This window comes from Helianthus annuus, chromosome 4, assembly GCF_002127325.2.
Source record: "Helianthus annuus cultivar XRQ/B chromosome 4, HanXRQr2.0-SUNRISE, whole genome shotgun sequence".
Lineage (NCBI taxonomy): Eukaryota > Viridiplantae > Streptophyta > Magnoliopsida > Asterales > Asteraceae > Helianthus > Helianthus annuus.
The window spans coordinates 107738227-107810315 of NC_035436.2; the positions used below are offsets into that span (position 1 = coordinate 107738227).

The window sequence follows — 72089 nt, forward strand, 5'->3', positions numbered from 1 at the left end:
GAACGGAACTACACGACGCACGATTTAGAGCTGGGAGCTGTTGTTTTTGCACTTAAGATATGGCGACACTACCTGTACGGTACCAAGTGCACAATTTACACCGATCACAGGAGTCTCGAGCATATTCTTAAGCAGAAGGATTTGAACATGCGTCAACGGCGATGGGTCGAGTTACTGAACGATTACGAATGCGCCATCAAGTATCATCCAGGCAAAGCCAATGTTGTGGCTGACGCTCTCAGTCGGAAAGACACTTTACCTAGGCGCGTACGAGCTTTGCAGCTTACTATTCAGTCCAGTCTTCCTGCACAGATACGAACTGCTCAGATCGAAGCATTGAAACCCGAAAATGTCAAAGCTGAAGCCTTACGCGGCTCACGACAACGAATGGAACAGAAGGCAGACGGCGCCTACTATGTAACGGGGCGTATTTGGGTCCCACTTTATGGCGGACTACGCAAACTTGTAATGGACGAAGCTCACAAGTCTCGCTATTCGGTACATCCGGGATCGGATAAAATGTACCATGACATTAGAACTACTTATTGGTGGCCTAGCATGAAGGCCCACATCGCTACCTATGTCAGCAAGTGCTTAACCTGTGCGAGAGTCAAGATGGAATACCAGAAACCAGCGGGTCTACTTCAGCAACCTACGATACCGCAATGGAAATGGGAAGAAATTTCCATGGATTTCGTTACAGGCCTACCTAGATCTCAGCGTGGGAATGATACCATATGGGTAATCGTGGATCGACTCACCAAGTCTGCACACTTCCTAGCTATAAAGGAAACGGATAAGTTCTCCACTCTCGCAAACATCTACCTTAAAGAAGTTGTTTCGAGGCACGGGGTGCCCACCTCCATCATTTCGGATCGGGATGCACGATTCACGTCAGAACTATGGCAAGCGATGCACAAATCTTTCGGCTCATGGTTAGACATGAGCACAGCATATCATCCACAGACGGATGGGCAGTCTGAGCGAACGATCCAAACTCTTGAAGACATGCTTAGGGCATGCGTTATTGATTTCGGCAACGGCTGGGAAAAGCATCTCCCTTTGGTGGAGTTCTCGTACAATAACAGTTATCACACCAGCATACAAGCCGCTCCATTCGAGGCATTGTACGGACGTAAATGCCGGTCACCTCTCTGTTGGGCAGAGGTGGGGGATAGTCAGATTACGGGTCCAGAGATTGTAGTGGACGCCACAGAAAAGATAGCACAAGTACGACAACGCATGGCGGCAGCACGCGACCGTCAGAAAGCCTACGCGGATAAGCGTAGAAAGCCTTTGGAATTTCAGGTCGGGGACCGGGTTTTACTTAAAGTCTCACCCTGGAAGGGTGTCGTACGTTTTGGCAAACGGGGCAAACTAAATCCGCGATATGTCGGACCGTTCGAGATCATTGAGAAAATAGGCAAGGTGGCCTACAAGCTAAACCTACCAGCTGAACTCGGTGCAGTTCACAATGTATTCCACGTGTCGAATCTGAAGAAGTGCCTATTAGATGAGACCCTCATCGTCCCTTTTAAGGAACTCACTATCGACGAGCGGTTGCAGTTCGTCGAGGAATCAGTTGAAATCACGGACCGGGATATGAAGGTCCTCAAAAACAAGAGAATCCCTCTTGTCCGAGTTCGTTGGAACTCCAAACGTGGCCCAGAGTACACCTGGGAACGCGAAGACAGGATGACAGAAAAGTACCCCCAGTTATTCAGAACCAATGCAACCACTACTGAGGCTGAAGCTACTACTTCGGAATTTCGGGACGAAATTCCAGATCAACGGGGGGAGGATGTGACACCCCAGGAAAACCAGTGAACGAACGATACAACTTACCTAGCTTCCTCAGTGAGTGCATACCAAATTTCGGGACGAAATTTCTTTTTAGTTGGGGATAATGTGACAACTCGTATTTCACCGCCTTTTATAGTACGTGTAACTGCTTGAACTCTTGTGAATACGTGAATTATATTGAGTGAATAAATGCTATGTGTTACGTGTTTATGTGATTGCGAGATATGTTTACTTAAACCAAATAGTATTCGGTTACACAAAAACCCACTCGGTCCATTCAGTGGACTCGAGACCATGAGGTAGCCCAAGTGGGGGTTTCGGCCCACTTCCATTCCATACGTATACATTCACGCATACACACCTTTAGGGTCTTTTACTTCTCACATTTGGCAAAACACAATACACACACAAAAACCCTAGAACTCTCTCTCTCGAAGCCGACGGCACCCAAGGCTCACGGTTTGGATTTGTTCTTGCATCATCTACAATCGGACGTGGTTGACCACTTACTAGCTTACCTGTACTTTCTGTGTATCTGCCGAGCAACCCAAGGTGAGTTCACACAGCCAAGGCATGGGGTTCCCAGGGTGGGAATGGGATTGGATGATTATTTCGTGCGTACTTAGTTAATGGAACCTAAAGATATGGTCCTCAGGGTGAGGATGGTAAATGATAAGATACGGCTAGACTAGTATACCTACTTGAACTGATCTTCGCACACACGCCAGGGGTTGGCTGCGATATTATGACTAAACTTCGCACACATGCCTCAGGAAGGCTGCGAACTATACATCCTAAACTTCACACACATGCCAGGGTGGCCAGCGATACAAATATACATAGTCTAGAATGCTTGAGAACTTTCCCTAATCTTCGCATACATGCCTAGAGGGCTGCGATACGAACTAATACGATACATGATTAAAAGAACGAACGCAATGCTTACTATACCATTACTATTACTGAACTTACTTTCTGTGAACTCGCTCAACTAGTTGTTGATTATCTGCTGCATGCCTTGTAGGACCTTAGGTACGATATGGAGCTTGCACAGGGAGGAGCAGGTCGTTGTGGGATACGGATCGTGAACGATATTTGAACTTATAACTTATTTTGGGGTTTTCATTATTATGCTTCCGCTACTTAAATAATGTTTGGTTATGAACATCAGTCATGTCACGATGAAACACATTTTCTACTTTTACACTTAAATGCTATGTTTGATATGATTGATGGCTTGATCCTGGTCACGTCACACCTCCAAGCGGTGGTACTCCGCGTGTGGGATCTTGGGGGTGTGACAGCTTATGCGGATTCCTCCTCGCACGGACATCCGCGCGTTTGACCTTCTCCGCCTCGATGGCTCCGGAGGCGGTTGCTGTTCCACTGGTGGTGGTGGTGGTGGTGGTGGTGGCGGAGTGACTGCCACAAATCGGGAATCCTCGGAAGGATCCTGCTGCTGTTGCTGCTGCTGCTGGTGGTGGTATGGGGACGAGTGTTCAGATGGGGTAAAATACCAGTCCCACTGGTTGAACCTCGCCTGGTAGCTGTCAGGACCACGGTAAGGTGATCCATGAAAAGATGACCCATCGGAGATTTCGATGGGGTGGTTCGGGGTCCCGGTTGCAGGCTCCACGGGATCCGTATCTTCATCCATGTCGTTATCACCCGAAAAATGATCCGGGTCCTAGTGGGTTAAAACCCACGGGTTCTTGAATGAAATTAGCCGGGTTGAACCGGCTCTGAAAAGCAGGGGTAGGGTCATCAAACGAATGGTGCGAGTTTGACCGCTGCAAAGGTATGAAGGAAGGCGTAGGGTTGTCGGGCTAGTTTTCGGATTGCGGTCCAAAAGAATGCAAATAGGACGGTGAGGAACTTAGGGAGACTGGTCGTCTCCCGGGTTCAACGTAAACCCTCCATGGCTCCTGAGGGCTAGTGCTCATTGTGATAGATGGTGTACGCCGGGCCTTCTCCCCACCGAGCCCACCGGTGATACATGGAAAATAGGGGTGTGACAAAACAAGAGTTTGATCTTGTATAATATGGATTATAATACCATACATTCTAAATAGGAGATGTTTTAAAGTGTTTTGACTTGTTACGGCTCGCTAAAGTGGTTTATACCTTTAACGGGATATAAACGTAAAAAGGGTATTTTTGGCATTTTAAATAATATATAATAGACTCGTCATTTTACTAACCAAACGATATGACCATAAGGCGTAACCTTAGAGGGTTATTCCCTATAATACTATGGTCATAATAAAGGTCTTGGTCGGATCCTAAAGTTGACCAAATGGGTCGGATTCAAAAGTCAAAGCGGTGGTCAAGATCGCTCGACTTACGTCCCTAATAAAGCACTAAACTTGAAGTGACAAGTTAGACATGTTAAAACATGTCTAACTAAGTTATAAAAATGATTTGGTATCAAAACTTGGAGTTTTGATACCCGAAAATAGTTTCTCGTAAAATGCACATTATGTGCATCTTTGACTGAAACTTTGACTCGTCACTTCGACTAGTAAACGTGGTAATCAGAAGGTGAAATCTCTAGGGATCATAACCTTCATGATTACGATCACGTTGCAAAGTTCAATTGAACTTTGACTTGACCAAAAATGGTCAGAACAGAAAGTCAACTGTTTGACTTTTAGCTCAAAATAGGCTAAAATAATGAACAAGACTAGAAAAGAACACTTACTTGTGTTCTAGGAAGGCAAGAATGCTCAGTAGGAGGCCTCCAAAGAGAAGTAAACTCCAATTTAGAGCAGGTGGTTGAAGAAGAAGGAATGAGCAAAGAAGAATGAGAGCTTGATCACCTATTTATAGTGATCAAGAGATCACCAAATCATGACAAGTGCCCATCCATGTGTTAAGGCATTGCTTAGTGTCCTCCCAGGTGTCTAAAGCAGGAGAGAGGTGTCAAAAATAGCGACTTGGAGGCCAAGGAAGTGAGCTTGAAGATGCCAGGTGCAAACTGACTGTCTAGCACCTTATTACGGACCTTATGGTCCTTAGGCTTACCGTCCGTAAGCCCCTTAGCTGGGCAGCAGTTTCAAAAATGGCAGTTTTGGCCCTTGGATTTGTATTGTCGTGTTTCGTCGCTTTTAACCCCTTTTAACCTAATTTTTAGGTTACATAAAGGTGCTAAGGCATATGTAACTTGGATTTTATCTGGAAATGTCGTGGATGTCAGTTCGTTCGGTTGTAAGGTTATGCATTTCGCTAAATTACGTAAAACGCTTTAACGAACATGAAAATGACCAAAATTGCGCAACGATTGGTTTTTTTGAAATCTCTTCAATAAAATACAAGATTTTATTGATTACAAGAATTTTTGGATGTCTACTCAAGGTTTGTATTAAAAGTACGAGAATCGGCAGACTTTCGCAGTTGTTGCAATATAGTCCCTGAACTTGTATAAACGTGTTTTTGTCATTCCTAAGCCCTCAAAACTTAACTCTAAGTGATGTAGAGGGTATTTAGGGTATGTGTAGCTTATGTCCTTGTCCCGGTGTGTACATTATGTTAAATAGATTTCGTTTAAGTATCGGTTATCGAAATGCTTTCAAAGAAAAAGTTTTTGAAAGCCCGAAATTTTGCACAAGGGTTACAAGTACTAGTCGCAGTACAGCCCGACATGGCAAAAAAGAGACATGAAAGTATGTTTGCAAGGAGTATTACATAAAAACATTAGTTGGAAAAAACTTACAAATAATACTTTCCAGAAAATTTTTATATAAACACTAAATTGTCTTGTGCGTAGACAAATTCAGCAATTCTGCAGAAGTGTACAACACTCCCAGAAAAAAACAACAAATGTCTGAAATCCAAAAACAAATATTATTTATCATAAACATTATCTAGGGTATTAAAAACAAAATAAAAATCCATATATAAACCTTATTGTTTAAAGCTACACAACTCATTTGGTAATTACCCAATAACAAAGCCGGTACAAAAGGTATGACCAAAATAGCAAATTTACTAGTCTAGCGAAATAGTTAATAAATTTTGGACATCAAAAGTAATGTTAGGTTTGTTAATTTTATAGAAAAATTAACAAAAACATATAACAAGTTTATAAAGATTATAAATATAATCCTAACTAAATACTAACTTACCATTAAAAACCAACCAAACTAGACACCTCCCCCATCCACTCATCCCTTAATTGATGTGTTGTAAGGTTAAGAGGTATGCTTAGTGGTTTTTGTGATGTCTAACCTTTTATGCATTACAATTGTGGATCACTTTGAGATCCAAGGTTACATGCATAACATCCTACATTCACCACTAACTCATTTTCATCAAAAACTCAACACCTTCAACTCTTTCTTTTTCTTCTTGAAATCGGCCAAGCACCACCACACCCACCTTCACTTTTCAAAAATCTAAACACTTGAATTTCATACATGAATGGAGATTCAAAGATGATTCAAGGTATTTGTAAGACTTAGAAGCATACTTGAAGCATTTTCTCAAGACTTGAAGCTTTGGAACTTCATCTTTTTCTTCATCTTTTCATCACCTTCATCTTGTTCATCTCAAGCTAGTAGTAAGCTTCAAATCTTGTACTTACATTTGTTATTTTATGTAAACATAAATGTACAAGTAATCATCTTGAAGCTTAACTAAAAATCACATAAAACACTAACAAAAACTTAACAAACTAGTATGATTATATGTTATTTTTGAAGATTCTTGATAATATTTGAAGTTATGATCATGTAGTAGACTTGATCTTGCATCTTCATGTTTAAAAGTATGATCTAAACTCATGGATGTTTAGATCTAGCAAGATCCATTAATCTGAATATTATGAACTTCTAATCTTGTTTAAAATGTTTTATTTTTGTAAAACATGTAATGCATAGATTTATATAAAAATCATGTTATAAAAATAAAGTCTTGAAAACATAAACAAGTTTACGTAAAGCTTTTGTTCAACTAAAAAGTTTACATGAACATGTTAAGAAAAAAAGACGAAACACTTTAAAACATGATTTTTGAAATTATACAAGATTACATACAAGTTCATAATGCAAGTTCATAATGCCTCATATTAAGATTTAAAGTTTATATTGTTATTTTGGAAGACTGGAAAAATTGTTGATTTGAAAAAGATTATTTTGGATGAAAAGTTTAAGATTTAAGAATGACTATATTTTCTTAAACTAAAAGTTGTTAAAAATATATATTTTAAGATAAAATATATATATTTAGATCATCACAAGATTTGTATGTATATAACTTTGTGTACTTATTTGTATGTATATAGAAAGTTAAGGAAATACATACTAATTTAAATACTTACAAAATACAAGCAAAAATATACTTGAAATTTGACAAGTATAACATATATATGTCCAAACTTGGACAAAACAAAAATATTGGACAATTCGGACAATTCAAGCAAATCGAACAAAATATACAAAATGGACGAAACGAACGGCTTGGACGAAACAAACGACGCAAACGAAACAAACGACGCAAACGAAATGGAAGACACAAACGAAACGAAACGATCGAAACGAACATACGAACCGACACACGATTTATATATATATTAGAACTTATAAAAATAAGTTATATAAAATATTTAGTAGTTTTTATAAACTTAATTGTTATAAAAGTACAAGTAAACTTTAAAATATGGACCAAGCCCATTCACATAAATATTGGGCTAAACCCACTTTTATAAAACTCGATTGGGCTAGGCCCACTTTTATAAACCAACCGGGCTAGTCGACTTTTATAAATTCAAATGGGCTAGACCCATACATACAAAACGTATGGATTAGGATTTTACACTTAAACTTTTGAGCTAGGCCCATTCAAATTATATAAGTAAGTCTAGCCTAAATGTTTTACGAACAAATAGGAACAAGTTTCACCATTCCTATAGCTGAGTGAACATTCCTGCTAATGAGTGAACATCCCTATAGCTGAGTGAACATTCCCACTGATAGGTGAACATTCCCACTGATGGGTGAACATTCCTACTGATGGGTGAACATTCCTTAAATATCCGTTTGTTTGAATGGGATTAGAATAAAGAATCAAACAAATACAAGTATAAATAAAAATTCAAGATGAAAGACTTGTACAAAAAGCACAACATAAACCTAAGTGTCTAATGAGATTAGAACACTTATAGGTTAAGACACGAATGCAGAACCGGACACCAACTAGAGATTTTCACAAGACGTAAATCTGTGAGTTCATGTTTTCCCCTTTTATTTAAACATTTTACAGTTTTAAAACTATCAAGGAGGGACACATGTTGAATTGGTATGATTAAGCTAGAAAATGAAAGTATTACAAATCAGGTGCAAATAGGATTGTATAAATGAGCCATTAATGTAAATCCAAGTACCGAGGAACTAAAGGGATATATCTATTGGGTTTTGGCGAGCCCCACTCTTATCGGTATAACAGAGTTCGTTAGAGTGATTTTGTGTCTAAAATGAATGTCTCAGACATAATTTATCATCTAGGTTTGGTTGCCTCCTATATCGACACACATATTAGTTTCCTTGCAAAACATTGAGATAAAACAACCATCTTCAATAAAAAAACATACAAATTCTCATACTTGTTAATTTGGATAAAACAACCATTTTCAATAATAAAAAAAAACATACAGATTCCCATACGGATTAATTTGGATAAAACTGATATAAGATATAATCCGAGTCTTCTTACAAGTTTTGATTATTTCATGAACAAAATTGTAAATGTGACTAAAAGAATCCATTAGTAAAAAAGACTCAATATATGTTTTTTAAACATAAAAAACTTATTTTAATATCACAATATTCATGTCACATGTTGGCATTATTATGTAACTTCCTACGTAAAGAGAGTAAGTAAGCTTTCATGCGTTTAAGGGTTTTTTTATTAGTTTTGATAAATGAAGAATGCAAAAGAATTTAATTACTCTTGAACTCTGTTAAAATTAAACTAGGTTAAATGTTAGTAACCTAATCTGTTACAAATTAAAAGGTTAATACCTAGGTTGTTACTTTAAACTAGGGTATGTTTGGTACGACGTAATGGAATGGACGAGGGAATGGAATGTAAGAGGTAATGGAATGAACGAGGTAATGGAATGTATCATTACCATTCCATGTCTTGTTTGGTTACCATGTGAGAATGAAATGAATCATTACTTTGTGTTGTTTGGTGGAAAGAATAGACGGAGGAATAAAATTGGTGATGAGTGACGGCAGTCGGTGGTGGTGGATGGTGATAGGTGGCGTTCGGAGCGGTGGTCGGAGGAGGTGGTGGCAACGGCGGTGGGGTGGTGGTTGGGGCGGAGGTAGGTGACGGCGACGACAATGGTGGTGGGTGACGTCGACGGTGGTGGTCGGTGGTGGAGGTGGGTGGCGGGTGACGGTGGAGGTAGGGGTGGGTGGCGGTTGTGGCGAGGGGTGGTGGCGGGTGACAACGGGGGCGGAGGTATCGACGGTGGGAGACAACAAGGGCAGCGGTGGGTGGTGGCGGTGGTGGTGACGGCTGGGGTGGTGGTGGTGGTGGCGAAAGTGGGTGACGGTGGCGGTGGGTGGCAGCGACAATAGTCACAAAGACGGTTGTGTCGGTAGTGGTGTCGCCCGTGGTTGGCGGTGGAGGTGGTGTCGTGTGACGGCGGAGGTGAATAACGGTGGTGGGTTATTAAAAATGATAATAATAACAATAATGGTAAAAAATAATAATAATAATAATAATATATTTGTTCCATTCCTTAAGGAATGGAAAAAAAACACCATATCACAAAGGAATGAAAATTGTTATATTTGGAAGGTTTACATTCCTTGTGGAATGCCCCATTCCATTACCACATGATAACCAAACATGTTTTTTTTTCATTCCATCGGAATGATCCATTCCATTCCGCCTTCTATTCATTCATACCAAACGCTACCTTAGTACCATAGGTTGATACTTTCTATAAACCATAGGGACTAACGGTGTAATTAACTATTTCATCAATATATATTATTCAATCAATTGCTTAAAAAACATTATAGAAAGCGGTTGTTGTGACTTCTGAAATTTATGAGAAATTTTATAATGCAATGCAATTGTACGTTCTTGTGACTTAGAAAGTTGATGCGGATTAACGTTTTCATATTTATAAACTTTGGTAAACATCACACATTTTGATAATACACGACACAAAATTAATTCGAAAATTTGAGAAGCGTCTCAAAAATATATTTTTATAATTCTTGAACCTTTATTAATAACTATTTGGTTTTTTAGTAAACTCGTCGTATAAGATATAAGACATGAGGCTATAACCTAGTATATATATATAGATATAGATATAGATTATAGATTTTATACGAAGGTTTTCCAACAATAATGTAAAAATATCAATCAATAATAAGGCGACATCTCACTTGTAATGTTTATCAACTTCATTTGTAGAAACATCAAGTGATAGCAACTAGGATATGCATTATGGCCATGTGGGGTTTCGTTGAGACCAATTCCAAACATCTTTCAATCTCCTATTTGTTTTTTCCTTCTTACCTTTTTTCTTCCTAAATGTCTGTGTTATTTATATATTATATTATATTATATTATATTTATTATACATTATACATATTAATAGTAACCGGTCATGAACAGTACAATGAAAATTTTGAGAATTCATTATACAAATAATTTTATTTATTATTTAATTCATTAGTATTTATTTTTTATTTTTAGTGGTATTATATTTATTATTCAACTTCGTCTTTTAATCATAACTTGCGTTCCCATGAGCATTAGATTGATTTTATACATGTGAGTTGTAACTCACGATGAAAAGTGAAATGTAATTTTTTATTTACTACATTATAATATTATTATGATATTGTATTATTATAAATACTTTTTATTATATTTTATTTTGCGCTTATAATTTTTAACATAATACTTTTTATAAAATTTTGAATATTTCATTAAGATGTGCTTATTTTTATCTACATCTAGATATAAATTTTGCTCAATACCGAAGAAATACTTTTTCGATATCGTAAGTTGTAGCAAGTGTCAGTGTCGTACTGTAATTGTGACGAACCGAACCAATTCCAACCGAACAACATTGGCAAAGGTATCGAATATCAAAACTTGTACCGATATTTGTTTTTATTGTTTTTACTGATGTTAAAAGCGTGTAAATATCTTTTAAAGTTATACCGGTATTGTGACGAACCGAACCGATTCCAATCGAACAACATCGGCACCGGCATCGAGTATCGAAGCATGTACCAATAGTTGTTTTTATGGTTTTTATCGATGTACAATGCGTGTTAATATCTTTTAGGGTATATAAAGACTTTATTTATTTATTTATTTTTTTTTGTTTTCTCTTTAGTCGCTATACCGAGTGTTGGGACGGTATGGTAGCGATACGATCTTAATTTATCAAAAACAAAAACAATAAAAATAAATACCGGTAATAATACAAATGGTGTTCAGTCGGTTTCGGTTCCATTTGGTACGATAGCGGCACAACAGTCGTTTTCAATAACGTTTGTATGTCAATGTTGCAAAGGTAAACATAGAATGCAAACCAACCGAATGATATCAACTGAACAACATTGGTACCGGTATCGATTTTCGTTTTATTAATTTTGGTCAATATAACGTTTTCTCTTTCGATTACTATAGCGAGTCCGGATAGCGTAACGAACTGAATAGATACTAACTGAATTCCCGCCGCAAAGCGCGGAGGAATTCACTAGTTTATATATTAAAAATAGAAGCCAATGAATAGTAATTTAATACTTCTATTATTTTAATATTATAATAATAGTTATTTTCTTAGTTTTTTAGCTTTAATCATTTTTTAATATCACAGGTTGGGATAAGCTTCGTGTCAATCGGTATCGAGCCAGTACTGGTATCGAAAATACCGGTACGGTCCTGTTCGGTATCGGTACATGAAGGTAAAAACCGACGCTAATACAGAAAACACCAAAAGTTGGTGCCGAATTGATATTGGAAATATTTTGGTTCAGGAAATTCGGTGCTGCTACTCGGCACCGTTTGCTCATCCCTGATCACTGGTACCGTACAAACAACAATGGTATTGTACAACTTTTTTTATTTTCTTCAACTTTTAATTTTTTCTATTTTTAGTTTCATTTGATTTAAATTTAACAAAGTACATATAAAACCCAAACCTTTTATTTCTAAATTGGTTAATTTTAGGGACATCGTATTGGGACACGTCGTTTTGCACTTTCACATTTTTTTAGGAATGTATTGGGGCGGACGGGGTGTAAGCGGGGAGAGTGGGTGGTGAGTGTAGTCCTGCGCGGGCACACCGTTGTCGTCCCATGTTTGATTGCGGTGATTAAGTGAGAACGGTGAGTACTCACCGCGTGGAATGTGTGTTGTTTTTTCACCGTTATAATTTTAAATGACTATATAGCCGTTGAGTTTATAACAAAAAAAATTACAATTTTCTTGATATTTAACCACACCATTTCTTTCACAATTCTAAACTACTATCAACCAAATCATTTATCTCACAATCCAAAAATTTCACCCTATTTTTCAAAATAGCGGATGACATAGCATTGCTTATTCCATTCAACATTAGTGACGTTGATTTATCCTCAAGCGATAGTAGCTTAATTTTTTTCAAAAATCTCATCGAGCAAGCCGAACTAGAAGACACAGACACATCTAGTTAAAAAAAGATATGTCCGTCATGATCGAGAGAAAGGCCACGAAACCCTTATGGCAGATTATTTTGTCAATGAGTCGAAATACAATTTGAGTCAAACGGGTTTTACCGGTAATTTCACCGTCGTGTCTACGGGTGGGTGGGTTACCGGGTTTTCCCCGGATTTGTTGGTGGACTCGGGTTACTCTCGGAGTACTTCGTTTGGTCCAATTAGTGCCCCGAGAATGCTCGAGATTGATTCTGTTGGCCGTTAAAAAAAAGCACTTTTGATAAAAAAAAAACACTTTTAGAGTTAAACAAGCAATTCCAAACACCCTCTCAGTAGACATGTGTGTGCATCCAATTCCATTGAATAGAAATATAATTCGGGATTGCTAGGATTTATTTAGTCGTTGTTTAATAGTTTTAGGCACTCTATAGCTTGGGGTCTTTCTATTAATTTGCGTCTAAAGGATTCTTGGTTTTCAGTATATCAACTTAAAACTAGCTTCACAATTAAAATGTCATAAGTGTGTTACGTTATCATGTCTATAGTTGTGCGATTTGGTTTCGACAGGTCGAGTTGTTTCTATCTAGTACTTCATCCACTATCTGATTGCATGTCATAGATCGGTTTTTAGGCTTTTTGTGTGGGGCACATTTATCTTGTCTAATTACTATAGGATTTATCCTCTTTAACAAGAGGGTAGTTGGTCTAAAATAAAAAAAAAAAAAAAAACTTAGTAATTGTCAACCGTAGAAGTCTTGCATGTTAGAGATTCTTGCCTAGGTGGTTTATTCATCATTACTTATCACACTCGTGCTTGCTATTTGCTCTAGTCTTCGTCTTAGTTCTCGTTAGTTAATTTAGGTTATTAGTTAGTTAATTAAAATAAACAATTAAAAATCCAAATTAATTTTAGCTAGTAATTCGGTTTAGATTGAGTTTATAGTTTGCCATGTCTAGCCCATAGGTTCGATACTCGGTCTTGCTTTCTATATCATTGGCTATAAAACTTAATTTAGAAACAGAATATATTTTGTACACATTTAGCTAATTATTGGCCACTATCTTGACATAATTAGTCTCTAACCTAACTAGTTGTATCTCTTGACTCTATATCACATGTCGAATCTTCGAATGAAGAATTCGTTTCAATTAAGGTCAATGAATTGACTTATGATATTCCTTCACACAAGTTACTTATAGGGAGCATCGTCAAAAAATCTACAGGGTTATGTAAAAACAACTCTTGTGCTACTTGACCTCGGTACCCATAGGTTGTGTTTGCCCCTGCCTCGGAACAATAAAAGTCAATCAGTGTCCAATTTCATAATCTCGCAACAAAGTTAATGTGAAATGAAGTAAATCACAACACTATTGCATGCTCAAATGATCTATTTATATGTTATCTCAACCTCAAATCATGGTGTTACAGGCCGCTTGGTGATTATCCATATAACAAAGAAATACATTGTACCATAGCGATTTTATGGACTTCTTAGGTTTGAGAAATTACACATTTGGTCCTTAAAGTGGGTGCCCAAGTAGTTAATTGAATTTTTATGAAAATGATTGTTATACCTCTTGAAAAAACAAAAATAAAAACTCACAACCCCCTCTCTCTTTGTCCACCACGACAACACCTATATGCCTTGATGTTCTTCCTATTTGACCTATTATAGTCCCCTACACCAAATTCAACAACAACGACAATCTCATCCCTTCCCCAGTTGTGAACCACCACAATGAAGACCAAATATATAATTTCTCAAACATAGGTATCTATATCATAAAACAAATATTCGTTATGGATTATCCCTATAAGTCTTTCATTATATAATAAAATAACTTAAATCTTGTTATAAATATATATTATTATGGTTATTAACTCCATATATAGATTATCTTGTTCATCAAGTTTCCCTCTCCTATATTATTATGGTTATGATGGATATTGTATCTCATTCTATAATACACCTCAATTAATAAATCAATCTTTTTCTCTCTATTATTCTTTTGCTAATAGCTAGTTTCACAACACGTTATCAGCACGAAAGTGCTCTCACCGAAACCCTAATCTTCTTTGTCAAGAACCCCAACTCCAACTTATGGCTATTGCAAATCTCCGCGGCATCATCACTTGTCACCTTTCAACGATGGGGTCATTGTGGGAAGATGAGGTTACGTCACCCGAAAACAAACACAGTTGCTTCCTTCCATTTATTTTATTTAAATGACATTTAGTAATCAAAGGTCAGCTAATTTTCTTTTCCCCTTCTGAGATTTTTTTTATGAAAATTCGGTATTAGAAAAATGGTTTGAATGATAAGTTATATAAGAATGGTAGTTTACCTTAAAGATATTTTAACTGTTTATTATAAAGTTAACAATAATAAAATTAAATTTTAACCGATTCACACGTGTCTTACTATGAACGTTGATTACAGAATTAAATTTGAGTTATATGTTCTAATGCTATGATATTGTGTATTTATTTCATAATTTTCATATTTCTTAATTGATTTGTTTTTCCCTTCACGGACTGATGAATATTGAAATTATTTGGATCCGTGAATTATTGTAATCATGTACACATAATACATTACTAAATTTGTATACCATAGCATGATGTGTTTATTTGATGATTTTGATATTATATAATATTTGATTCCCTGAAGATACATAGTTAGAATGGTTGGTTTAAACAAGGTGTATAGTAAATACAGTTGAGTAGAATTGAGAAAATGATTTGTTTGGAGTTGGAGAACAATTGATTTTAAGTTTTTCGCGTCTATACGTGCATACACATTATATTTGTCTATTAGACAAGCCTAACTAAAGTTATAGACACATTATATTTGTCTTTTAGACATGCCTAACTAAAGTTCATGTTTGATTGGTGTCAAATTCTTATTTTAGAAAAATAAGTGAATTTCAAGTAAAGTTGCATTTTAATATGTATTCATGTTCTTAGTTTTTGTTTGACTTGGTTAGTTGATTACAATACTCACATCCTCTTAATACTAAAGGTCTAAGTATTTGGTTTATAACTCAAAAATCACGTATACTTTGATTTTGATAAAATATTAGAAACTTGGTATGATTACATTTATATCAAGAAGACTTGTGTAAAAAGTTTAGTTAAGATTTGAGTATGAATTTCCATATCAATGTATATATGGGTGTAATTTATGATTCAAGATGTATGATTCTGTGTTGCCTTTCATAACATATCAGTTTTGTTCTTTATGAAACAACAAATGTTATTATAAAGAATAAGTTATTTGAAAGTAATAAATGATCATATGTTAAGACCTTGAAATATATATTTAAGTTTTAAGGTAAGTGACAAATATGTATGTAAGATATACTTATGATTGATTATACATAAATTATATTTATACATATATATAGAAACGGGATCAGGAGAAAACGCTCAAAAGGGTGAGAACGGTGAGAACGCTTCCTGGCCTAACACGTGTCACGCCGCTTAGAGAAAGGCGGAGGGGCTTTTTTGTCCTTTCATATTTCTTTTTTTAACGCGTGTTACTTCAAATTTCCATTTTTTTGGCGTTTAATAAGTACGCGGCGTTTTTATTGTTTTTTAGATCAGAATCATAGTAAATATTTTGCCGTTTTAAGTATTGTTTTGGCGCTTTTATTGTTTTTTAGATCAGGATGCAGGCTTATAATGAAAAAAAAATCAGTAATTTTCTTGATTTTATTATATCAAGTGTTTTGCCATTTAAGATACAGGCCTATAATGTGACAGACAATTATGGCGTTTTGAAAAGATAAATAAATTTCAATTTTCCATGTAGTGGCATTAATATAACTATAATGTTTTGGCAATAATGATACCGTCTCTTTATTTTATTGTTTCTTTCAATTTTCATCCGTCAATTAGTGTTGATTTTTCCAATAATACTTTGTTTGCGTTTTTGGCGTTTTATATAGCAACCTCGTATTTCGCTAGCATTCGTTCTCACAGTTTTCAAACTATCAGGCGTTTTGGTGTTTGTAGTTTTTGGCGTCTTATACTCAATTTTTTTTAAAATAGTAGAGAATTAAATGATAAACAACATAGAATTACATAACAAACAAAAGAAAATGAAAAAAAATTAAAAATTATAATCTAATTTCTCATTCAAATCTTCACTGTCATCAGCTTCTTCTACTTTAACCTTTTTGACGTTTTGAACCTATTTTTGAATGCCTTATGTAGATCCTTATTTTCCTACATAACGACCGTCTTTAGAAGATGCTTATTTTTTGTGGCATCCTTTATGGTGGGTGGATATATACTTGTTTGATGACATGTTGAAGACCGACGCCTGCTCTAATGTATTGATCCTTTGATGCCATCAATATATCCATCAAGAACAAAGTGACATGATGTCATATCAGTGTCATCAGTCTCTTTATCTTGAATTTTTGTCCATCTCATTCAGCAAAAGATTACAAAGATACCTAACTCAGAGAAGAATCCATTCAGTGAAACTTCATTCAGATCAATACTCAATATAGCAGAATCGAGGTTCTGCATCTGTGGCTTTTTTAAGTATTATTTTTTGGCGTTTTTAAAGTGAATGGTTTCTATGAAATATGGCATTTGTTTCTGGTTTTGTGATAAGTTGTTATTGCAGAGAAGTCTCTCTTTATAGGATTTTTTGGCGCGTAGTTTAGGTGGGATTTTATTTATAATAAATGATATTAATAAAGTAGCCGTCTTTTCAGTTACTGTGTATTATTTACTGTTTTTGTTCAGCTTTTTATGAGTTTTTAGGGTCATAGACTTTCCATCTCCCAAGTTTGGCGTTTATGAATGGGTTTAAGTAGTTTTTGGCGGTTTTTTTTTCATTTTTAGCTTTTATTAATTAATACTTCTGCAAATTACTTTCATTATAGTTTGCGAGTTTTTGGCGTTTTTACTCCATTTATGGCGTTTCATATGCATTATGACTGTTTGGCGTTTTATTAAGATAATTTATTTTTTTATTCTAAGTTGAAAAATACATAGCAAACAACAGAAAAAGAAAATTAAAAAAATAAAAATAAAAACAATTCATCTTCCAAATCTTCACTGTCATCAGTCTCTTTCTTCTTTGAATCATGTTCGCTGGTGGTTTGGCTTAGCAATGCTTGTGTTTTTGTGGCCGTTTGGAAAGACAAAATGACATGAGTTTTTTTTTTTTTTAAATATGTATCTTTAAACAACTCATTAGTGTCATTCGTCTTTTCATGCCATTAAAATATTCATCAAGAACAAAACACAGAAAATGACATAAGTCTGACCCAGCATCTTTTTGTTTATGATTTGTCCATCTCATGCAACAAAATGTTATTTGAGTCACAACACCTCAGGGAAGAATGCATTATCCGAAACTTTTGGCGTAGAACAATATTTGAATATACAAGAAACGATATTTGGCATTTTTGGCGTTTTACTGAGGAAATAGTGTATCTGAAAGAACCGTTGATTTTTTTTTTTGGAATCTTTGATGTTTGAGTGTTTTGGCGTTTTCTAATATGAATGGTATATAGTAGAAAATATGGCGTTTTTGAGTAGTTGTGTTTGATGTTTTGGGGATTTTGGCGTTTGTAAGTTGAATGGTATATAGTAGAAAATATGACGTTTTAGGTTCTGGGGGTGTGTTTTTATGTCTGGGATGTTTTTGTTTATATAGCGATGTGTTTTGGTCCGTAATAGCATTTTATTCATCAGTATTGGTATAGAGGTGTAAAGACGCTTTTACCCTTAATGAGGCGCATCCACGTAATAAAATTGATGTTATTTACGAAAACGCCACCGCGCCAATCTAGTCCATAGATTGTTTTAATCGGACGATTCATAAGCGTTCTCACCGTTCTCACACTTTCTACCGTTTTCTCCAAATCCCGACCCTATATATATATATATATATATATATATATATATATATATATAGTGGAAAGTTCAAATGAGAAGAAATTTTTTGTAAGAATAAAAAAGAACAAATTTCAACCAATAAGAATGCTTTATTTTACTTCATTTAATATAAGTATTTAATGTTACTATAAGGGTACAATGGTGAATCTACATTGGTTCATTAATTTGTAGTCTTTCTCTTTAATAGCTAATACATTAAATTTTTGTAACTTATCTTCAAAATATATATATATTTTTTTAAAATTAAATAAAATAATTTAAAGTGTAAGATAAATTACGAGTTGTGTAGGATAAATTCCGAGTTGTGTAGGATAAATTTCAACGTGTAGGATGAATTTCGAAATATGTAGGATAACTTTTGATGTGTGTAGGAAAAAAAAGTTAGTGTGAAGGATAATAGTCTTTATGACTAATTAATTAATAAAAAATGATAATAAATGAGATAAGTGAAAAAACTATTTAATTTTGACAAAATTACCCTTTGTTCTTTTTGTTCTCAATTAAATTTTCTTCTCAAATGAACCTTCCCCTATATATATATATATATATATATATATATATATATATATATATTCTTATTATTGATAAAAAGGAATATCGTACATCATAGAGTTCTATTATAATTTATTTTGCATGTACCTCATAGAATTATAACTTGTTTTATATGATAACATGGTATAAAGTGTAGAACAATTAAACCAAAGTTGTGGTTTATTGTCAATCTCATGAAAGAGTATAAATATGCTTAGGCATGACATCCATACTCCTGAAATCTCATTATTAAGTTATAAAAGGTCATAAGATGTTAGGCCGATAAATCATATATGACTAGAACATTTAGTTGTTTCTTATTTGATGTTAGGAGAAGAGAATATTATTTATATAGAAAAGTCGGATAAATAAATTTCATTTGTCACACCTGAGATATGCTCATGAAGTAGCATTATTTAGTGAGCATGAAAAGATCGGAATTATTTCGTATTCGTGTGACCAATTAAATAATTGAAAGATACGAATCTTGTTTTGATTCTGATCCATTCCATGAAGTGAATATATATTGATCATTGTGATCATGGACATAATTGAAAAAAATTTAATGATGGTCATATTAATAATGGGATCGACCATCTGAATGCAACGATGATCATGTTAATAATGAGATTGACCACCACAAGTGGCAAATGAAGAGAGCGATTACAACATAATGGTTTGAACTTTAAAGTTATAATACGTTCTCTCATATCTTACGTTTTGTATTACATACGTGCAAGTAATACATATACGATCGTAAACCAGCAGTTTATGGATCATAATTATTTAATTAGTTGAGATGACCAGTTAGACCACATTGAGTCAATGATGATGTGAAACATAATGAAGAACTGCTAGATTCTTCATGCCGGTAATTAACATGTAATGTTTGCTCTCAAGGGAAATTATATATTTACCAAATAAATGAGGGTGTGTATCCTTAAATATTATGGAAGTGATTAAAAGATATGCATATTCTAACATGATACCATTTAGTGTTTTAAATCAATGCATCGTCTAAATGGTTATCAAATCCACAACCTTAAGTTTGTGTGATTGTGGCTTAACTAATGTGATAGCAAACATATTATTCCAGATTGGTATTTTATTTTGGTAATAACATTGAGTTTATGGAAATAACTATTGAACTTTGTATAGCTTATATTCATATAAGTATTGCTTTGTTGAGACGATTACTAAACGTTCACAATTGATTACAAATCAAATGATCATAAGAGCAACTTGGGGTACATGTGTTTTTACATGTACAACATTAATTCACATCAAACCAACAAGTTATAATAATTTCTCCCCAAATAGTTGGTTTTTAGTCAGGAACCAAAGATGTCCATATGAAGATTTTTGTTGTGCAACATATATTGAAATTGGTCCACCAAACGCACAAAGATGGGACCTCAAGAGGTGTTTGGGTGTACATGTTGATATATAGAGCATTAACGATATATATGTTTACTACTCAATTAATTAATCCATCTAAATGGATTAACATTCCCAGCATCAGGGGGAGATAAAAGGCAGTTGGAAATAAAAATGAGTTAGAATGAATTATCATTGATCCTCATACTAAACAATGTGAACCAGAAGTTCAAATGGATAATTCATTCACAAAGATTAGCGAATCAATTACCAGACGCATTCACTGACATGAAAAGAATGACTTGCTAAGTCAAATATGCAAACTGTTAATGCTCCAATTAAGATAGTTGTCTCAAAAGGACAATATATATTGGAAATGAGCCTACGGCACGCCTGAAGCGTGGTAGACAAGTCGATTCCAAAAATAAAAATCCTTGAAAAAAGGAGCAAGTAATGAAAATGGTCAACTCGAGGTTATAGTAAAAAGTTCTCCTAAAGAGACACTAGACATGATGGTTCCATAAGAACCTCAGGCACCTAAAAATAACAAGATCTCAATAAATTATATCATGTCTAGAAATACATGGAATCGAAACAAAATCGACGTCGTTATACTTTTGTATATGCTTTAGCGCTTAAATTATTGAAATGACGAGGATCAAGTTTAAGATCTGCCTATGAATAAAAATACAGAAATGATTGCCCAAAATGGAAAGACGCAAAATATGGCAGATTTAAATTCTCTAATGGAATGGAAACTTTTCGGACCAACAATCCATGCAACTGAAGTTGTAATGTATGTTGGATACAAACAGGTCTTTTATGCGAATTAGTTAATTGATATATGGTAAAATCAGTGGCACAAGTATTTTCGCAAAGACCTATGACAGATTATGAGAAGATGTATTCTCCAGTGGTGGATGTATTGGATTTCAAGTGTATAATTAGTCGGTAATATAAAGAGAGAATTTATATGCGTCTTAGAAATGTTATGTATCATTTTGATACTGAAGTTTACATAAAAGTCCTTGAAGGATTTAAATTTTCAAATTCATGTAAAGTAAGTTATCGAGAATAGCTTGATTATTGTATACATATTCGGATTTGAATACATTATATTTGTTGTATATCTTATTGAATTGAATGTAGTTGGAACTCTTCATGTGTTTCCCATAGCAGTTGAGTGCTTAAAAACTTAACTAAAACATCTTAAGGATGTAATTCTTGTGCACCAATAACTATACATAGAAAACTTATGCGAGATGATTATGGCATCTTAATGTAAAGTGTATAAGCATGGTACAATATGGATTTTATAAATTAAGTAAATGTTCAAGACATCCTTGCATATGATATAGAAATCAATGAGGAGGTTTATGTAATAAAACTCCTAAAGAGTGTATGCACATACATTGTTTTTAAAAGTTGAAATAAGTATGTATATGATTGCAAATGCTTGAAGCATTGATTTTAAGTCCTCAGGAATGTATCTTTATAAAGTTAAAGATAATATAAACTAAGATAGTCAAGTTGAGTATTGTACAACTGATGATATATTATGATAAAGAGCAATATAAGTTTGATAATATTATCCATCTTTATCAAATGTTATTTCTTAAAAGTTCACTATAATCGCAATTTACAGAGATGATGTCTGAGCATCATCAAGAGAAACTGGCGAGCTTTTAGAAGGGGAATTTTTTAATGACCCTAGCACAGTTTAATTATTACTCGACTTGCAGTTCGATTATATTTGTAATCATACTTTTGTTCATCTATAAAACTACGTCTAGAAGATGTTGGTGGGACATTTTAGTATGTAGAGAGCTTAACCTTATAGTATGTTAAAGGTTGTTCAGACACTTTTTATAAGAAATGACTATTATCATCTCTTACCAAAGTAGAGATTCCCATTTCAAAAGTACCATGGCTAAAGTGCAATTGTGCATTAATTTTCCTTTCTAGCTATGCATGATAATATATATTTTTTATTTGATTTTTTCAACATGATATAGCACATGTCCAATGAGGAGACATTTGAATGGTAAAACAGATATGTCGATACCCTAAAGGTAAGAATGATATGTGTCTATATTTTACTAACCCATGAAAGCTAGTTCTGTTACTCTTGTAGATGTAAAGAATGTAACACAAATAGTTTTGGATCTTATGGTATTTGTTCGCAAGAGGAATCACTAGAAGTCTCACAAGAAGATTTTACAACATTACTCAAAGGATTACACTTCAAGGCATCAAAGGACAAATCATTCTACAAAAGTTTTGAGCAACTTTCGAGGAAGATGGACACATTTTACTTAAAGGATACATATTATAATGAGGGGGAGATTTATTAAAGTTGCACTCTTTTTCCCTTAACTAAGTTTTATCCCAATGGGTTTTCTTAGTAAGGTTTTAACGAGGCAACATACCTGATCCAGAAGTACCAGAGGGAGTATATGCTTTGCAGGCTGCACTCTTTTTCCCTTAGCTATGGTTTTGTCCCATTAGGCTTTCCTAGCAAAGTTTTTAATGAGGCAACATCTCCAAGCATATTAGGTTGATAACCAAGGGGAAATGTTATAAATATATATTATTATGGTTATCAACTCCATATATAGATTATCTTGTTCACCAAGTTTCCCTCTCCTATATATAGGATATTATATCTCATTCTATAATACACCTCAATTAATAATATCAATCTCTTTCTCTCTATTATTCTTTTGCTAATAGGCTAGTTTCACAACAAATCTCACATTTTAGAAATAAAACTTTTTATTAATTTAATTTAAATAACACAACACGATAAAGTATTTTGAAAGAAAATATTTTTATTAAAAAATAGGCTGTGATAATCAATAATAGCTCATAATAAAGAAAGATATATGATCTTTTGAGTACATCAATATTGAGGGGAAATTAAATAAAAAACAAAACAAGGCTATAAACCAAAGTTCAAAATTAATATAGCATGCATGAATACTATAGGGTTTCAATAATTTTCAAAAGTATACCAAATTAATAAACAAAAGCACCTATAACAATAGATTTTAAGATTCATTTTCTTAAACTTATACTTTGATTTACTAATAAACAACCTGGCGTAGTAAAATGATGTATTTTTCAACCAAATAGTTCAAATCCAGTTGTGATTAGCTAAAAAAAAAAACCTAAAAAATAACCAATGTATTTCAAAAGTTTAAAAGTTCTCTTAGACAAAATAAAATACCCAAATAGTAATTTCTATATTCTTAAAAAAACAATTTTTATTTAGTAACACAGCATAAATTCTGAGTCATATTTTGAAATTGAAAAAAAAGGAAAGGTAATTATGTATGATAAAAGAGAATATATTGGTAGCATTAGACCGTGGGGTATAGTACGGTGAGGGTTTGGGACATGAGTTGACATGTGAATTTCGAGGGGCATCGCTGGTCATGTGTGGGTTGGGTCGGTATGGTGGGGTGTGGCTAGCCCACGTGGGTTGACCACGTGTCAATTATTATAAAAAAAAATTTGAAAAAAAGCCTAAAATTATTATAAAAATACATACAAAATAAAAAAAAAAGCCTAATAAAAATACATACAAAATTAAAAAAAAAAGCCTAAAATTATTATCAAAATTTCCTAAAAATTACGAAAGACCGCTAGACCCGCCCAACGCTCGGACTGAAACCCCCGCCCAAGGGGCCACGTCGAAACCCAAGCCCACCCGGGTGATGACTTGGGCGTTTGTACTCAACCCACGCACCAACCCCGCCCCATACCCTATAGTCTAATTAACTTGGTAATAATTTGGAAGAAAAATAAAAAATAAACAGTCGGACAAAAAGCGAGGTGAATCGGGGACCAAAAACATAAAACTAAAAAAGAGTAGAATCTCTATGAAGGGGACTAATGTACTTACTGTTTGAGAACCAACATCAACATTTTTTTCTTCAATTTCAATGAAAAAAATCCCCCTTTTCCCTCCCAAATTTGACCTTCATTTCCTCCAAACCCTAATCTCAATCAATCGTACATACATAGTTTATGCAAATCTGTCAGATCTGTAGCTTTCACACTAAATGTCTGCGAATCGAAGCAGTAGTTACAGTGTTGATCCCAGCAATCTGCATCTGAAGAAGGAGTTGACTCAGATCAAGAAAGCTGCTCGAGTGCTGAGAGATCCCGGCACAACTTCTTCATGGAGGTCACCGCTTGCTTCCTCTAGATCCACCAGCCATTATAGGAACACATCTGGCTACAGTGTTGAAGAGGTTATTGGGAGTAATGTTAACGGTAGTAATGGTCATGTTAATAGTGCTAACAGGAGGAAAGAGAAAGAGAAAGAGAAAGAGAAGAAGGTGTTTTTGTATAATTGGAGGACGCAGAGATCGGAGAGTGAGAGGAGTGTATCCGTGAGGCACCAGCAACGAAGAAGAAGCGATGGGGAGGAGAGTGTGGATGATAGCTTGAGTGATGCACGGAATGATGGGGATTTGAACACTACAACGCCACCACCGATTAGGAGAATGATGATGAAGAAGAAGAAGCCGATTAGGAAAATGGTGCATTCGTCGTCTGCTGCGGCTTTGAAGCTTGAATTGCAGAGACAGTTAAGTTTGGTAGATCAATATGATTCGGATGATATGGTTGCTGTTAAAGGGGGTTCGGTGACATCCCCTTTGTTGTCTAGGCTAAAATCTGCAAAATTGTTGAAAGGGGGTAGTAGGAAAGATGATTCGTCTTCTTACTGTTATAGCACCCCTGCTTTGTCCACTAGTTCGATAAACAAACGTTGGGTTAGGAATCCAAGCACAGTTGGATCATGGGATGCAACAACGATTGATGGGGATGATGAAGGAATGGATGATGATCAATTGGGGTTACCGGGTCGCCAAGGATGTGGGATCTCTTGTTACTGGTCATCCTCTAAGAGAAGTACCCCAAAGCGTGGTGTTTGCGGTAGTTGTTATTCTCCATCATTTTCTGATACGTTAAGAAGAAAAGGAAGCAGTATCTTATGTGGGAGTGGGACCCAAACCAATTATCGGCATAGGCGACGCCAAAGATCGTCCATGGGTGCTTACAACAAGACCCACAAAACTTCTCACGTCCCATTGCTAACAAACGGGGTTGAAAGCAGAGATCGTTCAGATACTGGGACGGATGATGAGCTTTCGACTAACTACGGTGAGCTTGATTTGGAAGCTTTGAGTCGATTAGATGGAAGGAGATGGTCAACAAGCCACAAGAGTCAAGAAGGGCTGGAGCTTGTTGCGGTAAATGGGGAAATCGAAGAAGATTCCGCTTCATCTCTTGATAATATAAATTGCTTTAGCTATAAGTATAAACCCATGTTCTTTGAAGATATAGTTGGCCAGAATGTTGTGGTCCAGTCACTTGTAAATTCTGTAATTAAGGGAAGAATTGCTCCAGTTTATTTATTTCAAGGTCCCCGTGGGACAGGTAAAACGTCAACGGCTAGGATCTTTGCTGCAGCCCTGAATTGTCTTGCCACTGGAGACACAAGACCTTGCGGGGTTTGCAGGGAATGCGCTGAGTTTATTTCAGGCAAAAGTTGGGTCATTACCGAAATGGATGGATCCAGCAAGAAGGGGATTGAAAAAGTTAGATTTTTGATGAAGAAACTGCAGATGGGTTCTTCTACATCAACCTTTATAAGGCATGAGGTTTTTGTTATTGATGAATGTCACCTATTACCATCTAAGTTATGGTTGGCATTCCAAAAGTTTCTTGAAGAACCACCTCAAAATGTCGTGTTCATCTTTATAACTACCGATCTTGATAACGTACCGCGAGCTGTTTTGTCACGGTGCCAAAAGTATACTTTTAACAAAATTAAAGACAGTGATATAGTTAACAGGTTGAGGAAAATCTTAGAAGAGGAAAATTTGGATGTTGAATCGGATGCTTTAGATTTAATTGCTCTGAATGTAGACGGTTCACTCCGGGATGCAGAAACTATGTTGGATCAGTTAAGTTTATTAGGAAAGAGAATCACTACTGATTTGGTGAATGAACTTGTAAGTTTCTTGAACTAATTATATATCATAGTTCTGCTACTTTTTTTTTTAATTATTTGGAACTAACTGTAGGTGGGGGTTGTCTCTGATGAGAAGTTATTAGAACTTGTGGAGTTAGCAATGTCATCAAACACAGCAGAAACAGTGAAAAGGGCGAGAGAATTAATGGACTTGGGAGTTGACCCTATGGTTTTGATGTCTCAAATGGCTACGCTTATTATGGATATCATTGCTGGAACATACCAAGTGGTTGAAGCCAGATATGGTGACTCGTTATTTGGTGGTAGAAGTTGTAAGTTCTTCTCAAGTCTCAGCCTTCTTATAAGAAAAAAAAAAATAATAATTACTCGTAAGAACTTTTAATTTGTAATTTTGTGACACACACTCACGCAGGCCTTGGTAGCTTTGCCTATATTTTATTTGAACACCAATGATGTGCGGTGACATTTACACGTATGACGTATGTAATGCACCAATAGGGCGGAGAAATGGATGGGTTGGGTGACGGGTCAAAACAAGGAATAATTATATCACCATTAGAAATGGATCAGGTTGGGTTGATCTGCCAACTCAGATTTGTCCAATGTGTTAAATGTTTATTACATATCTATTATATCACCTTTTGGATATTTTCAATCAGATGCGCCATGTTTCATTTATAGCAAAGTTTTTGATTTTGATTCTTGGCCCATTTGACCATTAGAGATAAAAGATGACTCAGTTCTACCCACTTTCAAGTCAGTGGCCTGAAGTTGCCTCTTATTAACTGAGATTGAAGATCATGTAGATCAAAGTATAGGTGTGAATCTAAGATTGAAATCTGATACCTTTGAAATACGTGCCGACGTGCTGTGATTTCATTTATCTGGATTTTGTTTCTTTATAGGTGGCGAAACGGTTTGATTGGGTAATGGGTCAAATGGCTACGTTAACCGAATCCAAATTCAGTATTCGAAATGGGCTAACGCTCAACTGGTTTCCCCTTTTGTTAAGTTACTAAATTTGACCTCTCTAACCTGTTAGGATTAAAATACAGCACAAATAAACCTTTTCCATATATATGGGCTGAAGTTTCCAGCCTTACTAACCACTTGTTCATTAGAATAGATTTTGTGACAATATATATCAGCATATACTTGCAAAAGTTATATATGTATATATATATATATATATAGGACAAGTGATCTTGTGATGTAATGGCTGTGAACCATTGTACAGTGACAGAAGGTGAAGTGGAGAGACTAAAGCAGGCTTTGAAACTTCTCTCTGATGCAGAGAAACAATTAAGAGTTTCTAGTGAACGATCAACATGGTTCACAGCAACCCTTTTACAGCTTGGCTCGGTCCAATCAGCAGATCCTACTCCTTCTGGAAGCAGTAGACGACAAAGCTCAAAAACAACTGATGATGACCACCCTTGTGCCCCTGCCACTTTTAAAGATATTTATTTCCAGAAACAAAAGTCTACTCCTATTAAACCTCTTCTTAACAATAGCACCCCGCAAGATGCACTCCAATCAATGAGGCAACTCATCAATGATGATGGCCCGTCTGTTTCACATCATGATGATGTCACACATGGAAACACTAATTCAAACATCTTGGATGAAATCTGGGGCCGTTGCATTGATAAGTGCCATTCTAAAACTCTGAGGCAGCTGCTACATACTTATGGGAATCTTGTGTCTATTTCTGAAGATAAAGGTAAGTTTCCATGTGCTATCACGCTTCATATTTATGGCTAGCTACTTAGGCTGATTTATATGTTTTCATCTTGCAGATAACCTTGTCGCTTATATTGTCTTTCGGGATAAAGATATCAAAAGCAGAGCTGAAAGATTCCTTAGCAGTATCACAAACTCGTTTGAGACTGTTTTGCGTCGCAATATAGAAGTTAGACTTATATTACTATCAGATGATGATGAGCCCACGGCAAACAAGGATGGTCCAGTAGATAATTTTTCTGACCCCAAAGGGAGAAAGGTTGGGAATCCAGTTCAAAGGATAGAATCAATCATACACGAGCAGAGATTAGAAACTGCATGGTTACAAACTGCAGAAAAAGGCACTCCTGGTTCATTGAATCGGCTAAGACCAGAAAGGAATCAAGTCTTGCCTCAAATGGAGACTTCACAGCAGCAATGGGAGGATGAGTTGACCCGTGAACTCAATCTTTTGAAGATCAATGATGGGAAAAAGGAAAATACTACTATAACACCAAGCTTGTTGCATGATGCCAATTTAGTTACCAAAGATAGCATGTGAGTGGTTAACAATCACATTTTCAATCTATTTCTATTTTGGGGATTATATTATCCAACTTGAGGCAGGTTGGGTAATGGGTCAAAAAATGGTTGACTCGGAACACTTTTTGCTCACAGTTGTAGAATATTTTATAAAAAGTAAGTGTGTTTCAATACCAATCATTTCTTTTGACTAAAATGGTTTAGGATGGCAAAAAACCTGAACTCAACAGAAAACCCCAAACCCGAAACATTAGGGACATGTAATCAGGTATAGGATTAGTTTTAGAATTTTCCGCGGGTTTTGGAAGGGTATGATACCCTCCTGACTCTCGCAATATATTATATATATATAAAAAACATACAGTAAATAGTATGTGAAAGCTGTTAGAAACTTGAATTTGTAACAATTGTACAACTGTTAGAAGTGTAGTTGGGTATTTAGTATACCAAGTCAGTTTCTGAGGTAAATTTAAGATCGGGTTTGGGTAATGGGCATCCCAACTGTTACTTTTTACCCACATATGATGGGTATTGAGTAACGGATACTTGACGGGTACGGGACACTGTTTTATGATTGAGTATGGGACAAGGTTTTATAAGCGGGTATGGGACACGGTTTATAATCGGGTATGAGACTAGGATTACCAATACCCATCCCATAACTAACCATGCATTATTATATCTTTATGACCCTAGATCAACCTGTTATTAAGTAAATGGGTTCATAGGACCTTGCTATGTTGGATAGCGTTGTTGAATAAAATGTGTTGGGTATGGTCACCATTAATTTTTATTAAATTCTTTAAAACTCACTCTACGTCAGATGAGATATACAGTTCCCTTATTTGCTTATAAATATACGACATAGGACCTTAATAGTTGATTTAGGAAAAAATATTCACTAATGTTATATAGAATTTGACTGGATAATGTGCAAATATTCTCTTCTTGTATTCTTTTGCATCATCAATCTGATATGAATATCATCCCTGCAATAACAGCTAAGCACATGACATCGTACAGTTTTATTATGCCAAAGTTGCTAAACAATATCGGGTTTTCTTTCTATAGGGGATACGAGTCCGGATCAGGAGGAGGAGGTGGTTGTTTCTGTTTTAACAAAACCAAGCGTAACCGCAGAGGAAAGGTAAAGTATTATAGTATCCCTGCAACAGTCTTTAACAATATACTGATTTTGGAGTTATTTATGCGTCTTTAAGTGACTTTCGACCTGTTTCATCTATTTGACCCATTAGAATTAAAACATAAGCTGATAACGTTGGAAACTTCTCTTTGAACAGATGAAACCGGGGACCCCAGTAGGGCCGCGCAGAGGGGCAAGGTTCTTAATATTTGGGGAGTGTGGGAAGTCAGGAAGGACAGAGCATAGATCTAGAAGGTGATATTGACAAGCAAAATTTCAAGTTCAATTAAATTCAGAATATTTCGTAATTTATTGTTCTTGTAGTTATACAACTGGGATTTTCTGCATTTGTCCATTTTTTCTTTGTAAGAGCAATAAAGGTGAAGAGGAGGGACTATTCCTTCTTCCCTTCCCTTTCAACTTACAAAATTGCCGCCATTTAATGATAATTTTATTGGTAAAAAAAGGAATATTGCAATACAAAATAGTCTTTTTTGCTTTTATAACTTTTGATCATCAAAACACAAGATATTGCATTAATATTTGGCTATTAATTCCTTGTATGTTTTAAATTTTATGATTGATCTATAACATAATGATATACGTCATTACTTCGGTACTTCAAACCTCAATTTAAAATAACGACCGAGTTTCACTTTTACTCTTTAAATCATCTCCAACGCATGTTGATGATCGTCCATGGCTGTTTTTGGCGAAGGCGATGTGTATGATTAAGTATATAGTAAATTACACATATTGTTATTTATTTACACCCAAAATTTCGGTCTCTCTGTTTCTTTGTGTTTAATTTGTGCATTCCATATCCTTTAGTTAACAAATTTACACACGTCCTATCCTTTTCTCTAAATCCTATCCACCTACCCAGTTAAATGTATTCATGTGAGAGGCAAAATTGTCAATATCTCAGCCCCTTATCATTTAAAAACCCCCCAACTTCTTCACTTTTACAAAAATTAGGGTTTGTTCTTCAAGCCTAAAGCACGAAATTATGGTATTCGACAGCGGTGGGGGGATAATGATAAAACATGTGGTTGACAGAGTTTTAAAGATGTTTTTGGATATAATATGTGGAGTTACGGATTTTAGAGACAATCCCTTGTTCTTGGAGCCTTTTTGGAGAAAGCCTTTCATCACCAATCATCACATTCGACTACAACCATTATCATCATCATCCAATCCATAATCACCATCAACCCTAAACCCTAATCATCATCATCTTCCAGGTTCAAGATCATGTCCAAGTTTATGTGCTTCTCATCCAGTGTTCGTGATTCGCAAACCGTGAGCGGCTAATATCTGGGGTTTCACCACGGTGTAGATTTTTGTAAGAATTCTAGGGTTTCAACATTTTGTGTTTAATTTGATTTCGTGACAATTTGTGTTTGAATATTTGAACTTTATGATAATTGTCTTGCGTTTGTATTGAATTTACGAATTGTCGAATGAGTTATGAAAAATGACTTCATGAAATGAATATGCGTAATCATGCCTTATCATAGAATAGGATTTACATGTTCTTGGTAAAGAAGTGCACTGCGGTCCGTTCTCGTAACGTTGATAGCTTTTGGCACCTAAGTCACATGACACTAAATGCGTTAATAATCGAATTCAATTGAATAAAGTTAAAACGTGTAGGAACCCTAGGTCTTGCGATTATCGAACTGGGTGTGAACCTTGTTCTAATTATTACAATCAAATTGTGTTTTGGGCAAGTTTAAGTAATCAAGTTAGTGTTAATTGAAATTGTCATAGTTTAGTAATTTTCAAATCAAAGTGTCGGTTCAATCCGACATCCCTTTTCCAAACAACCAATTAAAAGAAACTCATAGCAAGCTTCATAAATTGTGACAAAACCATCATAATCGACAAAGTCCATACGCAAAGCACAAACTCTTCTTGATTCGACCCCGTACTACCACTAACTCATAGTTAATGTTGTTGCATGTTATGTGACAACAACTTATGGTTTGGTCTTTGGATATCTTAAACAAGACTTGGTTCTGAGGAATTGAAGACAATGAAGGAATTATGAGTTGCTAGTCAAGATTTCGAGTTTATGTAGCTTAAGAGGATTCCGAGTTTATCAAGACTAGTCCGAGTTTGTGAAGCCTCTCAAGAGAATTCGAAATTTGTGAAGTTTATTATGAATTTCGAGTTTGGGAGTTTATCAATTCCGAATTTATCAAGAATGTCTGAGTTTATGTCTGTCACACCCCAAAAACGTCGCAGCGGAAATACAAACATGGCAGTGATGGAGGTTGGTACCCATAAATGTCTTAGTGGTCGATGCAATATTTATTTTGGACATTTTAGCGTATTTAAAACATAAAGTTTAAAGTTTCAAACGTACACCACAACCACAACATAGTTGTTTGACCCTTATGGGTCTTAGTACACACGGTCCCAAAAATAGTTTAAAAGTGTCCAAACATTATTTATTTAACAATCGCATCAAACAACCACATGATAACATAAGCTAAAATTCCCGAATCCGAACTCATGTACCTGAAGAACACGCAAAAATCAAGTGTCAACACAATGGAAGGTGAGTTCACATATTCTAATTTGTAACAAATTGTTTAAAGAAAATATTTCTTACAGTAAATTTTTAATGGGAATAAGCATCCACGCAAAATTAAAAAAGTAAGTTTTATTTCCTTTATAAAATCCGAGGGTAAATCATCGGGAATTGTGTATTTGAAAAGCCTTCAATGAGATTTTCTACCCATGGTTTGTATATTAATATTTCTCATTCGTTCAGTTTCGTAAGTTTGCAAGACGTTACGAGCTATATACCATATTGAGGTTCTAATCAATACTAGACGATTATAGAATAAGATTGCCACTATGTGGACCGGAGCTACCGGTCACGACGGGGTGTCAACCCGATAGATCTATCAACAATTCAACGTGTTCCATACTTAAGAACTAAAAATGGCTATGATTGCACTAGGAATATCCCACAATTAAAATACCCGTTGCCCCATTGCATCAATATATATAACTGATGTGTGCTGAACAGACTATGAAAATTAACTAAATAAGACTCTCTAAACTAGACACTAAAAAGCTTTAATTCTAGACTCGACCTAAACCACACAATCGACAAGTGTACCGATCACTGTAGTATGACCTAAGGAAGTCCGGATATCGAACCACGAGACTCTATTTATCACGTAAACTAGACTCTAACAGACACTGACAGACATGACTTAAAATGTTTAATTGTTTTAGGGGGAGGAGGGGTTACGGAAAATCTAAGGAAATCTATTTAAACTAATTAATAAACTAAAACTAGACTAAATACGAAAGAAGGCAAAAGGCTTTTCTTATATGACGAACGAGACCACCTAGACTAGAATCCTGGATTGATTTTAAGAATTACCGATTAAGTTAGATGCATGATTTATGGAACCGGGATCTTAGAGTACTAAACCTATTAAGACACCAACTAAGCCCCTCAACCCTTCTCGAGGTGAAACTTATGGCGCTACCTAGGCCGTTAATGCTACCGGTTATTAAACGTCTTTCAAGTTGTCTAATTATCGTGTAAGTACCCTAATGTTGACCTACTCTTTTCTAATTATAGGTCTAGGATAGTTTAGCTTCTTAATTTGACTTGATAGACTAATAAACCGACGGGGCAACTAAGGCACGACCTTTTCCAAGGACTGTCTAAAGCAATTCGCCGGGTAAGACCTATCAATAGCCCCCCACCTTCCAGCTATAAGGACTAGCAGAACACTAAAACCTAGCAAATCACTAACAATTACTTCTAAGGTTATCTGCGCAATTTCACCCTAAAGAGTTAAGATTTATTACGTGATATAGACACTCACCAAAATCTAAAACCCTAGCATGACTCTATATTGTGATAAAGACCGTCACTAAGAATCATACGAAGTAATTGATAACAAGAAACCAGATTAAAGCACGCATGTACATCAAATCAATAGACCAAACTTTTTACTAAACACAATCAATCCATAATATTCATGCAAATAACGAAAAAGGTAAAAACTTTATACTGATCCATTCATCAAAGTCTAGGTGGCATAAATGTTTAGCCAAGCATGTCAATAAACGAAAACAAATCAAAGACAATCAAACACGAATTCATTGTAACAAGTTTCAAGAAAGAAATCGACAAAACAAAGGATTGGAAAACCCGAGAAAGTCTTCGATTCTTCATCCCGAACTCGTACCACTGATTCGTATGCTTCGAAAACTTCAATTCAGCTCTTCGAATGCTCCAAGATTGCCTATCGTTGCTCTCCAATCGTAATTAGGGTTTAGATATGATTTCTTGGGATATTTATAGTTAACAGTAATCAGCAACTCACAAAACTTGACCAATAACCCCGTCGAGTCGCGCGACGGGTGCCATGTATTGCTGTGGCGCGACGCCACAATAAAAAATTCCAGATATTTTTTGTTTAATGCTAGCGTTGCGCGACGGGAATGCGGTTTAGCTGTGGCGCGACGCCACAGCTCAAAATGACCAGACTCTTCGATTTTTCTCCAGCTTCATCTCTCCAAATTCTTTAAAAATAATTCTAACTCTTTTCAACTCGTTCCGGGACTTGGTGTTTTAGCATTTTGGCTCGTTTTCACTTCATTTTCAGCAATATTCAGTACCAAGACCTGGAAAACACAATCTGATCAATAGTATGCACATTCTAACTAAAACGGAACTAAAAATAAATAAAAACTATACAAACTTTACACGAATAAGAGATGTATTTTGCAATACATCAAATATCTCCACACTTACTCTTTTTTCGTCCTCGAAAAAGAATTATGCAACGGAATCAGAGATGAATAATCACTCGGGTCAAAGCATATGTATATTTTATTAAAACCAAAACTTTCATTAGTCGCGATTGCGAATATACTTGTCCCTTTAAAACCGAATCCAATCTCAAGCCCTTATCATGTGAATTTAATTTAAGTGCGGTCAGTCTACCTAGGGTCTCACGCTATAATCTACAGTCCACCTACTCCCGCCTCAAGCTTATAGAACTAAAGGAACGATCACTGGACCAATTCACAACCGTCTTATATCAAAACCAAGAGAATTTACAATCAATTTTTTTCTTTTTCCATTTTTTTTCATCACTTTTCTTTCTTTTTTTTTCTATTTTTTAATGAGCGTAGACGTTGTTTTCCCTAACCAAGAGGCATTTCGGCTGTAGAGTCGCTATCCCCAACTCGGATTACTTAGGTTTCGGTACTTTTTTTTCTTTTCTTTGCAAGGTCGATTTCACACAACCTAGCGGTAATCCGGTTGTAAAGTCACTATCCCCAACCCTGACTACATAGAAATGCGCTACTTTCATTCAGTTTCTAGCTCATCATTTTTCTATTTTTTCACTATTTTTGCATGATCACAAATTCTAACGATTTTAACTTATAACGGTGTCCCTTATACTCTTATTGGCAGTTTCAATTTCCCATATCTCCCAGGCAAAAACCCACTAGCAAACTGACAATTAAGGTGTATTAACTCAAAGGGACTTAAAACCAAACCCGGGCCTATCCACATATCCCTAACTAGACACAAGCTTGATTTATTTTAATCTCTTATTATTATTATTATTATTATTATTATTATTATTATTATTATTGTTATTATTATTATTCGAACCCAAGCAAAAATTCATCTTTTCTGTCATTTTCCGTTTTAATATGCAAACTTCTCATTTCAAAGGACATTTTTTCTGATTTTTCAATTTTTTTGGATTTTTTTAAAATTTAAGACTCGATTATTCACATGTATCCCATCCCCACACTTAGAGATTGCATTGTCCCTAATGCAAGAACGGAAATACAACTCAAAAACTACCTAAACACTAAAAACGATAACTAAAGACGAAATAAATAAATAAAATACAAAAGAATACAAGGGAAACGACTTAGTTGTATATGTGAGACTGTCAAAGTGCCAGTCGTTTCCACATAAGCCCTCCAATTTGAAATGCGCTCAGCAAACAACTCCTAACCTCGGACACGCGAACGAAAGCGGCTAAACATCAACCTATCAATCAACATCACAAACTAGCAAAACATATCATAATATATACATATATATATATATATATCATAATATCAATTTCAACCACATACCAACCCATCCTTCCCAAGCAACCTGTTTAACGTGTATCAATATCAGTACAGACCAACAAATGAGGATAAAAAACAACATAAAAGAAAAAATCAAACAAAAGATACAGTCAGCTGCTGTTTCTGCATCGTCGCCATCCCCACACTAGTCCTCGTCACTGTCCTCCTCCTATCCAGCTGCACCAGCACTACTCTCACCAAATACACGGAATGGAGAATCCGGATCAAACCTCGCACCAGCACCAGCCGGGCCACACTGCTGCCTCGGCTGAAAGAAGTCCGGGATCCTCATGCTGTGTGTAGTCATCATGTAACGGAGAGCATCATCCTGCCTCTCCTGACCCAACTGAATCGCCTCAATCAGATGCTTCAACCTGTTAAATCTTTGCTCCACATAACTAGAGAGTGACTGTAAAGTGAGAGGCTCAGGTGGAGGCTGCCTCCTCGGATACTGCTGTGCTGGTAGCTCGTGTCTCTGTGGTGGCCGCTGTCGGTGTGTAGGGTCAATCTGAATCATCACATCCTCAGCTGGATGTCCCTCCGGCGGCTGCACCTGCGGGCCCTGCCTGATCGGCTCCCAGCCGTAGGGCTCCGTCCATGACACTATACCTGCCTGCTGCAACTCTCTCAAACCAAATGTCACCGTCTTGGGCCCCTCGTGTAGAAATTTGCGGACATACTTGGTAAACACCCCCAAATTTCGTGCAATCCGAGTAATATAGGGGCCCATATCCAACCCAGCACGAGGACCACCTCGACGTCCTATACAAAACGAATCTGCTAAGACCGTAGCCAGATTCATCTCACGGTTCTCTACACGGCACATGAGAATGAACAATTCTATCCAATTCGCCTTGTTTTCCCCCGACTTCCGACCCACCAATGTAGTAGACAAAATCTTCAAAACATACCTATAAATTGGGTTACGAACCGAAGTGATCAGGTTCGTAACCGTGAACGGGTGGTCAGATATCGTCTTCCAAAAATTCCGCAGCTGAGTACTCCCAACACTATAATCTCTAGCAGTAGAATAAGCAACCTTCAAACTAGTAACAAATCCCGGCCGCTTCACTTCCTCCTCAGTATAAAACCCTGACACTATGGCAAACCTAGCCATGTTCATCTCAAAAACCTGCCTACCCAAACTGAACGACACAGCTGTGTCCTGATCAAACTTTTCCTCCTTATGCATCCATGTGCTATGAAACTCTAGCACCAACTCCTCATACTGCGGTTGTGTACACTCCAACGCATCTGTCAACTTCGGACCCAAAAGGTCCAACACTTCCTGCCTCGACCCTATCTCCCCTAACCAGATCCAGTCTATCACTCTGTGCTGAAGTAGATCAGTATTTTTCAATTTATCATACTTGTTCCATTCTGGTGTACTCGGCTCAAACTTAAATATCGGGTGATCGGCTCTACTACATCTCCTATCCGGAATAAAATTATAAGACGTTTGATACTCGATCTTTCTCAACTTAGGATCATCGGCAGCTATCTTAATGATCGGGGTCTCATGTGGGACTGGGTCTTGCTGGGGTGGATCCTGTTGTGGTGCTGACTGACCCGCACCTGTTTTTCTCGACCTACCTCTGCGCGAACTACTAGCCATGCCTGCAAAATAGATATAATAAAGACAAAACAAGCAGGCAATCAGTAATAACAAACTATTTTTGGTATTTTTCAATTTTTACTTTTTTTTAATTTTTTGAAATTTTTATATTTTTTTGAATTTTTATAAATTTTTTCGAAAAAAATAGAATAGCCGTATAGCATTTCATTCGCGGCTAATTCTGAAACAAACGGGTTACTTTTTACAATTGCTAAGTGATAGTTAAACTCGCCCGAATGGAGATTGAGTACGGGCGAGCTTAAATCACTTGTACGTGCAAGTAAACCCAAGACCAATTAAACATGACTCAAACAAGACTAACACTAACTAAAAACGACACAAAGACACTAAACTGGACTCAATGTACACTACCCCCCTCGGCGCTTTAATTGTCCGCAATTAAAACGAGTGCCTAACCAAGACATTGAAGTCCAAACTTGCCTAAAATGAGCTGCGTTTTAGTTTTAAAATCAAAATTCTAGCGATTGAAAAAGTCCGCCTAATTAAAGGAGGGTTTTCCGTTTTGCAAAAATTCCGTTTCTAATTCGCAAGATTGGAGCTTTATGCGTCAATGTCCCAAACCAATTCAATCCACAGCATTCAATACTCCAAACCAACACTACCCGCACCCATCAAGAATAACTTTGAAACCAAAGATCTCATTTTTATGTTAAAACAACAATGGTAATTTGAGCATAAACATAACATTATGTGCGCAACCCAAACCAAACCAACCGCACCCCAAAATTCAAACTAACAACTGAAATCAATCTCGAGACACACAGGTCGAAAATCATTCATAATAATGACATACCCTTCAAAATTCTCAACTCGCAATCAAACCAAACCACGACCACCCGCACCCCATCAATGACACGAAACAACTAGACTCAACATAATGACTCCCTTGACTCGACAAGACTCACGGACCTGACTCGACTGACCCGACACATCAGACCACAAAAACAACTCAAACAAAACTTGACACAACTGACTCAACACCAAAAACGACATAGCCTCGCGGCTGCCTAGACTTCACTAAATCAAACGACCATAAGACTCGACTCAAACAAGATCCCAACCGGACCGACGGACTGAATTGTAACAACCATAAATTTATTTAGCGATTCCCGTAAATAATCACAAATTACTGAGTATTTATAATTAAACATTCATGCTCAAATACGGGTTTATTAAAAACTTTTCTAAACTTTTGAAAGCAAAACAACATAGTGTAATTTAATTCATCGTTTTAGAATAACGACGAAACAACTTGCGGAAGCTTCATTTAACGTGTGTTCGGTTCTTGCTCGACGCTTGATCTTCATCCGGGACTCTCGATATTCACCTATGATCAATACCAGCTTAAATGTTAGTATTGATAGTTTAATTAATGGTACAAGACAAGATAAATGATAATGGAAGGAGATCCCAACATTAATCACTTGATTCCAAAAATAAGGACTTCAAATGGCCTCCACCGTAGCTTACGGTAGCCACCGTAAGCTACGGTGGCCTCTGTTTTAAAATACCCCCACCGTAAAGTAGTAGGTAACTGGCGTAACGATTTCAGCCCCACCGTAACTTACGGTGGGCCCCGTAAGTTACGGTGGTCCCTGTATCAGACCTTTCCATTTTTTTTTGTCGTTTTTGACACGAAAACTTCCGTATCTTTCAATTCGTGAATCCGTTTAACCTCCCGTTTCTTCCTACATGATAGTAATTTGAATCCCCATCTAATGGAGTTAAAATTTAACATTCAAACTAATAAAATTCTAAATCTTTAAGCGTTCGGCTTATTATTCAAAATCAATATTTTGACCCGTTTATATTTAAAACCACAAGCTTGTTCAAAATAGTCATGGGGCATACGCCCATGTAATTAACTCAAATTCTATTTCCCGGATTCATAACATGTGTGAATTACACGACCAATGTCTAGGTTATGTGCGTAACCAGTTTTGACCCGTTTAAATGGTCATATGCATTTATTATTAATCTCACTCTTCTCTTTTCGCGCTTTACATTTTCACATTCAAAGTATCTACCCATATCATGTAACCATTATGCAAGTTCCTAAACCACCCATATGGGTCATTTGTCTAATTTACCCATTAAGGGCTTTTTGGTCAATTTTAGTCCCTCATTTTACAATGAAAGACTTCCACTAATTAATTGACCAAAATACTACTTTCAACTATAAATCTAATTATGTGTACCTGGCTCGGGTCATAGCATTGACCCGTTTACATACCTCTTGCTTTACATTTTCTAGTTAAAGCAACGCAACATATGTTATTTCCTGTAATCACAAACACACAACAAGTGGTCACCAATTATTAATGTCAAATGGTATTAACACACCATTTGACCCATCTATTCAAAATAACCATTTTTCAACATATGATAGTGTTTTTATTACCATCTCACTCCTTAAACCTATTCCGGTTTGCACCGTGAGTTTTATTTGCTTAAAGGACATTTTCTCAATTTGTTTGACCCGTTAAAACTTTCACCAAAAAGTTTCCCTTTCAAGTCTTTTATCTATTCGTTAATCCATGTCCGGATTACTACTTAACCATTTTACCCGTCACGTTTAAACCATAACATAGTGTTTCAAAACTTTATATTTGTTCATCATTTCACATCAAGTTTATCTTATTTACCCATTTTACCATAACCTATGGTTTTTGCCCTTCTAGCTTGTTCCGACCTGCATTGTATCATGCCGGAACATCTTATTTCATTTGCAAACTACTATTCATGTTCGATACTCACAATAAGCATTTGATAAATAATAAAAAAAAGGCGTAAGCTTTACTTACCTTGCATCCGGTTATGCTTTTCTTCATGTTTAACTTGTTTGATCCGCTTCCTTCCCGAGCTCCCACCTAGCTCATTAAGCGTCAAACTATCACCATAATTAGTAAGACAGTTAGATTAGTCATTATCACGTGCGACTATTCCATCTTACGAATTCTATGTCAAAACTTCTATTTGACTTCATCATTGGTTAATTTTGACTTATAAAAGTCATTTACTCTTAATCTTATGATATTCGAAATTAGTTAAAATCTACTTCATGACTAGAATCCGTATTTTCACATATCATCCCTAGTTAATCAAATTAGGCAATTATGCGTTTCGTTCATGATTTTGACATATAACATTCGTTTAGGCATTTTAACAAACACCTTGCGGGCGAGATTCATATACTTCTTTTGTCAAGTTCATATCTCACTTTTGATCAAGTTTTAACATCAAAATCAATCTCTATGTCTAGTGTTCATGAACTACACCCAAAACTTGTATCATAACAACAATATTCATCAACTCAACACTCTAAATTAAGTGTTCATCATTTTGTCATAAATCCCACTTAGCACCTATCTAATTAGTTAACCGAAACACTAATTTATGGTGCTAAATCACAAGTTTACATCTAGGGTTCGTTCCTAGACTCATAAACATCACAATTTCACTATAACATCCAACATTCACACTAATTTTCATTCATGCATGATTATCACAAATTTCAAAATATCACCAAACTACGAATTTTGACATACCTTGTGATCTCCTAGCTTAGGTGATCACGAATTTAGTTAAAGCCCCAATTCTTAGCTTGATTTCCCCTTTGATTTTGAGCAATTTTGATGAGTTTAGGGTTTGAAAGGAGAAACCCTCTCCTGCTATGTGAAAATGTCGACCAAACACACACTTTTGTGTGTGTTTTGGTTTTTGATTCATTTAATTAAAACATCTTTCATGTTTTCCCTTTTTGGTCCCTCAAAATTTCAAGTTTTATAAAGGTTTAACCAAATTCATGTTTCCATTATTTTTTTTAACCACACTTAACTTGCTAGGTTAATATTCCTAGTTACTTAGCGGTTTTCGGGGGAGTCAAAACCCGTTTTATTTTAAGTCTCGTTAACTCGGGCATTTTTATACACTTTGTTTTCTTAAAGTATTTATCCTCTTTCCAATTAATATTAAGTTTATTAATTTAAATTCCTAATATTTACCGAGTTAATTTTTACCACTAACAGTATTTTATCCGTCATTACTATTAACTCCCCGTTTTTGGGGTGTTACAAGTCTACCCCCCTTAAAGAGGTTTCGTCCTCGAAACCTTATTTACATAGTACTTTTAATTTAGACTAAACGAACTTAGTTTCATTTTCAAGGCATTTATTCATTCCTTTCGATCTAACGTTTCCATTTATATTGACGCGTACGTCTTTCATGTGTAAGGCCTCGCGGGCCGTTACTTTCAGCTTGTATCCATTATCTTTATTGTTTACTTATTTTGACGGTTAGACTTGTTAGTCGCCGGTTACTTCATACCCCGTCACCCGGGTATACTATTTTGCCATCTCCGGCCTTACGTGTGTTTAAAATTCTCTAAGTCACACCATACCACTTATGTTTTGTTAAAACGTTGCTTTTGACTAAAAACTAAATTTTTAGTTTACGTTTCCTCTTTGTCTTACATCTTTCTCTCATTTCTAGGAATGTTACTTCCGAGAATCTAGTCCTTTCCGTTATTATTTAATGCAGGGAATTATAACAAATTCCCAAGCTTAACCCATATGACCCGTAGGTTCTTTCACTTAGCCTCATAGGCTATTTATTTAGATTTTCACCTTTTTATCCTTTTGAGGTGAGACCCTTACAATTCGTTTCTTTCTATTTGTGACCCGAAGGTCTTTTTGGTCCCATAGACTTAACATTAATTAATATCCCGTAGGTTATGATGATCCCGTAGATCATCTGTTATAGATTCAAATGTGTATACGTTTATATACGCATATGGCGTTAAGGCACCCCTTTTTATGTTTAGAATTAACCTTTACTTTTTGGATTTCGTTTGACCTTGACCGCAGTCTAAGGCTACATTGTTTTCTTTTCGAATTATCTTTCCGACTTCGTGACTTCTAACATCAATTACATGTCGGTTTGCCCTACTCTTACCGTTACCCGGTTCTTACCTATACTTCTTTACTTCCCATTACCCGGGTTCTTTTATTTTAATGTTTTTAACGCCTATAACTCCTTTACATAGGTTTATTAATATTTCGCACTTTTATTTATTCGGTTTGCGCTTACTTACTTTAGCAAGTGTCATCCATTATTAAATTCGTTTGATTTGTTCGTGTAAAAATTCATCACTTATGAATGTCAAACTTCAGTATTTGTTCGACCCGTTTAGCTTTAAAATAGTTGGACGTAATTTATCAAAATTTCTATTTGCAGTATCTTATCGTCCTTTAGTCATGACCCAAAACCCGAGTCTTTTTGACTTTCCATACGCGTTCCTGTTTCTCAGTCTACGCATGCGTTTAATTCCTCACCTATTAACCTACCGAAATCGTTATCATTGCACCCCTCCCGGTATGCATTAAGACTTCGTTTCGATTTACTTGGTCATCTTAGCGAAACCCGTCGCTTTTATTCGACCATGTCTTTTATTATTTTTTTTTATTTTTTTTACGTGACCACCATTGGCGGCCTTATTAATTATGAGTGACGATTATCATCGTTATACTTGCTTTACTACGACTAAAGTTAACAACCTTGATTATCTTTTTCGTATGGGCAACACCTTTGTTTTTATGACCCGACGGATCATCTATACTTTGGTTTTACTTGCCCATTTTGTTCACCGTGGCCCTTTCGTTCAAGATGACTTATTTTCGTGAATTTTATTTTGATCATTCATTTATATCATCATTTACATTAATCCTTGCCCCTTCTCTCGGGCTCATTATCCTAATGTAATACGCTTCCGTCACCCGGCTGTGCGTTTACATTATTGTCAACTATTTTGTTCAATTGTTTCATTTGGGTATTTTAATTTGTCCCATTCACCCCGTCCTTACTACATCGGATGTAAATATGTCCATCATAAAAGTTCATGGTACCACGTGTTCACTACTTACTTGGCCAGAGTAAGTGATCAACACCTGATATACATGACCTTTTATAATTTTCACATTACACCCCATGTAAGTAACGCCTCTATTTAATTTTCTTGGAAATAATATTCTGGATAGGTATTCTATTCAGGTTTTCCAAGCTTTTAATTTACATGTGCAACAATCATTCTATACATGTTTGTTGCATATTGCTATTTCTACGATTAAATTTAAAATGTGCACCTGGTAATGCTTGCCATAACGGGCTTCTTTTGCCGTTAACCTTGTTCGCGATCACTACGCGATTTAGGTCCTTGATGAGTATGCTCTGCTTGTCATACCTCGGATCGTTCCTACGTCATATCCGCAATTGATTCAATTCTCGTCATTTTCAGATGCGAGTGTCCTTCAATTAAAACATTCACAAAGGTTAGTAATGTCGACATCAATAATTGCCCGCATTATAATACGAGGCTTTCTGCTATACGTGTTAACGCCCGTAATTTCATTAACTATATCAATCATTTTAATTGGGGTAGTGTGTATTACGCGATAACCTTATGTGTTGTTTACAACACTTTAATCATGCTAAACCTTTAACATACATGTACTTACCGGATTCGCGATCAAGCCTCGAACCGAACACACTTTACTCTTTATCCGTGAGCTCTGATTACCAACTTGTAACAACCATAAATTTATTTAGCGATTCCCGTAAATAATCACAAATTACTGAGTATTTATAATTAAACATTCATGCTCAAATACGGGTTTATTAAAAACTTTTCTAAACTTTTGAAAGCAAAACAACATAGTGTAATTTAATTCATTGTTTTAGAATAACGACGAAACAACTTGCGGAAGCTTCATTTAACGTGTGTTCGGTTCTTGCTCGACGCTTGATCTTCATCCGGGACTCTCGATATTCACCTATTATCAATACCAGCTTAAATGTTAGTATTAATAGTTTAATTAATGGTACAAGACAAGATAAATGATAATGGAAGGAGATCCCAACATTAATCACTTGATTCCAAAAATAAGGACTTCAAATGGCCTCCACCGTAGCTTACGGTAGCCACCGTAAGCTACGGTGGCCTCTGTTTTAAAATACCCCCACCGTAAAGCAGTAGGTAACTGGCGCAACGATTTCAGCCCCACCGTAACTTACGGTGGGCACCGTAAGTTACGGTGGTCCCTGTATCAGACCTTTCCATTTTTTTTGTCGTTTTTGACACGAAAACTTCCGTATCTTTCAATCCGCGTATCCGTTTGACCTCCCGTTTCTTCCTACATGATAGTAATTTGATTCCCCATCTAATGGAGTTAAAATTTAACATTCAAACTAACAAAATTCTAAATATTTAAGCGTTCGGCTTATTATTCAAAATCAATATTTTGACCCGTTTATATTTAAAACCACAAGCTTGTTCAAAATAGTCATGGGGCATACGCCCATGTAATTAACTCAAATTCTTTTTCCCGGATTCATAACATGTGTGAATTACACGACCAATGTCTAGGTTATGTGCGTAACCAGTTTTGACCCGTTTAAATGGTCATATGCATTTATTATTAATCTCACTCTTCTCTTTTCGCGCTTTACATTTTCACATTCAAAGTATCTACCCATATCATGTAACCATTATGCAAGTTCCTAAACCACCCATATGGGTCGTTTGTCTAATTTACCCATCAAGGGCTTTTTGGTCAATTTTAGTCCCTCATTTTACAATGAAAGACTTCCACTAATTAATTGACCAAAATACTACTTTCAACTATAAATCTAATTATGTGTACCTGGCTCGGGTCATAGCATTGACCCGTTTACATACCTCTTGCTTTACATTTTCTAGTTAAAGCAACGCAACATATGTTATTTCCTGTAATCACAAACACACAACAAGTGGTCACCAATTATTAATGTCAAATGGTATTAACACACCATTTGACCCATCTATTCAAAATAACCATTTTTCAACATATGATAGTGTTTTTATTACCATCTCACTCCTTAAACCTATTCCGGTTTGCACCGTGAGTTTTGTTTGCTTAAAGGACATTTTCTCAATTTGTTTGACCCGTTAAAACTTTCACCAAAAAGTTTCCCTTTCAAGTCTTTTATCTATTCGTTAATCCATGCCCGGATTACTACTTAACCATTTTACCCGTCACGTTTAAACCATAACATAGTGTTTCAAAACTTTATATTTGTTCATCATTTCACATCAAGTTTATCTTATTTACCCATTTTACCATAACCTATGGTTTTTGCCCTTCTAGCTTGTTCCGACCTGCATTGTATCGTGCCGGAACATCTTATTTCATTTGCAAACTACTATTCATGTTTGATACTCACAATAAGCATTTGATAAATAATAAAAAAAAAGGCGTAAGCTTTACTTATCTTGCATCCGGTTATGCTTTTCTTCATGTTTAACTTGTTTGATCCGCTTCCTTCCCGAGCTCCCACCTAGCTCATTAAGCGTCAAACTATCACCATAATTAGTAAGACAGTTAGATTAGTCATTATCACGTGCGACTATTCCATCTTACGAATTCTATGTCAAAACTTCTATTTGACTTCATCATTGGTTAATTTTGACTTATAAAAGTCATTTACTCTTAATCTTATGATATTCGAAATTAGTTAAAATCTACTTCATGACTAGAATCCGTATTTTCACATATCATCCCTAGTTAATCAAATTAGGCAATTATGCGTTTCGTTCATGATTTTGACATATAACATTCGTTTAGGCATTTTAACAAACACCTTGCGGGCGAGATTCATATACTTCTTTTGTCAAGTTCATATCTCACTTTTGATCAAGTTTTAACATCAAAATCAATCTCTATGTCTAGTGTTCATGAACTACACCCAAAACTTGTATCATAACAACAATATTCATCAACTCAACACTCTAAATTAAGTGTTCATCATTTTGTCATAAAACCCACTTAGCACCTATCTAATTAGTTAACCGAAACACTAATTTATGGTGCTAAATCACAAGTTTACATCTAGGGTTCGTTCCTAGACTCATAAACATCACAATTTCACTATAAAATCCAACATTCACACTAATTTTCATTCATGCATGATTATCACAAATTTCAAAATATCACCAAACTACGAATTTTGACATACCTTGTGATCTCCTAGCTTAGGTGATCACGAATTTAGTTAAAGCCCTAATTCTTTGCTTGATTTCCCCTTTGATTTTGAGCAATTTTGATGAGTTTAGGGTTTGAAAGGAGAAACCCTCTCCTGCTCTGTGAAAATGTCGACCAAACACACACTTTTGTGTGTGTTTTGGTTTTTGATTCATTTAATTAAAACATCTTTCATGTTTTCCCTTTTTGGTCCCTCAAAATTTCAAGTTTTATAAAGGTTTAACCAAATTCATGTTTCCATTATTTTTTTAACCACACTTAACTTGCTAGGTTAATATTCCTAGTTACTTAGCGGTTTTCGGGGGAGTCAAAACCCGTTTTATTTTAAGTCCCGTTAACTCGGGCATTTTTATACACTTTGTTTTCTTAAAGTATTTACCTGGTTAATTTTTACCATTAACGGTATTTTACCCGTCATTACTATTAACGCGGTTTGATTACCAAACCCGTTTTTGGGGTGTTACATGAATCGACACGAATGACTCAAGAAAAATTACCTACGGACCCATACAATGATTCTAATCAACACATGTAAGCGAATAATGCATAAAAACGTACCTGAATCGCTGAAATTGGAAGAAAAAGGATGATTTTTTTCGTTAGTGTCGGGTCCTGATTCAAAGCAAATGGCTGGATATACTCGAGTTTAGTTGGGTGGGGTTTATTTCTCACGTGAAACCGATCACAAGGGTAGAATTTTGGGTAAAAATGGTGGAGTGTCGGTGGTCTAATGGTTGATTTAGGGTGGTTTAAGGGTTGTCGGTGGTGGGGTTTGCTGTCAAGGGTTTTGTTTGGTTCTTGGGAAAAAGAACTGAGTTAAAGGGTTTTATTCGTTTCTTTATCTTGTCGCGCAGCGCCACCGTAAGGTAGGATAGCCGTGGCGTAGCGCCACGGCACGGTTCAGGCAAGAGGGTTCATGGAAGGGTCGCGTAACGCGACAGGGGGTTCAAAGGATGTAGCGGGACGCCACGTCATAGTTCAGAAGGTTTTATTGGTCTGAAGGGTCGCGTAGCGCGACAAAAAGTCTTCTTCACCGTGGCGCCACACGAAGGCCAATTTGGGGCAGTAGATTGCGTAAAAATTCATGGTTTATGCCTTAGAAAAATTTCTAAGTGTTACCAATCCTCCCCCAAACCATCCCAAATTTTTCTAAGTGTTGGGACTTACCTGGAATATCATTTCCTTCGCAAATTCAGCTCATCAATGGTACGAATCCTGCAAAATTACTCAAACACACAAAGCAAAGACATGAAAAACTACGAAGGAATACGAAAAATTACGAAATTACAAATGGTACATACTCTACACTTGGGATTTCATCCCAAAACACTAATTGGCGGCTTTAGATGGGATTTCGAGAGGAGTTTCCTCCATCTCGTTCTTGTTTATCGCCCCTCCAATGTAGTGCTTTAATCTGTGGCCATTCACCTTCCAACTACGGCCATCCGTCTCATCCATGATCTCCACCGCTCCATACAGAAACACGTAGTGAACCATATAAGGTCCCGACCACTTCGATTTCAACTTACCCGCAAACAACTTCAATCTGGAGTTGTAGATGGGTACTTTGCCGCCTTTGCTAAATTCCTTCACTTTTCTTAACTTCCTATCATGTAGAACTTTTGTTTTCTCCTTGATTCCCAATGATCGAGCATAAGCCGCATCCCTAAGCTCCTCAAGCTCATGGATTTGAAAGAAACGCTTCCTAGCAGCTTCGGTCATGTCAAGATTAACGGTTTTCAATGCCCAAAGCGCTCTATGCTCTAGCTCTACGGGAAGGTGACAAGCTTTTCCATAGACAATCATAAGGTGTGGTTCCTAAAGGTGTTTTGTAGGCGGTTCGAAATGCCCACAATGCATCGTCTAGCTTGTCGGACCAATCCTTCCTATTCTTACCGACTGTTTTCTCTAAGATTCGTTTGATACCGCGATTTGCATTTTCCACTTGACCACTTGTCTGTGGATGGTATGCGGTAGACAAACGATGAGTGACTCCGTAGCGTGCAAGTAATTTCTCCATCAATGCATTGCAAAAGTGAGTACCACGGTCACTAATTAAGGCTTTTGGTGTACCGAATCGGGAAAACAGATTCTTGAGTAATTTCAAAACTACTCGGGCTTCATTTGTAGGAAGAGCTTGAGCCTCTACCCACTTGGACACGTAGTCAATCACCACAAGTATATAACGGTTTCCTTTGGAGTTGGGAAAGGGTCCCATGAAATCGATGCCACAAACGTCAAAAACCTCCAACACTTAGATAGGGTTTTGAGGCATCTCATCTTTGGCGGAAATATTGTCGGTTCATTGACAAGCATCGCATGTCTTTACGAACTCAACGGCATCTCGAAGTAAGGTAGGCCAATAAAAACCGCAATCAAACACCTTTTGAGTGGTGGCACATGCACCATGGTGTCCTCCCGTGAGGCCTTCATGTACATGTTTAATGATGTTCCACCCCTCCTCTCTCGACCACAACGTCTAAGAATCCTATCTCCTCCCATCCTAAAGAGAAAAGGATCATACCACACATACTTTTTCGATTCACTAAGGAATTTCCTACGTTGTTGTGTGGTCATTCCTCTCACAATGTTGCCACTAGAAAGATAATTTGCTAAGTCACAAAACCATGTTCTTTCTCGGCCTCAACAAACTCGATAGACTCATCAGGGAACGTGTCTCCAATCTCCTCCTCACGAATCTCTTCTCTCTTGGGGGTCCTCTAGACGTGATAGATGATCGGCCGCTACGTTTTCGGCCCCTCTATTGTCTCTAATCTCAATATCAAACTCGCTAAGCAATAGAATCCACCGAATGAGTCGGGGTTTAGCGTCTTTCTTTTGGAAAAGAAAACGCAACGCGTAATGATCGGTGAAGACTATAGTCTTGGATAGAATGAGGTATAAACGGAATTTGTCGAAAGCAAATACTACGAATAAGAGTTCTTTTTCCGTGGTGGTGTAGTTCTCTTGGCATTTAGCGTTTTGCTCGCGTAGTATATAGGGTGGAAGTGCTTATCCTTTCTTTGTCCTAATACCGCTCCAACGGTATAGTCACTCACATCGCACATGAGCTTAAACGGCAAGCTCCAGTCGGGCGAGATAAGAATAGGTGCACTCACAAGCTGTTCCTTCAATAAGTTGAAGGCTTTAAGACATTCCTCGTCGAAGACGAATGGAACATCTTTCTCTAGCAAACGGGTCATGGGGCGGGTGATTTTTTAGAAATCCCTAATAAAGCGTCTAAAGAAACCCGCATGCCCTAAAAAACTCCTAATCGACTTCACACTCGTGGGTGGAGGTAACCTACTAATGGTATCTATTTTCGCACGATCTACCTCAATACCCTCTCTAGAGATCTTGTGTCCTAACACATACCTTCCGTCACCATGAAGTGACACTTCTCCCAATTCAACATAAGTTTTGTCTCGACACACCGCGTCAACATCTTATCGAGATTCTTCAAACACTTATCAAAAGAGCTACCATATACCGAAAAATCATCCATGAAAACCTCCATGGAATTCTCTATCATATCCTGAAATATGGCAACCATGCACCGCTGAAAAGTAGCTGGAGCGTTACATAACCCAAATGGCATGCGTCGGTATGCACAGGTGCCATAGGGGCATGTGAAGGTGGTCTTATCCTGATCCTCCGGTGCTATAGGGATCTGGAAGTACCTAGAAAAGCCGTCGAGAAAACAATAAAATTGTTGACCGGTGAGGCGCTCCAACATTTGATCGATGAAGGGTAATGGGAAGTGGTCTTTTCGGGTGGCATCATTCAACTTTCGGTAGTCGATGCACACGCGCCAACCCATGACCGTACGTGAAGGGATAAGCTCGTTCTTCGAATTCATGACAACGGTTATCCCTCCCTTCTTAAGGACAACCTGAGTAGGACTAAACCAAGGAGGATTGGATATGGGATATATTGTTCCGGCATCTAGGAGTTTAAGAACCTCCTTCTTCACAACATCTTTGAGGTTGCACCACCTGTTTATAATCATCCTCCATGAGTATCCGGTGGGTGCAATAAGAAGGGCTTATGCCCTTGATGTCGGACAACCTCCATGCAATGGCCTCCTTCTTGGCCCTCAACACCTCCAATAGCCTCAACTTCTCACCTTCTTCTAACTTTGATGAGATAATAACGGGTAGCTCGGAACCCTCCCCTAGAAAAGCATACTCTAGATGCGATGGAAGTACCTTAAGCTCTAAGGGTGGGGGTTGGGTGGTGTCATCACTAACGGTTAAGACTTCGGGGATCAACGGACTCCCCTCAACTTCTACTTCATCTACCCTCTTCAACTCCTCTTCTACCTTCTCTCCTACCACTAAGTCTGCTCCACTAATATACTCGAAACAATGGTCAACACACGAGAGGAACGAATTCAAGAAGTAGACAGAATGGCAAGGACCACTATAGTCATCGGAACCACTCGGGTGGTTCATGGAACGCTCTATCTCAAAGGTGACTCTCTCCTCACCGACCCTAAGGGTGATCTTACCATCATGAACGTCTATGAGTGCTTTGACGGTACGTAAGAATGGACGACCAAGGATAATGGGAACTCTCTCATCCGCTTCCATATCGAGAATGACGAAATCGGTGGGAAACATAAATTTGTCTACCTTAACTAGCAAATTCTCAACTATGCCCCTAGGGTATTTAACGGACCGATCGGCTAAGGATAATGTCATTCGGGTAGGTGAAAGCTCTCCTAGGTCTAGTTTCTCATAAAGAGAAAACGGCATCAAATTGATGCTAGCACCTAAGTCGGCTAAAGCTCTAGTGTTGGTGTTACTACCGAATAGACAAGGAACAGTAAAAATACCGGGATCGGTAAGCTTTTCGGGAATCTTATTTAAAACAACGGCAGAACACCCTCCATTCAACGGGACATTTGACAACTCTCCTAACTTCTCTTTGTTCCTAAGAAGGTCTTTCAGGAATTTCGTATACTTAGGCATCGACTGAAGTGCCTCGATAAAAGGAAGATTAATCTTCAATTGCTTGAAGATGTCTAAAAATTGCCCGTATTCCCTTGAGTATTTTTGGTTCCTAAGACGTGAAGGAAACGGGACTCGCGAATGGTCTACTAGGGGCGAAGGTCTAACGTCTACGGGCGTTTTCTCAACTTTCTTCTCACTTTGAGACTCACCGGGCTGTGCGGTACTTGCTGGACTTTGCCCCGGTTGCACTTTTCCGGGAGCCTCTGTAACACCCCGTGTTTTCCCAAAAGTCAAAGACAAAGTCAAGAGTTGACTGTTATTGGAATTAAAGATCAATAAAGATTAATTTCATTTTAGTTTCATTTTGATTTTCATATTATTTGGAGTAAGTGTTGTATAATCAAACCAATCGGCCGATAATCGAACTGTGAATCAACGACCGACTGTGAATGATAGGAAGTAACAATGCAATAAAGCTAGTCAATCAATAATCAAGCTAATCAAATCAATCATCGAACTCAAGTGTGGATAATTTTAGTACTTTTTATACGTGTGTGTGTGCCTTATGTGTTACTTGTGCATGTTTACTTTTGTGGTAAAGTGTGTGGTGAATCAATCAAATCAATCAAGACTCAAAGGTGAATCAAACTCAATGGAAATCGAACCCGAAATGGCTGTAAGGATGCTCGTATGTTAGATATAGTAGTTGAGACTAAAAGTAATTTGAATTCTATCATTCTCAAATCATCGTTCATCGAAGTCGAAATATCAGAAATCGTCGCGAAATACTCAAAACAAGGCAAGCCGATCGAACAGGGCAACCTGATCGAACAGGCAAGCCGATCGAACAGGGCAACCTGATCGAACAGGCTAGCCGATCGAACAGGCTGTTCGATCGGACAGCCGCTCGATCAGGGATGCTGTTCGATCAGCTAACCCTTTCCACTTTTGGAAGCCTATAAATAGGGCTGTCCTTGTCAAGCTTTCCACTTTTGGAAAAGCTCTGACCGACCAGCCTCTTCTTCTCACTAAATCTCAGATTTCTCTCAAACCGGTAAGTATTTCGCTCTAATCCTTGTACGTTTTTGTTCATTAATCGATTCTACATCTTTCTATCTTTCAAAATCTGAATTTCATCCATGAAATCACCAAGATCTAGGTGTTCTTGGGTGATGTCATCATGTGTTCTTCAAGAACACTAAGTTTTGACATCATTCCACCATGAATAGCTTAGATCTAACCGATTTCCACATAAATAACCTAAAATCTACCAAAGATCTTAACATTTCACGGTGGAAAAGGATTGGAAGATGGGTTTTCATCTATCTTTCAACTCTTTTACACTCAAAACGGTGAAAACGAGACTTGAACCGATTTATAAATCAATCTAAACAAACACATGGTTCAAGCTTTGGGTTCTACCGAGAGATATACCGATTTCGGGTTAAACGTTAAACTTAGGTTCCAAACCGTCTCTGACCGAGTTGGGTGATTCCTGCTCGAGTCAGTGGGCTAAGTGGGGACTTCAGTTTTGTGGTTCAACTCGTAGTCAAAATATCTCTAAAACATCAACAATTAACGGGAATAACCAAGTGTTAAGTGATAGGTTAACCGAATCGAGAAGCTGGCCGAACGGCTAGGCTGTTCGATCGAACAGCCCAACCGAACGACTACGCCAGCCGATCGGCTAGGCTAACCGATCGACTAGCACTTAGACCCACCAACTCACAAAAGTGTAGTATTGACGAGGTTCTGTTCGATCGATCGAGCCACTCGATTGTGAACATTACTGCTCGAATCATGAGATACTATACTTCAACACTTAACCTCTTCGAAACATTTGGATGTCACCCGATCGAGCATGCCACCCGATCGAGTGACAATTTGCCAAGTGTGCAATGCTAACCGATCGGTTGGACCAACCGATCGAACGGACTGTTCGATCGGCCAACTTGAAAGGTAATACAAACCATCATACACAAACACATCCTTCTCATTAAAGGAAGAAACAATCCACTTGAAAGAACCAGCCGATCGAGCCAGCCGGCCGATCGAACGGGACGTTCGAACGGACTTTAACCCAATCGAACAGCCCACTCGATCGAACAGCCGTCCGATCGAATGGTCTATCCGATCCAGTTTCCACTGTTCACTTTTTCCGCATTACTCATTGTATTGTTATCGAACTATTCAGGCTAACCTATTCTCAGTGCTCCTTTCAATCCACAACCAACCACTGTGAGTATACTCGATCCCTTTTTGCTTTCAGCACTGTTGGGTGTTACATACGTAATCTATCAAATTCACAAACAACACAAACTATTTGAACGCTAACCTACTTGCATGTATTACTTGTCTAAATGATTGCTGTTTATTATGTTTACACGTGGAGTGCTATCTACCTGCTTTAGCAACGTAGTACTATAGTTTGGACTCAGCACCCGTTCACACGGGGGTTGCTAAGGACAAATACTTGCATGGATTACAGTGGTAATCATGTATTGCGAACTGTCTCGGACAGTCAACTCGAAGTCGTTGGTATCGATGGTCCCATGTTGATAATTTACATGCATCGTTTGCCCTTGTGTACGTGCTTGGTTATGCGTAAACTTTTCGAACAATATATGCTATATCAAACTTGTGTACTCACCTTTACATTATATGTATTGACTTTTATTTTAACGTATGTGACAGGTGTTTAAGCTACTAGCGTGCTAGGGAAGCGAGGCAATAATAAGCTTCTAGGAGCCTGTGACCTTAGGACAGTGTCCACATACCTGCTCCAGGGCCATAATTATCTGTAGATCTTGTACTGGCACCTGTAGTCAGTAAGATCTACCGTTAGCCGTCTAGAAGTCTTAAAACAATATTTAAATTCGGTCTGTAATAATTAAGAATCTGAGTTGTCGGAACAGTTCCCATATTGTTTAGTTGATTTCTATGATAACTTGTTATTATTTGGGACACGGTATGGGACGTGTTATATAACTGAATTGTATGATAGTTGTTGTGGAAACTTCTGAACAATCTGTTTCGCTCAGTGCCGCGCCCCGATGATTCCGCCATCGGTTGGGGTGTGACAGATTGGTATCAGAGCCATAACTATAGGGAATTAGGTTAGACACGATCTAGTCCGGATCGCTGTCTTAGAGACCTAGACTATAGTTAGGAACCAAGAGACCAAGTTTATGTGCTTATTTTATGTTGTTTCCTTCTATTCTATCATTACATCCGAACTCCGAGCCAAATTTTGTAATTTGGACGGGATTAGGAGTGAAACCCGCGAATTCCTGCCTAAATTACAAATTTTGCCAATTATATTGTGCGATTTTCTATGAACAAACGGGGGAGAATTATACCAAATCAGGGCTGAAACCCGTAATTTGATGAAAACTTTCCTCTAAATTTTCTTAAAACAAGGAAGAAATTGCTGAGCTAGGGGTGAAACCCTAACCTTGGCAGTTATTCCGACTTTATTCTACCCCGCCAAGGCAATTGACGGACTCCAACGACCTGAACTCACGAGTATGGCCTAGAATGCGCATGCATAATGCCCAAGAATCGAGGCAGAAACATGTCCCCTAGAGTCGAAAGTGACGACAAGTCAACTGTGAATAGTTAAATTGCCATGGTTAGTCAAAGTCTAGTAGCCGCAGACAATCCATTTTCCGATTTTGAGTGTTGCTTTGTTGATTTTATATGATTTACCTGTTTACGTGTTTTAAGATTCGTTGATTGCTCCATTTGTTATCAATCTGCGTGACTTTTGTTGCTATCCTATCTCGATTCAAACCCCTGTTGATGTGATCTAAACGAAACCAATATACTATGCTACACTACACCATACTATGCTGCTCGACGTATTGAATGCGACCGCGATACTCAAAACTTAGAGGCTGTTAGGAAACTAAGTGTGCTGCTGCGTACGGTTAAGAGGATTACATGACATTACTTGCCTCTGTGATAAAATTTCGTACGTGTTTAGGGAATTAAGTGCTCTATTTGCTTAATTGCTTATGTGTCCTAATTGCTTCTGTGCTTATGTGCCTCTATGATGATGTGCTTATGTGTTTATATGTGTTACGTGACGTGAGATGCGACGTGATTCTAAGCTTTAGTAAACTAAGACGTGCGAGATTCGAATTCGTTGTGTTGAGCCCTATGGAGATGTCTATTGCAGACCATGTCGTCATCATCAAGAACTCGCCAAAACCTCTCCCGTCAGGAAAAGAGAGACCGACGTCTCGCCAAGCTCATCTCAAGGTCTGTAGCGAAAGCTGTCAGTGAGGTGTACGAAAACACCAGCAAGTCGTCGGAAGAATCCCGAACCCTCACTGAATCCAGCAAAGCTCCGTTCAGTTTCAAGCAATTTAAGGCGTGTGGACCGAAGGAGTTCACCGGTGAAGAGGGCCCTACAGGCTTATTTCACTGGTTTGACTCTGTGGAAGTTACCCTTCGTCAAAGCGGATGCCCGGATCATCTTCGAACTCTCAATGCTACCGGTGTCTTCCAGTCGCGGGCATTGGACTGGTGGACAGCCGAAAGGAATAAGCGCGGGAACGACACTGCCTACGAGCTGACGTGGGAGGAACTGAAGGCTATCATGCTGGACGAGTTCTGTCCTCCCCACGAACGCCAAAAGTTGGAGGATGAGTTCTGGACCATCAAGCAGAATGAGGGCGACAACGCTGGTCTCACCGCCCGTTTCAAACAACTGAGCATTATCTGTCCAGACCAGGTCAAGACTCCCGAAATGACCATCAAGAAATATATCCGTGCTCTTCCGGATTGTGTTGCAGATTTTGTGTTCGCCGCCAAACCCGCATCAATCGAGGAAACCTACCTACTCGCTGCCGAAATTAACGACAAGCGAGTTAAGGCTGGCGTCTGGGATAAGCCATCCAAGTCGTTGCATCAAGTTACTGCCGCATCAACCGACAACCCTACTGCTCAAGCCTCCAAGTCCTCGAGAAGAAGAAAGAAAAACAAGAGTTGCGCCGCTGCAACCAATGCTGCTCCTCTTCAGTCAGTACCGCCACAACAGCAACAACCACAGCGCACTGCGCCAGTGATCAATGCGCCGCCGGCTAAGCGTGCGTACACCGGCCCCCACCCACTCTGTGCTACATGTTCTTATCATCACCCGGTGGGTGTGGCCTGCCGTTTCTGTGTCCACTGCAACGTTTACGGGCATTTCACTGCGAATTGCCGCTATGGTCCTCGTCAAGCGCAAGCTCAAGCCGCTGTTAACCAAGCCCTGCTACCTGCTCCTCAAGCTCCTCAAGCTGCACAGGCCCCGGCAAACAATGTTCGGACCTGCTTTGCTTGTGGTGACCCTAACCACTTCGCAAACCGGTGCCCGAACAGAGTGGTGAAACAAGAAGCCCAACAACCCCAGCAACAACAGCAACAGCCTCAACAACAAGCCGCTCACGCCAGAACTTTCAACATCAACGCACGCCAGGCTCAAGCTGACAACAACGTGGTCAATGGTACGTTCCTTGTGAATGGTATATATGCATCATGTTTGTTTGATACTGGAGCCGATAACTGCTTTGTGTCAATTGAGTTTGAGAAACTTCTTAGACGTAAGCGCTCTTATCTTTCGTCACCCTTCGAAGTAGAAGTCGCTACCGGAAGAACCATTGCTGTCAATTCTGTGCTCCGTGATTGTACTCTCGAGCTCAACAATCATATATTCCCGATTAATCTCATTCCAATGCAGCTCGGAAGTTTCGATGTCATAGTAGGCATGGACTTTCTTCGTGAAAACCATGCTGAAGTTGTGTGTTCCGATAAGATGATTCGTTTTGTGCTAGCTAGTGGTGATATTCTATGTGTTTATGGTGAAACTACCGCAAAAGATCTCAAGCTCTTGTCATGTCTTCAAGCTCGCAAATATCTCCGCAAGGAATATCGAGCCTTCTTGGCCAACATTGTTGTAGCAGAGACGGACAAGAAAAGGAAAGTTGAAGTCAAGGATGTTCCCGTTGTCCGAGAATTTCCTCAGGTGTTCCCTGATGATCTTCCTGGATTACCTCCAAGTCGTGATATCGACTTTCGAATCGACCTTATTCCAGGAGCCAACCCAGTGGCCAAGGCTCCGTATCGACTCGCTCCATCTGAGATGCGAGAACTCTCAAACCAACTCCAAGAGTTACTAGAAAAAGGCTTCATTCGCCCGAGCACTTCTCCATGGGGCGCACCAGTCCTTTTCGTCAAAAAGAAGGACGGGTCGTTCCGAATGTGCATCGATTACCGGGAATTGAACAAGCTGACCATCAAGAACCGATACCCCTTACCAAGAATCGATGATCTGTTTGACCAATTACAAGGTGCTCAGTGTTTCTCCAAGATTGATCTACGTTCAGGCTACCATCAGCTACGGATTCAAGAGGAAGACATACCCAAAACCGCTTTTCGAACCCGATACGGCCACTACGAATTTGTTGTCATGCCTTTTGGTCTGACCAACGCACCCGCGGTCTTCATGGATCTGATGAATCGCGTGTGTAAACCGTTCTTAGACCGTTTCGTCATTGTATTTATCGACGATGTCCTGATTTATTCCAGATCGAGGGCCGAACATGCGCAGCATTTGCGATTGGTTCTCGAGTTGCTTCAGGGAAACCAACTCTACGCCAAATTCTCCAAGTGTGAGTTCTGGTTGGAGGAGGTTCAATTTCTGGGTCATATTGTGAATAGTCGGGGTATACACGTTGATCCTGCAAAGATTGAGGCAGTCAAGGGATGGGTTACGCCAAAGAATCCGTCAGAAGTTCGCTCTTTTCTCGGATTAGCCGGTTACTACCGGCGATTTATCGAAGGATTCTCAAAGATTGCTGTACCGCTTACCTCCCTTACTCATAAAGACAAGCCTTTTGTGTGGGGAACCGCGCAGGAGACTGCTTTCCAAACCCTCAAACACATGCTGTGCCATGCACCAGTTCTTACACTGCCGGACGGAAGCGATGACTTCGTTGTCTATTGTGATGCTTCAAACCTTGGACTTGGCTGTGTTCTCATGCAACGAGACAAGGTTATAGCTTACGCATCTCGACAGCTCAAAATCCACGAGAAGAACTATACAACCCATGACCTTGAGCTAGGCGCAGTTGTCTTTGCCTTAAAGATTTGGCGACACTACCTGTATGGTACAAGGTGTACGATCTTCACCGATCACAAGAGCCTACAACATATCTTTAACCAGAGAGAACTCAATATGCGTCAACGCCGATGGGTAGAACTTCTCAACGATTACGACTGTGAGATCCGTTATCACCCAGGCAAGGCGAATGTAGTTGCAGACGCCCTCAGCAGAAAGAATTACGTGATAGGTGTTCGAAACATCCAGGCTCAGTATAACCTCGAAGCTCTCATCCGCGAAGCACAACACGCTTGCTTTAACGAGCGTACGTTGAAGAAAGAACGAATCTATCACGATGGAACTCAGCTCGTGAGCAAAGCCAACGGGATATTCTATTATCTGGACCGAATCTGGGTTCCGAGGAGGACAGATTTGCGAAAGATCATCATGAACGAAGCCCACAAATCCCGATATTCCATTCATCCCGGTGCGGACAAAATGTACCAGGACCTTCGCTACAAGTACTGGTGGCCTGGGATGAAAAGGGATATTGCTCTATATGTTGGTAGCTGTTTAACTTGTGCAAGAGTCAAGGCTGAACACCAAAGACCTTCAGGCTTACTCGAACAACCGCCGATACCCGTATGGAAGTGGGAAAGCATAGCTATGGATTTCATAACTAAGCTTCCGACCACGCCATCAGGTCACGACAGTATTTGGGTTATAGTCGACCGTCTAACCAAGTCAGCCCACTTTCTGCCAATACGAGAAGACTATAAGGTGGCCAAGTTAGCCCAAATCTACACCGACGAGATCATTAAGAATCATGGTACGCCTCGAGACATCATTTCTGATCGCGATGCTCGGTTTACATCGAGATTGTGGGAAACTTTTCAAGCAGCTCTTGGTACGACGCTGAATTTGAGTACCGCATTCCACCCGCAAACCGACGGGCAGACTGAAAGAACGATTCGTACTATTGAAGACATGCTCCGTGCGTGTGTTATCGATTTTGGTGGTAGTTGGAGCAAACACCTACCGTTGGTCGAATTTTCGTACAATAATAGCTATCACTCCAGCATCGAAATGGCACCTTTCGAAGCCTTGTATGGTAGGAGATGTCGCTCGCCTATTGTATGGCACGAGGTCGGTCATTCACAATTGACTGGGCCCGAGATTCTGCAAGAAACGACTGACAAGATCCACCAGATAAGGGAAAATTTGGTGAAGGCCCGGGACAGACAAAAGATGTACGCCGATAAACGACGCAAGCCCCGCGAATTTGCAGTTGGCGACTACGTACTCCTAAAGGTATCACCTTGGAAGGGAGTAGTCCGATTCGGCAAAAGAGGGAAACTTGCGCCTCGATTTGTTGGACCTTTTAAGATTCTGGAAAGGATCGGTAAAGTTGCCTACAAACTCGAATTACCGGAGGAACTCAGCAATGTCCACCCGACTTTCCATATTTCAAACCTTCGAAAATGCGTAGCCGACCACGACGCAATAATACCACTCGACGATCTTCAGGTCAATGAGACGCTACACTTCGTGGAAAAGCCTGTCGAAATCATGGACCGACAGACCAAGCAACTCAGACGCTCTCGCATTCCTATTGTGAAAGTACGATGGGAAGGCAAACGAGGCGCGGAGTTCACTTGGGAACTCGAAAGTGACATGAAGGCCAAGTACCCGCAGTTGTTCAGATAGATCTGAAGCATCAAATTGGTAAAATCACACGGCGATGTACGGTTCTCGGCCTAATTTCGGGACGAAATTCCCTAAAGGAGGGGAGACTGTAACACCCCGTGTTTTCCCAAAAGTCAAAGACAAAGTCAAGAGTTGACTGTTATTGGAATTAAAGATCAATAAAGATTAATTTCATTTTAGTTTCATTTTGATTTTCATATTATTTGGAGTAAGTGTTGTATAATCAAACCAATCGGCCGATAATCGAACTGTGAATCAACGACCGACTGTGAATGATAGGAAGTAACAATGCAATAAAGCTAGTCAATCAATAATCAAGCTAATCAAATCAATCATCGAACTCAAATGTGGATAATTTTAGTACTTTTTATACGTGTGTGTGTGCCTTATGTGTTACTTGTGCATGTTTACTTTTGTGGTAAAGTGTGTGGTGAATCAATCAAATCAATCAAGACTCAAAGGTGAATCAAACTCAATGGAAATCGAACCCGAAATGGTTGTAAGGATGCTCGTATGTTAGATATAGTAGTTGAGACTAAAAGTAATTTGAATTCTATCATTCTCAAATCATCGTTCATCGAAGTCGAAATATCAGAAATCGTCGCGAAATACTCAAAACAAGGCAAGCCGATCGAACAGGGCAACCTGATCGAACAGGCAAGCCGATCGAACAGGGCAACCTGATCGAACAGGCTAGCCGATCGAACAGGCTGTTCGATCGGACAGCCGCTCGATCAGGGATGCTGTTCGATCAGCTAACCCTTTGCACTTTTGGAAGCCTATAAATAGGGCTGTCCTTGTCAAGCTTTCCACTTTTGGAAAAGCTCTGACCGACCAGCCTCTTCTTCTCACTAAATCTCAGATTTCTCTCAAACCGGTAAGTATTTCGCTCTAATCCTTGTACGTTTTTGTTCATTAATCGATTCTACATCTTTCTATCTTTCAAAATCTGAATTTCATCCATGAAATCACCAAGATCTAGGTGTTCTTGGGTGATGTCATCATGTGTTCTTCAAGAACACTAAGTTTTGACATCATTCCACCATGAATAGCTTAGATCTAACCGATTTCCACATAAATAACCTAAAATCTACCAAAGATCTTAACATTTCACGGTGGAAAAGGATTGGAAGATGGGTTTTCATCTATCTTTCAACTCTTTTACACTCAAAACGGTGAAAACGAGACTTGAACCGATTTATAAATCAATCTAAACAAACACATGGTTCAAGCTTTGGGTTCTACCGAGAGATATACCGATTTCGGGTTAAACGTTAAACTTAGGTTCCAAACCGTCTCTGACCGAGTTGGGTGATTCCTGCTCGAGTCAGTGGGCTAAGTGGGGACTTCAGTTTTGTGGTTCAACTCGTAGTCAAAATATCTCTAAAACATCAACAATTAACGGGAATAACCAAGTGTTAAGTGATAGGTTAACCGAATCGAGAAGCTGGCCGAACGGCTAGGCTGTTCGATCGAACAGCCCAACCGAACGACTACGCCAGCCGATCGGCTAGGCTAACCGATCGACTAGCACTTAGACCCACCAACTCACAAAAGTGTAGTATTGACGAGGTTCTGTTCGATCGATCGAGCCACTCGATTGTGAACATTACTGCTCGAATCATGAGATACTATACTTCAACACTTAACCTCTTCGAAACATTTGGATGTCACCCGATCGAGCATGCCACCCGATCGAGTGACAATTTGCCAAGTGTGCAATGCTAACCGATCGGTTGGACCAACCGATCGAACGGACTGTTCGATCGGCCAACTTGAAAGGTAATACAAACCATCATACACAAACACATCCTTCTCATTAAAGGAAGAAACAATCCACTTGAAAGAACCAGCCGATCGAGCCAGCCGGCCGATCGAACGGGACGTTCGAACGGACTTTAACCCAATCGAACAGCCCACTCGATCGAACAGCCGTCCGATCGAATGGTCTATCCGATCCAGTTTCCACTGTTCACTTTTTCCGCATTACTCATTGTATTGTTATCGAACTATTCAGGCTAACCTATTCTCAGTGCTCCTTTCAATCCACAACCAACCACTGTGAGTATACTCGATCCCTTTTTGCTTTCAGCACTGTTGGGTGTTACATACGTAATCTATCAAATTCACAAACAACACAAACTATTTGAACGCTAACCTACTTGCATGTATTACTTGTCTAAATGATTGCTGTTTATTATGTTTACACGTGGAGTGCTATCTACCTGCTTTAGCAACGTAGTACTATAGTTTGGACTCAGCACCCGTTCACACGGGGGTTGCTAAGGACAAATACTTGCATGGATTACAGTGGTAATCATGTATTGCGAACTGTCTCGGACAGTCAACTCGAAGTCGTTGGTATCGATGGTCCCATGTTGATAATTTACATGCATCGTTTGCCCTTGTGTACGTGCTTGGTTATGCGTAAACTTTTCGAACAATATATGCTATATCAAACTTGTGTACTCACCTTTACATTATATGTATTGACTTTTATTTTAACGTATGTGACAGGTGTTTAAGCTACTAGCGTGCTAGGGAAGCGAGGCAATAATAAGCTTCTAGGAGCCTGTGACCTTAGGACAGTGTCCACATACCTGCTCCAGGGCCATAATTATCTGTAGATCTTGTACTGGCACCTGTAGTCAGTAAGATCTACCGTTAGCCGTCTAGAAGTCTTAAAACAATATTTAAATTCGGTCTGTAATAATTAAGAATCTGAGTTGTCGGAACAGTTCCCATATTGTTTAGTTGATTTCTATGATAACTTGTTATTATTTGGGACACGGTATGGGACGTGTTATATAACTGAATTGTATGATAGTTGTTGTGGAAACTTCTGAACAATCTGTTTCGCTCAGTGCCGCGCCCCGATGATTCCGCCATCGGTTGGGGTGTGACAGCCTCTATCTCTATTTCTTCATCTACAATATCCCCATCCTCATCAACTACTCTCTCCTCAACTATAGGGTTCCCTACGGTTTTGCCACTACGAGTGGTAATGGCTTTAGCATGAGCATTAGGGTTCGGTTGGGTATTACCCGCAAAATGACCGGGTAGTTTCTCTTCTAGCTTCCTAGACATATCTCATGCGACCCTTTGGAGGTCTTGGAAAGAGGCTTGATGGTTCTTAAGTATAAGGTCATGTTCACTAAGTGTCTTTTGGGTGGTTTGGTCCCTAACAACTAGTTGGCTCATCATAGCCTCCATTCTCTCTAGGCTATCCCCTAGATCATAACTTGGACCCTGACCTGGTTGAACCTGACTATTTGACCCCCCATCCTTGACCTGCCCATTGAACCCCTTATTGAACTGCCTATTTGAACCCCCACCAAAAAGTGAACCTTGACCCCTATTTGGATTTTGAGCTATTTGAAAACTAGGAGGTCCATTTGAGCGAAAATTATTATTATTAGCAAAATTATTATTATTATTTCTCCAACCCGAATTAAAATTACCAAACCCACTAGGTTGACCTCTACCTTGACCCCCTCTCACAAAATCAACTTGCTCCTCACCAACTAGCAATGGACACACATTCGTATCGTGACCCCCTCGGCAAAACTCGCACTTATCTACCTTGGCCTTAATCTCCTTAAGCTCCATAGTCACGTTTTCCAAAACAGCGGCTAAACTAGGGTCCATGGTGACATGGTTCACCCCTTGGGAGGGTGCACTAGTAGTGGTATTTGATATTCGCTAATTTACACATATTTTAGTCCCCCATTTTATCCCCATTTTATGCGTTTTCGGTCGTAAAATCATCATTCGGATACTTAATCAAGTATACTTTTGTTTACAGGCCTAAAACAGCATACCGGACAAGATGATAGTGAAAACGAGAACTTTCCGGACAAAACGACGAAGCTGCGAACATTCTGTTAGAAAACTGATCTAGGCATGCAGAACGGTCGTGTGGTCTGAGGAACGACCGTGCATCTCCGACAAATCAAGATCAGCCGGTGATGAACGACCAGTGCAACACGGCGTGCAAAGCCATCCCGGTGACGCACGGTCGTGCCATTCCTTGCACCCCGTGCGGATCCGATGATCAGCCAATTCCCGGTGATGAACGACTAGTGCTTCAGTCCGTGCAACAAGATCCCGGAAACGCACGGTCGTGCGATATGAAGAACGGTCGTGCGGGGCCGAAGACCAGTCAACTCTGCTGATGTCATGAACAGTAACTCCAATAATGCAAAAAGTGAACGGTCGTGTGATCGGTGCACGACCGTGCGACATCGAAAGAATATAAAAAGCGAACAGAAACATTCTGTTCGCAACTCTAGAATTTTGGAGAGCTTCACAGGCGATTTTCAGGCTCCGGAAGCATTAGCTTTAGCCCGGATTCAAGCCACATTGTCCGGTTTAGCTCAATTACTATTCGGATTCTCATTCTTATGCTTGTTTATGGTTTGGTTTCTTAAATCTTTCCATATTTTCGTTAAGTTTCAAGCATTTAGACTGATTATTTATGTATTATTGTAGCCTTTGGGCAAGAACACAACAATCCCTTGCTTGATTATAGCCATTAGTATGTTAATCTTTGTTTGTAATGACATTTGGAAGTATTTTCTATGATTATCTTTGATGATTAGTTTGCAACCTTGTTATTGATATTGATTTCTTGATTATAAGTAATTGTGTTGGATGATTGGTACTTGGTTAGTTAAGATAGTTGAAAAATGAAGCTTAATTAATCATGTATTAGTAAACTTTTAATTTGGTTAACTAGTTTAACTTGGTTAAAATGTGGGCATCATGATACTAGAAATGGTTAGTAGTTTAATAAAATGTAATTATTGTTAATCAAGAAAGCTTGCCCTCACGAAAGGACCCTAACGGGTTAGATGGTGTTGTTATGAATTCTTGCCATGATTTGTTAGCTTAGTTAGTAGTTTCGGCCAAAATTTCTATCTTGGTGAATTTATGTGCAAGATTTGTAAAATGAACTCGGTTGTGATTTACTCTAGTTTATGCTTGTCTCGGTGGTTGCATTGTGTTTATCGGTGTAGCTTTCCTTGTTTAAGTGAGGTTAGAAAACTCCTAACGGATGACTAACTTATTTTTAGGAGATTTTCATAGACATTTATCAATTGCACGTTAAAGAACAATTTTAGGTGGTTAAAGTGTGTTTATCGTTTTAGCTTTCCGAATGATTGTCATGTTAGGATTCCCGAAAGGGATACTATTTGTCTTAAATTGGAAAATTGACCGAATGCTTCTAGTGCCAAAACCGACTTAGTTGACATGCTTTGGTTGTGTATTAAGCAAGGCTATTTATCTATTTTAGTATTTGAAATCTATTATGTTTTATAAGTATTTATTTATGCTTACCTTAGTTTATTAAAATCAAACAACTTATGTTTTTACCGGTAGTTTAGTGACAAAGGTCTAGTATTATTTCTCCGCCCATTTCCGTGGATCGATACTTGGTTCTTACCGATACTTTACTACATATATGACGGGGTACACTTGCCTCTTTCGTGTGTGTTTTGATGTAAAAGTAATAATAACTTTTATAAATTTAAAACCAAATCGTGTGTAATTTCATTGTAAAAATATGTGTAGTCGCGCACACGTCAGTATTCGAATTACCACTTTGATACCACTGACCGGCTCGCGATTGAGATTGAGATTGGGCAAATGCCTCGAAACGCTCTAAACACTCGGCAACAGTAAGAATACCCATCATATGCCCCCCGCATTAGTGTCAAAACGATCACGAGTCTCTTGGGTGAGACAGTTATAGAATTTCTCACAAAGAGCCCAATCGAAAAGACCATGTTGGGAGCAACGAGCACAAAGGTTTTGGAAACGCTCCCAAGCAAGGTAATAGGGCTCGTCGGGCTTCATGCGGAAAGAGTGGATTTGATCACGAAGACGTGAGGCCTTCGCGGGTGGAAAGTACTTGTTCAGAAAAGCTTGACGGAGGCCCGCCCATGTGGTAAAGGAACCTGTTGGTTGAGAGTCCAACCAAGTAGCCGCACGGCCGGCTAGTGAAAATGGGAAAAGCTGCAAGTAGGTAGCATCATTCGGGGCTCCGTGAAGGCTAAAAGTAGCTAGGATACGGGAGAAACAGTATATGTGGGCCGGGGCATCCTCGTCTTCGCGGCCATGGAACTGGATGCTATTGGTAATGGCCTGCATGGCATAAGATGGAATCTGCCATGAGTTCTCGCTAACTATGGGTGGAACGGTGATGGGTGAAGCAAGAACGGTGAAATTCAGAGTGGCTTGCTGATGGATAGTTTGCCTAGCGTTGGCCATGTTTTCTAAGTTTTCTGGGATGCTAGAGGTGCCAGAAGTGGGACTGTCGGGTGGGGAAAACTTAGGTGATGTTTTAGGTGAATGGTTTGGTGAAGGTGGTGGGGTTGGAGGTGGGGTCGGTAACGGAGTAGAATCGAAATTGGGAAATTAAGAAGAGGATGAAGTACTAACCTATGGGCCTTGGCCCAATCGAGATGATGACTCGGTGACTGGCGGCTTCGACGGTCCGTGCGAGCGCAGATGTGGCATTCACTACAAGCAAAAACCTAGATATAAGAAAAGCAACACTAGTCACTACGACTAAAAAAACAGAAACAAAACTAAAAATAAAAAGACCCAAAACAAAACAAACACGTAGCACGTATATGTCAATAATGTCTATCGAAGCTAATGAACGCGATTGCCAAGAGACCCCGGCAACGGCGCCAAAAACTTGGCGTGTGCTAAACAGACTATGAAAATTAACTAAATAAGACTCTCTAAACTAGACACTAAAAAGCTTTAATTCTAGACTCGACCTAAACCACACAATCGGCAAGTGTACCGATCACTCTAGTATGACCTAAGGAAGTCCGGATATCGAACCACGAGACTCTATTTATCATGTAAACTAGACTCTAACAGACACGACTTAAAATGTTTAATTGTTTGGGGGGGGGGGTTACGGAAAATCTAAGGAAATCTATTTAAACTAATTAATAAACTATAACTAGACTAAATACGAAAGAAGGCAAAAGGCTTTTCTTATTTGACAAACGAGACCACCTAGACTAGAATCCTAGATTGATTTTAAGAATAACCGATTAAGTTAGATGCATGATTTATGGAACCGGGATCTTAAAGTACTAAACCTATTAAGACACCAACTATGCCCCTCAACCCTTCTCGAGGTGAAACTTATGGCGCTACCTAGGCCGTTAATCTTACCGGTTATTAGACGTCTTTCCAGTTGTCTAATTATTGTGTAAGTACCCTAATGTTGACCTACTCTTTTCCAATTATAGGTCTAGGATAGTTTAGCTTCTTAATTTGACTTGATAGACTAATAAACCGACGGGGCAACTAAGGCACGACCTTTTCCAAGGACTGTCTAAAGCAATTCGCCAGGTAAGACCTATCAATAGCCCCACACCTTCCAGCTATAAGGACTAGTAGAACACTAAAACCTAGCAAATCACTAACAATTACTTCTAAGGTTATCTGCGCAATTTCACCCTAAAGAATTAAGATTTGTTACGTGATATAGACACTCACCAAAATCTAAAACCCTAGCATGACTCTATATTGTGATAAAGACCGTCACTAAGAATCATACAAAGTAATTGACAACAAGAAACCAGATTAAAGCACGCATGTACAGCAAATCAGTAGACCAAACTTTTTACTAAACACAATCAATCCATAATATTCATGCAAATAACGAAAAAGGTAAAAACTTTATACTAATCCATTGATGCGTGTCAGTGTGTATATGTTTTCGATGTATATTTTAAGCCCTTTTTACACTTTTAGCCAAGTTTTAAATTTATAAAACACGATATTTACTAACACTAAACACACATATGGGCAAGTGCACCCATCGTGGATGTAGTATAGTGTTGGTAAGATACCGAGGTCGTCCAAGGACACAAGAGCTTTTAGTACCGGTATATCCTCAACGTCTAACCAAATCAAAATGTTAGAAAAAGATTTTTAAACTAAGAAAATAAAACTAACTAAATGCTGAAAAATAAAATAAAAATAAAAAAACAGATAGACAAGATGAATCACTTGGATCCGACTCGTGTATTAGTATAACCTTTGATTATTTTCGCACTTTTTCACTTGTTTAAGAGATTATCTTAGTTATTGTAGTAGGCCCCTCTTTTTGTGACAACCCTCACAAAACCAGGTATCCGTACGACTTAATTAGCTATTAACTGTTACCTAATTACTGTGCTTAACTGAGATTTCTGATAAACTGCTACTTGATTGTTGATACATGTACATGTCTGCATCATACTTTGATTTTTCCTGTCACTACATTATTTATTTACTGAACTCTAGTGACAAACTTGATGCACAAAAAGCACAGTAGCACTAAACGGATACACAGTGAACATGCTGATATAGCCAGCGTCAGGCAGACACTGCCTCTAAAGGCCTGTAAGAGCCAGAATTATTTTACTACACCATAGTGTGTGTAAGGATACAAGGGTTGTATGATTACGTCTCTAGGAATAAGATACAGAGATTGGATGTGCCTAAAACGTACTTTAAGCACGGAACACAGCACTTTTATTTATGTCACACCCCCAAAATTCCACCTGCGGATAACGCCCGCTTCGGGGGCGTGACTGACCAGGATCCAGCCACCAATTATACTGAGCATTTAATTAATAGTAGAAATATTTCATATCCGAAGTAATTAACAACATTAGAGTTTAGATTCGGTAATTGGTTTAACAAAACAGCGGAAGCATAAACCAAAACAGTTTTAAAGACATTTCATTGATCAAAACAGTTATCCCAACACACGGGTTTGACGAACACTACACATCCCCAAGCAGCAGCTCCTGAATCATTGGTTACCTGCAAAGCATGCAGTAAGGGGTCAACAATAATGCTGAGTGAGTTCACTAGTTGTCCAGTTTTAATTACCAAAAACTTGTTTCACCGGTTAATTTACCCGTTTATACATGCCCTGGGGAGCTACCCCAAAAGTTAGCGACTAAACTGTTTTTCCAATACCGAACACTAGGTAACCGTTGCGTATCCGCAGGATGCCCCGATGTCAATGTTCTATCATCATTGACGGATTTCTGAGTTCATTAGTTCACGACCGTCCCAAACCAGGGCACGGTGTGAGGCTGGTAAACACCTAAATAGCGCTATCAACTAATAACCCGCTCGCCTAACCCGGCGACTAATCGGTATTTGTAGTAGGGACTTGAGTGATAGAGTTTCGTTTAGTGCCGTTAGTTGCAATCCGTATAAACAGTAATTAACCAAAAGGTTTCCCAATACCCGGGAAGGAAAAGTAAGTTTTGTTCCCAATAACTAGGGAAGGTATGTAAATGGTATCCCCTTTTACCAGGGGATAGGATTGTCCAAAAGGTTTCCCAATACCAGGGAAGGAAAAGTAAGTTTTGTTCCCAATAACCAGGGAAAGTATGTAAATGGTATCCCCTTTTACCAGGGGATAGGGTTGTTAGTCTCGTGTCCCAAACCACCGGGACGCATGCTTTTAAGTTGTGAACTCACCTTGGGTTGCTCGGTAGGTTTAGGTTACTTGTCAATCACGTTGGTCACCATGTCCTAACATGGTTACTGGTATAGGTCAGGTTCGGTATACAAGCATTCACGTAAAACACATACTTGGCACGTAACACACATATAAATAAACAGTCGTTGGGTTATTGGGCCGGCCTAAACAATTAAGCAGTCACAGCAACACATAATCCAGTCAACAGATAGCCCAAGTTATACACATATGGGCCCAATAACCAAAATGAACAGCCCACTCGCAACCAGCTGGTCTCGAGTCGCAACCAGGTGGTTTCGGCTTGTCACGTTATGGTTGCGAGTCGTAACCGTGGTCTCGAGTCATCATGCTGTGGTTGCGAGTCGCAACTGACGTAGTCTCGAGTCGCAATCTTGTGGTTTCGAGTAGTCATGCAGTGGTTGCGAGTCGCAACTACGTGGTCTCGAGTTGTCTTGCCTTGGTTGCGAGTCGCAACGGTGCGGTTGCGAGTCGTAAGCTGTCCCTTTCACGTACACGTGATGATGCAGATGCAACAGTCCGAAATTGTACCATGTACTCAGACCCAGATTAGGAAACAACCAATAAGGTTTCACTAACACTTTTTCCTAATCTGATTACTAGTAAAGATAGATCAAACTTTGCCATTTTTACATCTTCAAGTCATATTCAAACAAGTTCATCTTATGTTCATCATTTTCTAGGGTTTTCATATCAACATAATCATATATTTATGAACCAAAATCACATGTTTTAGCAAGATCAACATGCAAGACATACATTATATCCGAAATCTTAAGTTTAACATCATTATTTTACAAGGAAACAATGAAGCATAGTATGGTTAGGCATTATCATTCTTAAACTACCATTTTCTTAAACATGCTACCAAATATTGTCAAACTTTACAAATCAACCTAAGAGTCATGCATAATCATTCTAACCAAGCATTTCTAGTTCATACAACAAACATAAATCTCATGCACATAGTAACAACACTAACCGGTTGTGAAGAAGGAGGATGAGCCGAAAGAAAGGAAGGAAATGAGAGAAGATGAAGTGTCCGAGTGATAGTCTTGACCGAGTTTCTTGTCCGGGATCCTTGCTTGAACCGAAAAGAGAAGAAGAGTGGTGTTGTTGTTGAAGGTTTCTAGTTGAGAGAAAAATAGGAGGAGTGTGTGTTTGTGTGTTTGTGTAAAGTGAAGGAAAGTGGGGAAGGTGGGGTATATATACCAAGGGATGTTTCGGTTTGGGCTTGGGGTTTCGGCCCAAGCCGGTTACGGCCCAAAGGCCCACTCGCAACCGCCCGGTTGCGAGTCATGGTCTCGACTCGCATACATTTATATATAATACGTACATTCAACACACAATAAGCAAATAAAGATCACGTTTTCATTTAATAATAATTACATACACAAAATATTACAAGGTGTTCGTTCGGAAAAACCTCGAGTGTCACATTATCCCCAAGTTTTAAGAACTTTCGTCCCGAAAGTTGAAGCAGCCACTGCCAAGCTAGCGTGTTTTAACGGGGTGTCACATCATCCCCCCGTTAGTTTGGAATTTCGTCCCGAAATTCGGTTGTAGCTTCAGTGCTGGGGTTTTCGTTTGGGAATAACTGGGGATACTTGGACTTCATCTGGTCCTCCCGCTCCCAGGTAAACTCTGGGCCGCGACGTGAGTTCCAACGAACTCGAACAAAAGGTATTCTAGTGCTCTTGAGGACCTTAACATCCCGGTCCGTGATTTCGACAGGTTCTTCGACGAATTTCAACTGTTCGTCGATCGTGAGTTCCTTCAGAGGAACTACGTGCGTCTCATCTGACAGACACTTCTTCAGATTCGACACATGGAAAACGTTGCGAACTGCACCGAGTTCTGCTGGTAAGTTCAGTCTGTAGGCCACCTTGCCTATTTTCTCAAGGATTTCGAAAGGTCCAACGTACCGTGGGTTGATTTTGCCTCGTTTACCAAAACGAACCACACCCTTCCAGGGTGAAACTTTGAGTGATACCCGCTCCCCAACCTGGAGCTCAAGTGGTTTCCTGCCCTTATCGGCGTAGGCCTTCTGACGGTCACGAGCGGCCGCCATGCGTTGTCGTATTTGAGCAATCCGCTCAGTAGTGTCTACCACATGTTCTGGACCAGTGATTTGACCACCCCCCACCTCTGCCCAACAAAGAGGTGACCGGCATTTACGTCCGTACAATGCCTCAAACGGAGCAGTTTTAATGCTG

At 38.4% G+C, this 72089-nt stretch overlaps 2 protein-coding genes across 2 annotated transcripts; one reads left to right on the forward strand and one right to left on the reverse strand.

Moving 5' to 3' along the window:
- Positions 1-24160: 24160 nt before the first annotated feature.
- LOC110897711 (protein STICHEL) lies at positions 24161-30238 on the forward strand. The gene is made up of 6 exons (XM_022144442.2): positions 24161-26345; positions 26418-26637; positions 27564-28049; positions 28126-28606; positions 29663-29738; positions 29893-30238. Exons 1-6 carry the CDS (start codon positions 24384-24386, stop codon positions 29992-29994), a joined length of 3327 nt encoding a protein of 1108 aa, XP_022000134.1. The 5' UTR covers positions 24161-24383; the 3' UTR covers positions 29995-30238.
- A 17680-nt stretch (positions 30239-47918) lies between these two features.
- Positions 47919-48311, reverse strand: LOC110900720. Its single transcript, XM_022147590.1, has one exon. The coding sequence runs from the start codon at positions 48309-48311 to the stop codon at positions 47919-47921; it is 393 nt and encodes a 130-aa protein (XP_022003282.1).
- Positions 48312-72089: the final 23778 nt, after the last annotated feature.

Coding starts and splice junctions, on each gene's coding strand:
- LOC110900720 (XM_022147590.1), bottom strand. CDS start 48,311: ATGACCGAAGCTGCTAGGAAGCGTTTCTTTCAAATCCATGAGCTTGAG.
- LOC110897711 (XM_022144442.2), top strand. CDS start 24,384: ATGTCTGCGAATCGAAGCAGTAGTTACAGTGTTGATCCCAGCAATCTG. Junction 26,346..26,417: donor CTGATTTGGTGAATGAACTT/GTAAGTTTCTTG, acceptor AACTAACTGTAG/GTGGGGGTTGTCTCTGATGA. Junction 28,607..29,662: donor TTAGTTACCAAAGATAGCAT/GTGAGTGGTTAA, acceptor TTCTTTCTATAG/GGGATACGAGTCCGGATCAG.